At 39.3% G+C, this 63447-nt stretch overlaps 1 protein-coding gene across 3 annotated transcripts; it reads left to right on the top strand.

Moving 5' to 3' along the window:
- The first annotated feature begins 2580 nt into the window (after positions 1-2580).
- On the top strand, positions 2581-59051 carry LOC130432634 (transcription factor HIVEP3). 3 transcript variants are annotated; one of them, XM_056762095.1, is made up of 8 exons: positions 2581-2828; positions 16805-16947; positions 47175-51717; positions 52200-52345; positions 54758-54933; positions 55032-55133; positions 56767-57377; positions 57459-59051. In XM_056762095.1, the coding sequence occupies exons 3-8, from the start codon at positions 47572-47574 to the stop codon at positions 58125-58127; spliced, it is 5850 nt and encodes a 1949-aa protein (XP_056618073.1). In that variant the 5' UTR covers positions 2581-2828; positions 16805-16947; positions 47175-47571; the 3' UTR covers positions 58128-59051. The 3 variants fall into 3 exon arrangements, with proteins under 3 accessions (XP_056618073.1, XP_056618071.1, XP_056618072.1); XM_056762093.1 differs by lacking the exon at positions 16805-16947; XM_056762094.1 differs by lacking the exons at positions 2581-2828; positions 16805-16947 and adding an exon at positions 34915-35060.
- Positions 59052-63447: the final 4396 nt, after the last annotated feature.

A 63447-nucleotide genomic window follows, 5' to 3' on the forward strand; every position in this document is an offset into this window, starting at 1 on the left:
CACAGCCGCACGCTCAGTCAGGTGTCCCGTTCGACTATGGCGGCTGTCATGACGATGGAGCCAGCAGCCCTCTCATTCTCCGCAGGAAGTCCGAATGGCAGTGGCATCCAATGACAGAATCAGGCACACGGGGGCTATGAGTCATCACCTGAATGCCAGGTGAACTTTACTGGACACTGAAGAGTCTCCGGGAGTCCGTCTAAACCTGGAAATATGCAGCGCTGGCCCCACAGAGATGATGAGAGACTCACCTTATCTCTAATTCTGCAGGCCATTGACCTATTCAACGACAAAACACCCTCTCTAAATTTTCGTGACATCATAAGGCATTACAGGGTCTCTGGCTTGTGGGAAGACACTGTTTTTATCACGCGAGGTTGTTCTTATTCTTAGGCGTCAAGAGTGGTTTGTTTTTGCTTGTTTATTTATGGCACATACGCTACATTGCTGTAGTATTTTGCTTCCTTAAAAGTAATTCTACCCCTGTGAAATGAATCTAAAAAAGCAAAATAATAGGTTATAGGTCTAGCAGCTATATTTATGTTTATGCCTAGTTATTAAACTGTCCAGGGGGTTTCGACTACACGATGGATTTGTTAAACGGCACTCTTTTGTCAACGGTTTCATCATAGGGTTGTCAGGGTGACTGTGTTTAGATTCTAACATGTAAGTATATTTAGAAAGAGGTAACAGAATACTTTATGCAAACTTTGTAGTTTTGTTTCAGTTTTCTTTGTGCAATTCAGCCCCAAGGACTGTGTTAAAGAGAACATGTTTTGTGATTTTTAAGGTCGTACTTTGGTTTGTGGTGTGTCCGACATATAGTTTACGTACAAGGTGTAAAAACATTACGATTTTCTAATAATAGGTAGTTATTATCACCTTATTTCTTGACTGACTCGTTTGTCGATTCATCTGTCTAATCCCATTCCTTCTGTCAGCACACTCTGATGAGATTGGTCAGATGGTCTCGTCTGCTGTGATTGGTCGATCGCGCACATGCCGTACAGTGTAGCAAATGAAATGCAGGCAGGCATTGACGCAGATCTGACGCATAACTGAAATTAGAACGACAGTCGACTCGTTCGCGTGATTCAGAGTCGACTCCTTTTTTTAAAAGCAAACAATTTGGTTATTCGTTCACTTTCGGCTTTATTCAGAAAATAATATCACAGAGAGACGATTTGCTGTGCCGCATTGTCAAACTTACTGTACTTTGAAATCTGAGTGGGCAGGGAACACTTTCAACTCGAATAATGAAAAGCCAAACAGTATTTCAAGAACATTGTCCCTATGATGTTTGAGCTTTTATGATCCCTTAGGTGTAAAGTTTCAGGTTTTCTTAAATATTTTGGAAACTTTCTCTTGTTACTTTAACATATTATTAACACACTAATATGTATACACATACGTTTTATATAGATTATTATATATAGTGTAGTCTTTAAAGGGCTAGTTCACCCCAAAATGAAAATTCTGTAATAATTTACTCACCCTCATGTCATTCCAAACATGTACGACTTTCTATTTTTGCGGAACAGCAAACGATTGACTTCCATTGTATGGAAACTGACTACTGAGAACTTTTTCAGAATATCTTCTTTTGTGTTCCACAGAAGAACGAGTGGGATACAGATTTTGAGTGACATGAGGGTGAATAAATGATGACAAATTTGACCTTTTTGGGAAAACTATCCCTGCAAAGACAATGTATATTGGTTATACTGTCCTTAAATAGTAATTGAATGAATTCTTCTCCATTTATCACAGCACGGACACACACTTTCAAATAAACAATAAGCAAAAAGTCACTATTCTGTTTTAAAGATTTAAAAATACAAACTACAATAAAGTCAATGCGCACCACAGCTAAATTAAAACAAAAGGCCAAAATACTAGTTTATTTTATGTCATATTTTGGCAGCAACTTTCTTTCCTGAGAAACTAAAAGTTTAGTAATGTTCTTCCAGTATGTTCTGCTATTTACCTCCTTTACCCCCCATGGGAAAGGGTTAAATGAATTACAGTCCATGCTGATGGTTAACCCCACTAATAGTCCCCATGTGGGCCATGCTACTGCACCATTAGTGCGACTCGGAAGCTTTAGTCCTGCTGAAGAGTACAACTGAGTCAGGGAATTCTGGGAATTCTGCTGACATCAGCAACCCATGCATCGCCCCAGACGGGCATTCTCGTGAAACACTTGCTCTGCATGTAATAAGGTGTGTTTATACTAACATCAATATTTGGGTTTTGCTTATCATGTCTGTTAAGGTCGATTTTATTCAATGTGCACATTTTAGACACCCTACATGATATGATCATTCACATGTAGCCTACCTAGTGAGTATTTGAAGAATACTTGATATGATCCACAACACGTATTTCTCAGGGTCCCGTTGAAATACCGGGACGTGGAATTTTTGGAATGTTCCATGACGTCACCTCTCGGCGTCTGACAGCGAGGAGGGATCTCGAAATTAAGCTACTTCCCCGGCCAATAGGCGTCGCGGAAAGATACTACCTCATGATTATTAATCACGCCGAGAGCATGGAAGGGGGCGGGGACCCCGGGCGTCGCGTGCAGGGCGGTGCGGTGTAAAATGTATGCGTTGCGCGACAGCGTCTGTTGTTGTTGCGCCGATCAGCTGAACGCATGACCGCGCTTCCAGTTTGACAAGCGGGAGGGGAAGCCCCTTTGCCTCACGGACGTCCAGATATCGGCGAGAGAGGCGTACGCGACCGTACAGTTTGACAAGAGATGGGATGCGGAGCGCGCGCCACGCTCCTGTAGACAGTCAATGGCTACGGCGTCACAGCTCTGTCAGGTACTATCTCGAGGAAACAATGTTTTTTTCATGATGTTTATCCACATGTGTCGATAGTGGAGACCGATTTGGACGCATTAGTGAGCATATTTATTGTGAGTGTTATTGCATGCCGCCACGACCTTTGCCAAACTTAAACGCGGCGCGTAGATGCTTATGTGAGGTAAAATCCTCACAACGTAAATGCAATATAATAATGTACTTCCCGCAAACAATGCGGCGAATGGAGTCAAATCAGCTGTGTTGATCTATCAAACAAGTTGCTGCATTGTTGAGAAATGTGATGAACGCTTGCGTTTTCAGCCCATGGTTTTCTCCCGACGGTCAGCCAAGAATAACGCTTTGTTACATGGGAGTAACATGGTAAACCGCACGCCTCAGGAATCCGATGCTGTTTCATGATTCTTGGAAATGATGGACGGAGTCCCCAGAGTGGGGGCATTGCGAGAATCACTGGAGATTTGACCATAGAGAAACGATACGGGGCTTAATGATCTCATGCAAAAATAAGCGTCGCAATTACGCCGATACAATCCGACAATTACGTTAGGTTGCTTTGTGTACTGTACAGCTCTGTAAACGGCCACATCAAGGGCGTTTCAGGACAAAACATCCCTTTATTGTTTACAGTGATCACCACTTAACAATAGTGTGTCATTTTTTTTGGTGGAGTGCGCGATGCAGGGGATGCTTTCTGTGTCCGTCTTGTGACAGATTCGTATTTTGTAGTTTATATGGACCGACAAATACGACTGAGGGTCCGATATCAAATGGGATATGAAACCGATTCTATTATAACAGATCGCATTAGGAACGGAGGGGTTTGTTTGGCCCAGACATAGTTGGCTAGAGATACTTTGTTTTAATGCAGTGTGTGGTGGAGAGGAGGGAGACCTTAATGATATTATTTTTTAGTGTATCAGCACAAAGAGGAGAAATCAGCGACTTGATGTTGCTTGAACCGGGCAAGATTAAACCGAATTTGAAGGGGAAATTATGCTTTTCTTGTTTGCACTGTACAAGCTTAGCTTTGTGCAATTGTAAGGGTGTGATTTTGACTGTTTTGTTAAACTTCTTGTGGACTAATAATGGATAATTTAGTCAATGTTTATATGGGGCATTATGTTCGGTACATTAGTATCATGTTTTATTTTTAGTCTGAATATTTGATTTAGGTGATTATTGGCAAACAATGACCGGGAAACAAATGTGATTAGGGATGCACCGGAATGTAAGTTTTGACCGATAACCGATAATTCTTAAACATCGGAAGAAGATAATGGCAATGGTATCTTATTTATATGCACTATTAATTTCAACCAGAGGTTGACCCATGTGCTTTAATATCAAATGAGCCAAAAAGAGCATGAGAAGAATAATACAGAAAATATAAAGAATACACAGAGAACCGATATATTGGCCGATATACGGTACCTAAATATTAATATAACTTTTTCTGAGACGGTACATGATTTTCAGGGGAAAAATAATGTTCTAAGCCTACTATACAGTTAATCAAGATTCTTTAACTTTTATACTTTTCTGGTATAATGTTTATTTAATAAACAAATAATGTTCTCTCAGAGCAACCCAGAAAGATTTTCTCAATAGCCACAAGTCTAACAGGTCTCTAGACACAAAGTATTCAGACTGCAATTGGCTACAAACAACATGCTTTTGTTACTAAAATGTACACATTCATAAATATCTACATAGTACTTCAAGAATGTTTGGGTAATAATATTAAGGGAATGATTATGACAGAATGACAGTGCTGCGCTGGATTTTAACTGTGAGCACGTCCACCTGAAGCGATTCAGCCAGAGGAAATTATTCACAATTATCGGCTATAATACATCGGTCTAAATTTGTTTAACGTCCGATACTGATAACTAAAATAATGACGATTTATCGGCTGATACCGATATGGCAGATAATATATCATGCTTCCCTAAATGTGATGCTGTAAAAAATGGCCTATGTAGTTCTTTTGGAACCAAGCACAAGCCCATTTTTAGCTGTCATATTAGAATGTATTACTTGAGTAACTGTTTATCATTATTTATTTTTTATACACATCCCTATTAAGTAAAACAGTTTAAGTAAACAGTGTTCTGTTGGAAACCGAGGTCTGCTTTTGTCCGTTCCTCGTTTCATTATAAAAGAGCATGACACGGTCAAAAAAACATGTGTAACTTTCTTACTCAAACTCTTTAGAAATTCACTGAGGTTGGCAAGGTCAACGCTGTGTTCTGCCAGTAAGTGTGAGAGAATCTTTAATGACCGTTGCTTACCTTGTTAGCCAGAAAACCGCTGCACCTGTGGCGCGCCATAACCATCAGACTAATGAGCTGCTGGCAGAAAATTGTCTTGAAGTTTAGCCTTCTTTTAACTGCTCCATTTACATTTCTTTTTGCATGTGAAATGGAGCACATGAAAGATTGGACTCATAAAACAATTCCATTCTGAGCCATGGAAATAAGTGTGGAAAGAAGTTCTCGGCTAACGCTAATGACTTTGTTTAGTTTCAGCGAGTAGCATGGGTACCATCAGTGGTTGAAGGTGTGGTGTTCTAGAGCTGAGGGATAACTCGTTGCCCATTTTCACAGTGTGTGACTAGTGCTGTGTCCTTATGAAACTGACATTACCATCAACGCATCTCTTTTCTTCATTTCATCTCCCATCACTTCATTCTCAAGCATATTCACACTCCAGTTTGACATCATGTGAGATCCTTCATGCTTCTCCGCTTTGAATTACGTTTTTGTCTCACAGCAGAGATCAGACTTATTTGGACTTAAGTGTACTGAAATCCACACTTTTTAAAAGTTATTTGAATACAGAAAGAGCAATTTTACCTAGCCAATAAAAACGAATTAGGGGTTTGAGTCTGTGAATGATGGACCTGCTAATGTTTAAATAATAAGCGTCCTACCCGGCCTCCCACCCTTCCACGTTCTCGTATTAATTATTTTGAAGGATTTTACAATACTTTGGTGCTAATAAGAATGTAGTGTGCTCTGCTCGATCTAGATCTTATATTATGGTATAACTGCCAACTTAACTCCATTTGCTGTTTGGATTGTTATTTTTCTTGGTACAAGTTGTAGGTTAGTAAACTAGGAAGTATTTGCTCCTAAATATGGACATTATATGTTTAATGTATTAACTAAATACTTGACTTTGTTACAGTTTATATTTTTAAAATGTTCCAAATATCTGCAACCACAACGCCTGCACAGTAGAAAACAGAAACATCATTATCATCCTGTCAGGAATGTTGTTGTCTGTAGAGAAATAGTTAGTGTTATCCTTAAACGCTCAAATAAATGAAATGCCCCGTCACTACTCCTAAATATATAGAGAGCGCGTCCACTTTACCACATGAACACCACGTGAGCACACCCCATGGGTTGCAAAACACTCAACAAAATGAATTCTTACAATGTCAGAAAACGAAATTGCGCAACAATTCAGTGTCCAGGAACACCTGATGCTTTTTTAAGTCGCAGGGAAGTCATAAGGATCACCGTCAAGTGCCTTAAAGTTCATCAAATAATTGCGTGTTTTAGTCCCGGTTTCTTTGTTTCTCCTAGTCTCCTCAGCAATTATGCTTGGTTTTGTTACGTCAATGCATACTATCTAGGGCTGGGCGATTTATCGTACCCTTCATATGCTCTCAGTTTCTCAATGACATACGGTTAAATGCTGCCACATGTGAAAGCCAGAGGGCGCCCATGCACAGATACTCTGAATATGGGAAACAGAAGAAGAACAATTAGTTCCAGGAAATGCCTGTGGTAATATTCTTTCGCCTTCTAAACATTTCAGGCATTTTCATGATAATAAAGTTGATTTTATAGTTGATTTACAATAATGATGATAGACGAGTGTTGCTTTTTCAAATATACATAATAAACGACTTAATCTCGTAGTGATTTTAGATCGAGAAGTACTTCCTAATGATCAAACAACCATAGTTCACGGATGAGATGTGCATAAAACATACAATCCCCTTTTTTGGGGTCCCGATTTTTGGCATTTTTGCTCCCTATTGCTACTTCAAACCTGTTAAAAGTAGGGCTGTGTATTGAAATGTGCCTCACGATACGATACATATCACGATAGATTGGTCACAATGTAAGATATTGCTATACATTTCAATACAATATACATTTGTGATATATTGCAATACAAAAGTTCCATCTGATGTGCTTGTCTTTAAGGATTAGTGTAAACTTATCAGTTAACTCCGCAGAGTAGCCATAATGTGCGATGCATGGACCTTTAGATCAGGGGTTCCTTAACTGTGTGTCGTGTCCCAAAAGTGGATAGCACAGGGGAATAAGGTGGGTCATGCAAGTCGCTTGGCTGTTTTGTTACATTACAGTTAAAACAATGAATGTGGGCAGTATGACACCCCTGGTTCATCCAAGCTGTAAACTTGCTAGTGTCACATCTGTGAAAGCACAATAAAAGTTATTGTTACTTACTGGAATAAACTGTTCGTCTAATGCACCGCAATAGCCAAGTGACTTGGTGGTTCATGACTTGCGAAGCGTACAAATGGCATTTGTTTTCTATAACTCATTACTCCCTGACTTATTTTTAAAACCAAACACATCCACATGTCAGCTCTGAAAGCTCGGAGCGTTATAGATTTTGCCATGCTCATGACATGATTTAAAAAAATGCATAGATGGTAGAGGTATCACTAAACGATAGACTATGGGGAAAACAATTATTGCGATTGTTACATGTATCGATATTTTTGCACAGCCTAAGTTAAAAGTCACACTCAGGATAGCCAATATACAGTATTCGCCAGCTTCCATGTTAGCCGCTTCTGTTACCTCTATGGATGTGTTCCACTTTTGGCCAGTCTAGAAATGTCTTATCCCCAAAGATCCCTTTTGCACACAATTATTTCACGGTTTGCTGTGAATAAGAACCGGCCTTCAGCCGTAATTGGTTAATCATTTGTAAAATAACAGCAGTTCCACATACCAGTGTGTGGTCACACAAACAAGAGTCGCAATGAATAAGATCTTTGTTGATCTTCAGTGATGTACAGCATCACACAACATACATTTACAGTAGGTGTCACTGTCACATTTTGAGTGTGTTGGCAAATTTTGGTATTTTTCTGGTTAATTTCTTAGCACCTGTGTTAAGCTTCTATTAAGTGTTTCGTATGTATCAGTACATTAATCATTACAGCGCACAAAATTGAGAAATTACACTTTAATGCAAATGAGAAGCGATGCGGCAGCCGCCAGTAGGAGTGAAGATGCTGGAGCAAAAGATCCTTTCCTTTGAGATGCTGCAGGCAAAACTAAAAAAGTAGTTTTTTTTGTGCGTTCCATATGATTTGTCTTTCCCACGTACTGGGATATTATTAAGATTAATGACGCGTGGAAAATGGTGACAGAAATCCCTGCCATGTTAAGCGAATTTGATTCATGCACTGATAATCATTCATCTTGCTCATGATATGCATTTTTGCAGTTAACAAACACTTTCCCCTCCAGAACGTTTGTGGCAGCTAGAAAACTGATTCCTTGTCAAAACAGAATGGGATTTGAGTACAGTTATCTCAACAGTGATCAGATTTTTCAGACCAGTTTTGCTTGAGTCTTTTCAGCCCCAGTTCACAGATATTAAGTTTGTATGAGAGTTTGGTAAATGTAGCTAATGTTGGTACAACTATTATAAATCATTTTCGAGACTTTTGGGGTTTGTACTTTAGATACTCCTTAACACTTCTATACAAATGTGATGTCATCAATGAGGCTGGACATTTCTTTTGCATTTGAAAACCCATAATTATTAATATTGGCTTTTTGTGAAGATGCAGTAACGTTTGTAAATTCAGGATTACTTTGACGAAATAAATCCTGTCACAAAATCCTGATACAGCAGACTCTTGCACTGCAAAAGTAAGTCTTACCTTACCATTGCTCCCTTCCATGCCAGCCTTGATCTTAATCTGTGAGCTTAAGAGCTGTTTCTCCTCTGCAGCTTTTCTGCAAGTAATGTGAAGAACAAACCTGCTTGGTCATTTGAGACCTTGCAGACTGTAGAGATGGGTTACCGTTAGGGGTGAGGAGGATTTTTTAAGATATTGTATGTGTGTGTATTCAATATTTCTCCGTGATTCATTTTTAATACTATTTTAAAAAAATTACAGCACTGATTGAAAGTTAGTTTTAAATGGCATCAAGCAGTGTCTTGTAGTCTTCTCATTTTACTCAGGTCAGGATTATTTGCTGTGTAGTAGTGTTGATCATCGTCTGGCTTGGACTTGTTGGTGGTTGTTGGCTACTGCTGCTGATGTGTATAGCATTACCTCTCTGATGGAGAATTTTCGGTTAACGCAACCTCTGGTTCTAAGAGTGGAAGCCAAAGTACAGACACTAGTCAGACTCTAAGGGGCAAACGTGATGCGATGACATATTAAATCTTAAATATGCTAGTACATGAAGAATCAATTCTATTCGAGACGTGACCCTAAGAAATGATTCTGGATCGAATCGTGAGGAACCAAACGATTCCCAACCCCTTAGTATTAACTAAGAACTAAGTACTTAAGAAATTATATTTTGAAGTTAATGTTTTCAAATAAGTTTTTTCTAGATGTGTTGGGGCCATTCCAGTCCAGTGTCTTTCGTTTTCCAATAAAATCAAACCTCAGGAGTGACAAAGTCATCCAAGAGCAATGTGAAAGACTGACAGCATGACAAGACACATGAAGTCTCTGATTAACAAACAAAAAACATTTTCCTGAAAAGTCTAGATATTAGCTACTGTATTGCTTAAAAGTAAATATGAACTTGTTTTCCGGACCGTATTTGTGGTGTGAAAAATACAGAGCTTCTTTCCTGTTGTTTTGACCTGTTTCTCCAGTTTTCATTTTCTGCAAATCACAGCCGTTGAGAGAGAGAGTCGCGACAATGGAAGTTCAAATTTGTCCCTTCTCACGTGATTCATGGAGCCTTCAGATAGTTCCAGAAGTAATGTTTTCTCTTTAAATGCTTTATTCCTTTAATTTTTTCTTTCATTTAATGACAAGGCGTCTTTAAATGGGTTAAAAGTTCGTCACAATAGGTCCATTTAGCCGCAGCTCAACGCGATACGAGTAACTTCCGGGAACTATTGAGAACCTCCATGAACCGCCATTGCTGTGAAAAAACTGTTCCAGTTGACACAGAAACTGCAATTTGAATTGAAATTTGGGAGCGATATTGTTAATAGTTCTCAAATAACAAAAATATATAATGTTACTTAAACACTCTATAAATTGGATATTTTAAAATCCGAAAAACAGCCTATGAAATGGTCTCTCAATTGTTTCCCCGGCTATATATGAAGATAACATGCCAACATTTTAATACCTAATCTTATTTATATTATACTCAAGCAGGGAACTCATAATTTGCTCACCCTTATATCCCAGAATTATGGGGAATTGTGTATTTTGTCTCAAAACTGAATGAAGCGACTCGTGGGAGTCACGGCCTATAGACTGATTTCACGCTGCCGCCTTGTTGAAATCCAAAAGTCTGGCAGAGGTCGGGAAGAAAACCGCAAAGACAGATAGACTGCCATGGTTTGGACAACCAACCTGGAGTTATTAAATGATTTAAGCTCTTAAATGTGACAATATAAGCACAGGATGCGTGTCACACGAGCTGTTATTCTTGACAACTTAAGCTGCACCATCACATATTAGAGTCTGTTTAAACTGCCATAAACCGGTTTCATTTGCGCACACACAGCCAATCTAATATTGACATGAATAAACAAATGATGTGTTTAAAAACACAGACACTTGATGGTAGTCTATTCATTGTAGTCTATCTGTCCTTCCGGTCTTCTTCCACCTCTGCATTGTTTCCAATTTCAACATAGCAGTGGAGTGAAATCAGTCTATGGATAGAGGATATATCTCGGAGAGGTTCGACTGCTTAGGCAGCCGGGGCAAGTCTGGCCATATTGAAATTAAAGCTAAAGTTCACCCAAAAATAAAAATTCTGTCATACCCAACCTTAGGTTGTTCCAAATTTCTTTTCGGTTAAACAAAAAGAAAGACATTTGGAAGAATGTTAGCTTTTTCTGGCCATCTTTGACCACCATAGTTGGAAAAACTATTGTATAGGGCCAATATTTTTTGTTATGTTTAATACAAAAGAGGATATTTTGTGGAATTTAGAGAAGTAAACAGTTCTGGGGCACCTTTGACTATCATTTAAATTCTTCCTACTATGGTAGTCAATGGTCCCCAGAAATGTCAGTTGCCAACATTCTTCCAAATATCTTTCTTTGTGTTCAACCAAACAAATAAATTCTTCCATTTTTGGATGAACTGTCCCTTTAAAATGAGTTCTATTGAACAGTATATTTCAATAATTTTGTAGTGTAGTTCAGTTAAGCCTTGTCTTTGTACATTTGTGCTTCTTTCACACATGCTGTCTAGTCCAAGTGTCAGTGTCTAGTCAAAGTCTAAGTCTACAGAGAAGTGTCCCCTCTTGCTGTTCAAGCCTGGTGTATATTGAACTCTTGGCTTCTTTCCATTCCAAACAAAGTATTGAACATGTTCGTCCTGTGATCTGAGTTCTGTGTGTTTATTCTATGCATCACCAACCGTAGTCTGTTATCATATTGTTGCAACTTGCAGCAACAGCTCAGAAGTTTTCAGGGTTTCTGGGTAAAAGGCAAGAATCTCCTTCATAGATAAAATATACATGAACATACTTTAAACCCTCAGCCAAGAACTGTGTCACAGCTGGGAAGTACAAGGAATAATTCACCCACAAATGAAGTATAGTTACCTAATTGATCCCATAGAAAATTGACAAAAAAATTGTTTTTCTTTTTTTCTTTTACAATAAGGTTTTTTCTGACTTTTCATTCATTTTGCTTTAAAGAGCTAAGAAAGAGATTTCTGTCCAGTTCTACTCAAAAGGGTTGTTTTTGGACCAGTGCACTTTAGCATCTCTACAACATTCCAGACTCATTTTGTTTATGGTTGTGTATAAGTATTTCAAAATAACGTTTGAGTTATTTAGATTAGCTGCAACTGTGCAAACCGTTGGTTCACAAAGACATTTGTACAGTGGACGGGGCAGCAAATGCAGGTATGTTTGCGGTTAACTCACATAAATATTGATCTGTATGAAAGGTATCGTATTGAGCGGGAGGATAACACTCGGCACATTCCAAGTCAAAGATTTTTTTTTATCTCTCTCCACCCGGGGTCAAATGTATACAATTTCTCTGAATGTGTGCGCTGACCATTAAAAGCCAACAACGTCACCGAGAAATGAGATTCCCCATCTGAAGGAAAGCCGATCTAAAAATCTTTCCTGCCAGATGCCAGACTTCTCATCCGCTCTTTCTTTCTTTCTTCCCTGAGAACATGTGTATCTGCATGTGTCTTCACGCTTGGCCTGGCTCAACTTCTTCCTTGAATATCAGAGAGATCTGTGTGCGAGACACACGCCTGGTCTCCGCAGTCGGATACAGACATGGACTGTCTGCTTTCCCTCCTACACGCACACATTCTATCTCATTGCCCCCCGTGTTTGCGCTGACCGTGATGTGTTGCGACAAAGTGACCTGAAGTCATTCATTTGCAATGTGAATCTGTGAGAGTTGGAAACTCTATGTGGTTGCATTCGCCGACACTACAATGTTGAGAAAACCTAATGCAAATTAGAAGCTGTAAATACTGTAAGCAAAACAAAAGATGTAAAACATATTTACAGTTAATTATAGATGTGTGTTTCATATGATTTAATATGGTGCATGGTTGATTTTTTTGCTGTTTAGCTAATATTAGATTTCTATAAACCCTGTACAGATTCTTTTTAGCGTAGAGGCATTTGACGCAGAGCGAGAACGGTTTTAATATTTATTGTGATCTTAACTTTCACTTTCTATAACTGTGAATGCGCAGCTTAGGGAAAGAACGGAAAAATTGTGGGAGGGGGGCCCTTGAAGGTAACTGGCCCCGGGGCCTTGAAGTCATAATCTGTCCCTGGAGCCAGACTGTCAGTTTTGACTGGTTATATCTCCTAAATGCGAATTTTGCCAGCGCTTAATAGCATATCAGTTTATTGACGTCCTTAAAGTGCACTCATTTTTAATAAAAGGAAAAAAACATTTTTGCTTTGATTTCACTGGGACTTTAAAGATACTTAAATTTTTTACTTTGATTTGGAATTTGTTCTGAAAGTTTTAATTTGACATAAAATATATTTTTATTTCGCAGAGGGCACTTGTTAATTCTTGTGAGACACAGTGAATCGTGACATCCCTAGTAGAAGGATGTTTTAATGGAAACCGTGGAAATCCACAGAGGTCTTTCCAGATCTCTGGGTGTGCGGGGTTCTGTGTGGTCCTGGCTTGGTCGTGTGACTGAAGCCGGCTCTTTTCTCTTTGCTCAGATGGAAAAAGGGGTTTATGGGGCTTTGGCTGGTAAATCCCCTGCCACAGAGGGGATCAACGCACCGGGCTCAGGTCCAGCAAAGCATCCCTGGCATCAGCACTGCCATTAGCATGAGATGCTTGAGTTCCCCAAATCTTTGACGTGGCTTAGTGTGATCTAGATGTGATCTCTCGCACATGCGATTGTGAGTCTCGTCTAAGACTCAAGGGTGCTCGAGCCGTGATCCAGTTTGTCCTGCAAAATGACAAATGTGTTGTTGTATTTCATAATTTAGTGTATGTAGTGTTTGATGATTTAATGGTTTGTGGCGTGTTTTGCAAGTCCTGATTGTACTGCCGCTCCAGTTAAACTGCATGTCTGAATCCTGCGTTGATGGTTACATAACCGCACGTTCAACGAGTCACTCGTTGCTGCAGCTGTCTGCCCAGCTGCCAGCAGTCGGAGAGCTGCCAAACACAGAGATCGCACCTCTTCGCTGTCCAAGACAAGCTGACTATCACACAAGGAGCTTTCGCCGCTGACTCTGTGCCAGACTTGATTTAACAGTTCAGTGCAATCTCATGCCTTGTTTTAATGTGTCGTTGATCCATAAATTGTTTTCATTTTTTTATAAGTGATTTTACTTGAGAGTAGTTCGCCCTAACCGAACAGCACCCGCACGAAAGAAATTGATATAGGTTTGAAATGATGAGAGGTTGAGTAAACGATGACATAATTTTCATTCTTTGGTTGAACTATCTCTTTAAACATAAATGAGCAGTAAATGATAACAGAATTTGTATTTCTTTGTGAACTGTTCCTTTGAAAGGGCAGTACTGTGTCTCCCACCATGCACTGAGCTTTTAATGCGGCGTTTGGGTTTTGTTCTACACGTCTTAATCCACTTGGCACAGTGAACACTAACAGGGCGAAGGATTCTACAAATAGAAGGATTTCGGTCATAAGCCCGAGCTGTATACTTGGATAAGTGTAATTGCATTCCAGCACTGCAGACTATCAGTGGTGTTCTTCACTAGACATTTGTACTGTTTTGTTTTTCTAAATGTCACAAACTCAATTTCAGCCTTGTAACCACCTTTGAACCCTTTCATTTATGGCTTTTTATTGATGGTGTTTTGCATAATATGCATCTTTTAACATTTCCTGGTTATATAGGCATCACAGACATATCACATATGGTAACAATAGGGTTGTTCCGATTGACGATACTATTGTGTTTCGACGATCCTCAGGCCTATAAGCGATAGCGGATTCCCTAAACTATAGTTGGCTGTTTGCCAAAATATATTGCAAATCATTATTACGAACATGCATTGCGCATTTCTTCATGCAAGAGAGCTTGCAATGCACACGGCTTAAGCTTTCCATGGTGCCAGAGAGAGTTTTATAATGTGCAGGCTTTTGAGTTTTCAGCGCCAGAGAGAGCTAGCGATGCGCCAGAGAGAGTTTTATCGCGGGCTTTGCCTCTAGCCAGAGAGTTTATAATGTTGAGTTTTCAGTGCAAGAGAGAGCATGGCTCGAGCTTTTCGTCAAAGGAAGTGCCATGAGCGTTTAAAACCAGTGCATGAGTCGTTTCCCTTTGGCAATCTTGTAATAACAGCGCATGCGGGCGCATTTGGACGAATGATATTGATTTAAAGCAATAGTTTACTTTCTCTTGTTTATACGGTTGCGGTGGTATATAACAATTTTGTCAACTGCACTGAACTCAAACTTAAATGCTAATTTCAGTCACACATGAGCATTTTCTAGACAGCTTCTGTTTTTGTCAACAAATCCATCTTGTCATGGATAAATGCGTAATTGCCCCGCCTCTCAATACTATCGTGTATCGGCGATCCACAGGCTGGCGATAGAACGATCTGACTATAGAGAATATCGCCCAATATACTACTAATACTACTTAACATAAATTTGTCTGGGTGGTTACACTAGCATGTGCTTTAACTGTGCTGAAGAATCAAGTGTCAGTTTGTTCATGTCATGTTTTGCCCATGTTCAACAACCCTCTGTAAACATAATTCAGGCAATGCGTCGAGTCAAACTGCAGTGGGAGCACTGTGAGCTTCTTTAAGTGAGAGCTACCTGCCTCTGAATAAAGTACAGTCTGTTCTCGGCTGTACGGTCTGAGTTTTTTGTGAGAGAGAGACTGTGAGAGAGAGAGGAATGGCATGAACAAGTTATAAAATACCCTGCTAACTCACCCGCTAATTCACACATACACACATGTGCCAGACTTCCAAATCCAAACTCTACACGCCTGCCAAACAAAGCTGATACAGATTCCTTGACTGACCATCTTTCTCTGTAATATCAAATTTTCGATCATTGGAATGATCCCCTTGTTGCAAATCGATCACTTTTCTATTATTTGTCTATGACTGTGCTTTCACCGTATTATACATGTAGAACTACAATAATGTCTCTTACGATGTGTTTGCTTGTACTGTGGCTAAAATGTCTCAAAACCTAACTTTCATTCGTCAAAGAAGAATTTGCATGAACTGTTCTGTAAAACGGTTTCTCTCAACCCAAGATCCAATAATGGGCTGCGCTGACTTACGCAATGCCTGTGTGTTATTTCAATGGAGAGAAATATTCTGACAAACGAACGCCTACTCGTGTCTCTGTTCTGCTTCTCTCACAGTTCGTCTTTTACAACAGCAGCTATTTTCAGCACTGCCGTAATATCGCTTTGGATGGCGTGAGCCAATGCAACGGATGTTAGCTTCTAAACCGCCGCCATTAACGTCAAATGTGTTGCTATTCCCTCAGGCCAGAAGGAAGAGGGCTGGATCTGATATTAACCCGAAATGCTGCAAACAACAGCCAAGTAGTAACGCATTCCATGGATTCTGAAGCCACACAAAAGTTTTGTGCGAGTAGCAGACCAAATGTTAAGTAATGAGTAAGATCATGATACGTTTTATCTTCACTTCCACAGCAGCTCGAGAGAAGTTAGCGTCCCATGAGGTCTAACCTTGCCATCCTTTTTGGAGAGCTGCTCTCAAGCTGCAGTGGAATGAAAGATTATCACAGAATATCTATACTTCACAGAATATACTTTTAAGTTTCATATGTGACTTTAGAAGACTGGAATACTTATGTAGTGCACTTTTTGAAAAATGAAAGAAATTGAGACATTAAGCACCTGTTTTGGTCATCATGACATGACGGAAATAATTTATTTAGATTGGATGTAAATTGCTTTTCCTAAAAATGTATATATTGTCTAAAAAGAACATCTTGGATGAGTAAATCAGATTTTTTATTTTCAGGTGTCCTTATCACTTCGAAACAGCTTAGACCAGCAAACCACCATTGTCTGTTTCACTTTCTCTCTTTTTGCAACACAACGGGAGACATGCAACCAACCATGTCTTCTCTACCTCTTATGTGCTCATTTTGGGCTTTAATAATTTCACTTAAATATGGTGCAAATGAAATCACACAGAGAAGTGTTCGACAAATGTTATGCTTTAGCAAGCGAGCTTAATCTAGGCTTTATCTTTACCTTTCTGTGCAGATATCAAACTTCGCAACCTAAAAATGAAATTGAAAAACCAGACACACTTGCTAAACCGGTAACCATGGAAACACACTGAAGTCTCGGATAACTGGCTCGGGTCCCAACTGTTCCCACTTGTGAAAAATACACTGCTTTGGAAGGTCAGTAAGGTACCCAGTTTAATGTTTTGGCAGCGATCGCTGACTTTGGATTGGCCGCGCACTCATTTCAGACTCTTACAGCAAACCAAACGCTACCATTTTTTTAAGTCACAGATAACCCAAAATGTATCTTTTGTCAAACTTTTTTTTTAATGCATTCATATTTTTGAGATTTCTTTCAATGTAATGTTACACTGTGCAGTAACCAGGCGTGATGCAATAGGTTTCGATAAGTTAAGATGCTTTGTGACACAAAGAGAACATATCTGATGTTTTCGCAGCGATTCAGTGAATGCGATTTAGGTATGGGCACAAGCACAACACATTTTGTTTGTAGTTGCAAGGGGTTATACGGTCTTGCTGTCCCTGAAGATTATCTTTTTGCAGGAAGACAAAAAGGAAGATCATTTTTACACTTTCTTGGCCTGGTGATCACCCCAGTAGGCCATTTCTAAAAGCATTGTGTTTTTCGAAGGAATTTTCGAAGGATTCAAATATTGATGTCAGAGATTCCGCGAGTGTATAGTGACTTTAGTGTATAGTTTGGGTTAATACACGTTTCGCTGAAATGTGCAATATGAGTAAACCGTGCTCATAAATAGCTGCTTAAACTGTAGCTGCGGTTGAAATAAATTGGACCCGAAAACGGTAGTCCTCACGTCACCACTTAACAAGCAAATTGCTTGCGGCATACCGCATTTACCAGAGTATTCCTGAAAAGCACAAAAAGCCTTTAATGCATTTGCTAGAAAAGCAATTCTAGGATTGTATAAGGTAAATGGATTCATCAACAGAAAAGTGATTCTCTTGATTCAATTGTTGGCATTCAAGCGAAGCTATTTGGCAGTTCCCTGGGAATCAAACCCATGACCTTGGGGTTACTAGTGCCATGCTCTACCCGTTGGGCTGCAATATCACGTGTATCACAATCACTTTGTGTTGTCTGACAGTGTCTGGCTTTGTCTGCGCGTTTGCATTAGGATGTACAGGCGTATATACTGCAAACACATGATGCAGTTTCCTCTCGTCTGAAGTTCCAAAAGCCTGCCAGGCAGTGACAGCTCCTCTCAGCAAACAGCAGGAGGGAGCCGGGTGGATGTGTACATCCATTATTTTCCTTCACGCCATCCGTTTTCCTCAACTTGGAGCAGCTGGGCTGTGTCAGTAGTCTGTGGAAGACCGTACCGGAACGTCTGTGCTTAGTCACTGTAAAGTTTGAATGTCTTGAATTTTTTTTATATGCCTCTTAATCAAAATGATTTTGAATGTTGAGTACTAGCACTGCCCTCTATGCCAGCTGGGGCACGCCGGCTATTCTTTACGAATTTGATTGGTCGGTGGTGAGTCAGCTTTATCAATCTAAAATTTATGATACTGCAATTTACATTATAGAGGTTACCAAGAAAATCTATAAACCGTATAAACCTGTATAAGGGTAGTTGACAAAAAAACACTAGACATGTGTCCTATGGTGTGACCGCAATTTTGGGGGAAAAAGCTAAGAAAATAAATCTGTTTTATGCCATTTTCCATTACAGATATAAATAATATACAATAATATATTACATATTTGTTTTTCTAAATTGTGTCACACCATAGGACACATATTACAGTTTATTTGTCCACACATGTGATTTTCCATTTACAGCAGAATAATCGGGTTTTAACATTGAAATTATACTAAAAACATTTTTTACGCGAGTACAAAAATACATTAGAAGCTGTGATTTGAGCTGTCAGCTCAATCATTATTAGTTACACACCCACATTTTTTCTTTTGCCAAGCAGAACGTACAGTTTCTATATCATTTGGATTTCATGAGTCCCAACCAAATTCCAAATTTCTTTAAATCATTTTTAAGGATTCAAAAATTCTGAGCAGGCTGACATTAAGCCCAAAAGCAGTTGTGATGTAGACCTGTGGTATGTGGACCGGTTCAGTCTGACCCAGAAGTCTCCGTGTCTCCTGATGTGCCGGGTGTGACTGGATCTATCCATCATGTCAGCCTCTATTACGGCGCTGACTCAGCCCCTCAATCTGCCTGGAGGAGACCTCCCCACCTCTACCCTTTACAGCACAAAATGGCCACGTCAGCTTACCAGTAAATAAGATTAAGGACAGTATGTGTGTGTTCCCAAGAGTGACTGTGTATGTGTAACTGGATGAGGGCCAAGTTGACAGTGCAGGACCGCGTTCTGTGTCTCTGGGATTACATAGTTTCTCAGTCTTTTTTATTTCAAGACCCTCTATAACAAGATTTGTCACTCGCAATTATTCAACAACTAAATATTTTTTACCGTAACCATCTTTGTTTTTGGTAGTAATGGCTTTTAAATGCTTGTTCTGTCTTCATTTTTAGATTACCGTTTTGAAATCGTGGCAGATATCATTTAAACTGAGCTATAGATCTTAAACTTTGGCCTGAATTCACTCTCATTCAGCTTTTACCTTTCAACACCTCCTTTCTTTTTACCCTGCGCTTTTCATTGTGTAGCACTTTTTAAATTAGGCTGCCTGAAACTCTCCGAGCTTTGGTTTAAGTTGTTCTTTGGAATAAAAAGAATCTGGCGTATGCCCAAGATTAGTGCGTTTGATAAAACAGTTCTGATCTTTTTCCACTTTGTGCTCTCCAAACTCAATACACACCGTATATTGATTTCTAAGTGCAGCGCGGAGCTCGAAGGCCTTGGCTTGTTCCCATTCTGTGGTAGTGCGAGAAGAACTCAAGAGAGGGAGAGAATGGCTTTTCTTAGTCTTATTGGTCCTTACTTGCAGCTGCTGAGGTCATTGGGTGGGATCCAGAGATAGAGGCCATGGGATATCAGATATTGTGGTTTGGATTGCGTATATTGGTTCTCTTACTTTACTCTGAACATTTTCAGGCTATTTTAACTGACAAGAGAGAAGAGGGTGGTATATGAAGAGTTGGTTCCAAAATGAGATAAAAATCTAAAATCATGTTTTAATTGTGCATTCCAATTAATATCAATCAAACAGCAGTTGGTTTGCCATAATAACTCAAAAATACAGCTCAATAACACAATAAAACAAAGTAAAAACATGATAACATAATCAAAGACATGGTTTTTAAATATTCCCCCTTTTTGGAACCAAACTCTTCAAGGTACACAATCATGTTTTTGAAGAAGGTTTTGATGTTTTGGGCTTGAGATGAAAAGGGTTATAAGTGTGAATGATAAAAGCATCACACCAAATTGTTAGTTTTGGGTCACATTGTTCTCAACCATTCCAAATGGTCATTTAGTGAAGTCCAATGTTTGTTGAATTAAACAAAATCAAACCTCAGGAGTGACGTTAAGTCATCCAACAGCAATGTGAAAGACTGACTGAATGACAAGACGCATGAAAACTGTGATAAACATCAAGATTATCACATAATCTTTTTTTACCTTTCCCTTAATACATGTATATAAATTATTGTTGTATTGCGTAAAAGTGAATATATACTTTCTTCTTAACAGTATTTATGATTTGAAAAAATCCAGAGCGTCAGTTCTCTGTTTCTTCAGTTTTTTTTCAGGTTTTATTTAAAATTTCTGAGAAATATTATAGTACTCCACAAAATAAAGAACCATACCTTTAAATAGTAAATTAAGAAAAATTTGAAATAATATTAAAAGGGACTCTATATAGTAATGTGAACGAATGTTTGCCGTTTGCCAAAACAGTTTACCCTCTGTCTTACACAGCATCCTTACCAAACGTGATGCCGTGCGATAAAAGGTATCTTTCCCATGTCAGAGGTTTTGTTCTGACCAGCCTCGACATGGATGAAGACTGTATACATTTGATTACAAATTTTTAGATTCGGAAATTATAGCATATAACAAGACGTGCGAGGCTAAGTGGATAGAGAAATCGGTTCTGAGTGTTTTGTGATTTATTGTCGCGTCCCGCCCCTTTTTTGCGTTCTGCATGCACAAACAAATTGCATATGGCAGGAATCGTATCACTTATGGCTGGGATGCGGTGCTACCCCACTCTTCTCTACCTTTAAATAACTGATGTTGTTTCACATATGCCATTTGGAGCACATAAGAAACATTTAAGCGTGCCCTCAGACCATCAGGAGAGATTAATGAAGCATTATGTCAGCTTTTAGAAAAAATACTCCGACTATGTCACTCTTGGCTCTAAAACAGCAGGATTTCGTTGTACAGCGCATTTAGAGAATAATCAAGAAGGGATGTGCGCTCCGTGGCTCAGAGATGTTTCTCAGTACACTTCCTCCGGACACACACACCCACACAAGCGCACAAACACACACACAATCTAGTTCTTATAGGCATTATTCCTTGAAGGGATAGTGCAGCCAAATATTCTGTCATAATTTACCATCCCACATGTGGTTTCAAAGCTGTATATGATTTTTCTTTTTTCGAATACAAGATATTTTGAAAATATCACGTCAATACATTTTTGTACAATCCTTTATATATTAGCACAATAGTACTTTTTAGGTGCTTCATTGTAAATCTGTGTCTTGCTAAATTATAATCTTGTGATCTTCAAGATGTTTGTGCTGTGTAAAAGCCTAGACGTTTTGTCTGTAATTGTTACAGTTCTTCGTCCTAACTAGGTGTGACACCTGGCTGTGGGTGGGATTATCCAGCGAGATGCGACAAAAATAGAAACCAGGCATGCGTCAGAAGATCTTGATGCGCAACGCTGTTGACATATGCGGTTGGCTAGGACAACAAACTACCACGGTGGAGATGTTATTCATCACTTGCTTTATTGCATCATGTATAATTTGGAAATGGTGCTACTTTTACCCTCGGATTCCACTTCCATATTCATCTCATTTCCTCCGGGCCTTTCTTACATGACATCATCATTGGCATTAAGGTGAGGGATGGATAGAACTACTTAAACATGTTTTGGCAGTGGACACAAATGTCTGCCCATGCTTGGAATGAATTTTTTTCTATTTAGCATTCTGATGATACGGTTGCTTGCCATCAAACTATAGATGGTCTGTAGTATTTCGATTTAGACTTTCACATGCTGTAGTAGAAACCAAGACGCAGCACCTTTCAGAGCTTTTCACGTTTTCTGAAATAGATTTAGTTTTCTGATTTGTCACCCTGGACCACAAAACCAGTCTTAAGTGGCACGGTTATATTCGTAGCAATAGCTAACAAGACAAAAATTGCGGCCAGAAACACGCCTACAAACTTCGCTCGCTGATGCCCGCTCTTTGGGAATTACCCTCCTGAAGTTTGGTGTCTATTTAAAGCTTAGAACTTCAGCTTCCAGGTTCATCTACACTCCACTATGCCATTACAGCGGTAAGCCAACAGAGAGCTTTAAAACAAGCCTGTTTCTTATCAACAGCCTACTACGGCGCCTCCGATGGATAACTTTAAAGGTGATTTTCTCAATGTTTCTCACACCCTTAGATTCCAGAGTTTCAAATAGTATTATCTCAACCAAATATTGGCCTATCCTAGCAAACCACACATCAATGGAAAGTTTATTTATTCCGCTTCAGATTATCTATAAAAAATCTCAGTTTTTGAAAACGTGGCTCTTATGTCTGGTTTTGTGGTCCAGGGTCACAGGAGTCTACGTCTGACTGTATTCAGCACTTAGTCATTCATCCACAGATGGTGCATCATGATTCCCAGGTGTTTTTGTTGAGAACTGTGTTGGTTTATGTGTCTGTGTCTGAAAAGTTGATGTAAACCTGATCAGGGGTCCGGCATGCGAGCCATTTATTGATGTTCGTTTATTCTTACATTTGGCCTAGAAAGTAAAGTCCTGTAGCTGTGTATCTTCAATGATTGTTAAACGGTAATCTAAAATACATGTAAATATTGTCCACATCGCTTATTGACGACCTGAAACAATGTAAACGGAGCTATAATAAGGGTGCTGATAAGAAACGTGTTTAGACGAATGTGAATATGTAAACTTGTGTTGCTTAAGTGGAAAACCCAACCCTGTGAGAAGATAGATCTTCAGGAGCGTACCTGAGAATATCTACTCTCAACCCAGTTTTCAAGTCTCTTCTTCCTGCATGTGTTGGTATTGGTTGACACACATAGACTCGCCGGAAAAAAGAGTGAGAGAGAACAAAATCAATACACAACTCCGCTCTGAGCCATCAACCAGAGAGACTCGTATATGCCCCCCTCCACAAGCTCCAAGTTAAAGTGAGAGGAAAGATGAGATCCTGGGGGTTTTGTTTGAGAGCTGCTGGGAGCGGGAGGCCGCGCTGGAAACGAGGTCGGATTTCCCCTCAACAGATTTTTACGAGTTGATGACAGCTGGCGGCGTGGTGCCAATCCCCTTGATGGGAGTCATGTGACCTCAGTCTCAACCCGCAGCTTCTCCATGACACATGTGGCGCGGTATGCTAATGCAGACTAGAGTTTCTTTGTCAGCAATTATTTGAAAGACCATATCTGAGGCATTGGTTGTGCAGTGGATCACGCTTGTGTGGCGATGTATAAATTTCATGCGTAAGTGACTGTAAGAGGGATCTTCCTCCTGTTTGTACAAGCCACAGCAATCTGCCTACAAAGACCCTCTTTAACCGGTAGGCAATGTTGGGCGTGACCATCATCCATCTAGACATGACTCTGCACGACAAGACATGTATCTTTCTAGGTGGAGATAAACTGGACCTGTTTCTTTCTGATGCCACATGCATATATATCACACCAGTGTCTTTTATTCGCACTGGTTGGCAATTAAGACCATTTTCTTTTTCAGAAATTATATCTTATCTGTTTCTTTCTTATCTATAACATGAATAGTATTACAGTTCTGTTAAGATTGACAATGCGTTCTTTATAGTTTTGGGGGTTTTCTTTGTTTTCATGCAACTCCGTATTAACTATATTTTCCACTGAAACAGCAGGACATATTGAGTGGCTCCTCCCCCTTTAGTAGCCAATAACATTTAGTTGACCTCACAGCCCTGAATCTGATAAGAAGCAAAATGACATCATAAAAATCTTTAATCTGTTGTGGCAGACGCAAGGTTTTGTTTGCTAATGCATAAACTATTGTCCTCCAAAATTTTTACATTTCAAGCATTTGTAAAAAACACGTCTTCAAGGCTGTCATATTCATTGTAAACACCCCAACAAAATATCATTGTGACTTTAAAGTCCGTCTGTTATGTATCACTCATCGATTGAGGCATTTATGTTCCTAAAATCATTAGTCCGAGTTCACACGATTAAATGGAGGCAGGGACTCATTTGCATATTCATGAATCTGCATATATTCAATAAAGCTGGGGTGTAGAGTTGAATTAAAGTCATTTTAAGGCAAATTATCGCAGGAATAATCAACTGTTTAACTATTTTAATGCTTAAAGATGAGTTTTAAGTGTTATAAGTATGGAATTCAGTGGGAATTTAAGAAATGTGACGGCTGTCCCTTCTAGTTACATTACTGGGGTCAGTTAGAAACAATGCCATTTTACACATCTATATAACACCTCACTGACACAACTGTACTTGCACATAGCAGTCTTAACATGCAACATTTATTGTATTTATTGAAGTTTTAGGTCTGGGGTCTGTGTTTGTGTGGTTTGTGTTATCCGGTTAACATTTTGTTTAAATTTTATAAGATTTAGAAATGTGTTAGCCAGATGCATCAATATAAAGTAGAGGTGCACCGATTGATCGGTCAGAAACCGGAATCGGCCGGTTTTCGCATGATCGGCCGTGACCGGTGACCGGCCAGTCAGTCTCACGTCTTGCTGATTCTATGCCGATCGTATGTTGCCAGCGACGCTCATTTACGCTCGTGACTGCGTGGTTCCACCGAAATATTTTTGACTGTCCAGTAGTTCACCTTCGTTGCTCCGTCTACTTTGGGTATGTACTACATGCTAACTGTGATGCTAAACTCTGACACATGCTAAACTCATGTTGAAGTTGTTCACTATGTGTCAAACAAAATGTAAATTCCATTCAACCCGATTAATTGTCTTACGTAAAAACTATGGTCGTTTCACTTAGGTAAAAAAATATTTTAAAACTTTTATTGAAGTGGCCGCTAAATCAACCCACTTCTTTTTAGTACTACAGACCCAAGATAAAGGCAAGTTATTTTACATTTCAGAAAAATAAAATAAAATAAAGCAATGATAGTTTTTTTGTAGTAATTTGGGCAAGAGAAGATTCTGTAATTCAATGTAGGTTGTAGAACTGTATTTAGGGAAATTGTAATGTTCAATAATCTATGTAATCATAATAAAAAAATATGAAAAAACGTGTATTGAAGAAAAGTTAATGTTTTTTATATACTGTCAATTATAGTGTGTGGATATAAAATAATAATAACAAAAATCGGAATCAGGAGGTTTCACTTATAATAAAATCTGAATCGGCAAAGAAAATTGCATCGGTGCATCTCTAATATAAAGTATATTATTTGGGGGGTTAAAAAGACGTTTCTCAATTATCTTCCTTCGTGTTCCAGAAAGAGTGACATGAGGGTAAATAAATGATATCTCCCTTTTATAATGTTTTATATTTCATGAAAACTGAAAAAATGGCATACTCTTACTACCATTAGGTGATTGGCCTAACCAAGATGTCCTGTTGATCATGTTTTTTTTTTTCTAAGATAACGGATTTGATTCTATTACTGCTAGTAAATGAAACTGCTTACCTTATTTTTTCGTACTGCAGCCACACACCACCGGACCTCTATCTTTTTAAAATAGAACTTGTTTGTCTGCGTGTGCAGGTGTATGTGTTTGTGTGCCAGCCGTATGCTCCCTACCGAGACCTGCAGCGGAGATCTTGAACAGTGAATCTCCTGTGTTTCTCCCTCAAAGGGCTCGTGTAGCGAGCCAGGAGACCTGAGTGAGAGAGGATAGAAATAGAGCCTTAATGTCAGGGGAGAGTCCTGAGGACAACCGGCATACAGGAACATAAACTGCATAATGCAAAGTCACCCATTCTGGCTTAATATGTGTCTGAGAAACGGCTAACTGAATTAAGCCCCGTTACATTTAGCCCGTTTGTATAAGAGGAATTACCAACAAGTCACAGACTCCCGAGCATCTCGCCCTTATTGAAAACTAATTAAGCGTTTCCAATGGGCAAATGAGTGTTTTCCCTCTATTTAACTTGTTAATGTCTGTGGTTCTTCCGCGCTTTTACATTCTTGTAATGTGCGGTTCCCTTGCAAGTTGTTTTTCAGTCATTTCTTCAAGGGCCAGTTCACCCCAAAATAAAAATTCTGTCATTTACTCACCTTCGTGTTGTTGCAAATCTGTAAAAATGTCTTTGTTCTGATGAACACAGAGAAAGGTATTTGGAAGAAGGCATGATATAACCAAACAGTTTTGGGACTCCATTGACTACAATTGTAGGAAAAATTACTTTATACTTGTTCTGTTCAACACGAAAGAAGATATTTTGAAGAATCTTGGAACGACAAACAGTCCTGGGGCAATTTGGACCACCGTTATAGTTTTCCCCACTATGGTAGTCAATGGGGTCCATGAACGGTTTGGTTACAAGTAAACGTACAAATGTGTTCAACCAAACAAAGAAATATGTATAGGTTTGGAACGAAGTAAGTAATTCATGACAGAATGAAAATTTTGGGTGAACTATTCCTTTAACTTTTTTTGCAATGACAGGATTGGATGCAGTGATCAACCTGGAATGGGGCTTCATCGATGAAACTAAAGGCAATTGACCCTTCGGAAGCAGTTTGATTGACATCTGACCAATCATAACGTATATATTATGTGCCCCCGTGACTGGCCACTTTGTCCGACAAACAAACCAGTAATTCTTAACTATTTATAGGGACACACAAATGTACAATGGGTGCACATGGCTGATACCGAAAGCTTGTTGGAGGGGGACGGGGTTTTGCACAAGTGACAATTCTGCACTGTCTCTAATGTTATCGCCATACCGCCCGTATGTGATTTGCAATGTCTTTAGCTCAGAGTCCAATGAGAATCCTGAGCAACGCTGTAAGAGAGAACAGATGGTGCACAACTGTAGATGTCTGCTGATGATGTAGGCTTGACAAGATGATAGCTGCTATCTTGCAGACTGTTAATGTGTGCCTGATAAACACATAAATGACCCTCTAGGAATGACAGCCTTATGGGAAATATGTTTAGACCGTTAATAATATGAACAAACAGTTGTGCGGGCAAGATGATGAAGGGCTTGAACAAAGTCAAGAGTGATTGACCAGTATGAGTTTTTCAATTGTCAATGTAGAAACTGATATAGGGATGTCACAATACACTGGTATTGATAAAAACTGTTATTAAAAAACATGATTTTTAATATCGTGTTAATTCTACACATTTGATAATTTCGTTTAAAGTTTGGCCACTATGGTAAGAATATCTGTTTCTGATCCTGAATACTTAGGCTGTGCATATATATCCACTACTAGATGAATGAAAGAGACCGTATGAACGAGTGAAGCATAAAGTGGGCATATTTCCATAATACGGCAATGAGGTCGTTGAAGCTTTTGATTTGCTTCGATCAGAAACAACAGTTTTTGTAGATTTGACTGGTTACCAGGACCACCAGTAGCAAAAAAATGTTTTACTTATTTAGCATTTGTCCCCTTTTAAAATTGTTATAGGAGCAATATGGAAATTTTAGCGGTGTCCAGTGGCGAGGTTGCAAATTGCAACCAATGGCTCACTCCTCCCCTCCCTTTCAAAGCACTACGGTGGATTACTCATAACTAACATGTCTTCACGTTTTCGTTTCTTTCCAAAATGGATAATGTTTTTACGAAACGTGCTTTTTACATTAACAATAACAATAAAGATTCTATTATGTATCAAAATGTGATCCATTAATGTGAGCTTATATAGCGTATACAGTGAAATTGTCAGGTAAAATGCAAATGGATCGTTTATTGTAATCCGGCAAACTGTTAGGTATGCGGTGAGTAAAAAAATTACACCACACCTTTAAATCATTGACTCTAGATATGTGAATACACTTATTGTATTTGGCCCCTGTTCTTTTTATACGTCTGTATATTTAGGAGAGTTTATCTAAGGCTATTCCAGAGTTTAGGTGCTTAGTATGGGAAAGCTTTACCCCCTTTGGTGGATTTGGTTATTCTAGGTGTTATCAAAAGTCTGTTTTGAGTGCTTCGAGAGCGTGATGGGTTGTAATGTGATAGAAGCTCTGTTATGAAGGGAGGGGCTAAACCGTTTAAGGTTTTATAAGTAATTAAAAGAACTTAAAAGTCAATACGATACTTAATGGGTAACCAGTGAAGGGATGATAACTTTGAGCTTATGTGATCGTATTTTCTGGACTTGGTCACGACTCTCTCAGCTGCATTCTGAACTAACTGTAGTTTCTGTATAGATGATGGTCAACCACTAAGTAGTACATTACAGTAGTCAAGTCTTGAGGTCACAAATGCATGAATAAGCTTCTCTGCATCAGCCACACATATATATTTCATAATATAGTTTATTCTTTTTTTGCCAACAAATCATTTTAGTATACGGATTAGAGCAAGAGTTTGTTACCATTGTGGTTCTTATAGCCAAACTTTAAAAAGGTGTTGAAATATTTACGATATTACCATGTGCGTAGAATAAACACAGTATCGATAGTCATGATTTTTAATGTCATGGTTAATGGCCGTATCGGTACATTGAGACACCCCTATGTATAAGCCATTGACAAACTCATATTGTTGAACCACTTTTGACTCTTGACCTTTGTTCAAGCTGCTATCACCAGCTCTAAGCGTAACCCAAAACATAACCCTACAATCTGATTAGTTGCGCATGTTATTACAGGAGCAACAAGAATATTGATCCGGCAAGATATCCTACTTCGGTCAATTGTGTTAAGCTCCTGTAATTTTGCTATAGCAGCATTACACAATGTGTTTGTGATGAAGCGCTGCTTTTCTAGGGCTTGCATATAATGGGGCATAATTTGTTGATCATCTGCTTGTCCTGGTTTAAGAACTTTGTGACATGTCATCAGAAGTGTGTGTGTTTTGCTGTCAAAAAGTGAGTGCATATGCCTTGTCCTTGGCTGAGTGTTCCAAAGTTTTTCGATGTGTCCTCTGCCAAGTTCGAAAGTGATTGCAAATCAGTCTCGCAAAATGTTTTGCTTTCCGGTGATGCATCACGTCTTGAAACACGGACAAGGGTTCCAGGCGATATCTCTGATGTCTCACAGGAGTTTTGCGGACGCATAGACGAGCGCTCATACTGTACACGTCCTCCCACGCTCTTGGCCTGATGTGAATGAGATTCTGATGAACTGCTTCATGTTAGTCCTTTCTGCTTCATGAGCGATCAATAAGCCGGCTCTCTGGCTTGGGATGTGATCTGATTATGCATGACCAGAGCCCTCCTGATTCTGTGAATGGTCTACATTGCATTAAGGCACAGTTCTCTCACTTTACCCAGATTAACTGTATGCGCTGGAAGAAAGGCCATTCTAGTGTATACAGAAAAATTCTTCAGATTTTAAAGTACCAAATGAGTCCGGACTGTTTAAATGAGACAGCCCAGCGCAACTGTCTGAACCTCTCAGAAGAAGGATGCAGTGTAGGATGAAACCTCTCGTGTGCTATCTTGTGTGATGCAGCACTCGTGGTTCCGCCCCTATCATTTACATTACGTTTTTGCATTTGGCATCCGCACAGAGGACTTGAAAGTACTTTCAATCATGCATTTGACTTGCATTGCATGCAAGGGTCTGTTTTAGCAGTTTGGGGGTTCCCTGGAAGTCTTTACCAAATGTTCTTTACCAAATGAACATGCAAAAAAACATATCATATTTATGTAACAACCTTACTGTTGAGTGTCTGTTGAAGTTAAGAGAGCTGTTCTGACTGAAAGTTCTAGATGCCATGGCAGAATCTCCATTTTCTTGGCAGGAAATAAAAACGTCAGACGAGAGAGAGGGTAAGAGATAGAAAGCAATGAGCGAGACATGTCATGGGAAGAGAAAGCAAGGGATAAAAATAGAAAGCGGAAGTCACACTTTTAGAAGCCACCCACTCATTTGAAGGCTGACAAGTTTCACTCTTTATTGCGTGGGTGACGAAACTGCGACAATCGGGAAACCACAACACACATTTTTCTACACTCCTCAGCAACTCTTTAACTTGCTGAGACATGACAGACAGGAACAGGAAGTGGTCACAGAGGCTGGAAGTGAGGTTGAAAAGAAGGGTTTGCTTCCACTGGGTTAAAAATAAGATCTTTCTTCTGCTATTTTAATGGGCAACACCTGGGGCTGGTTGCATAAACTGCTTAGACTAGTCTTACAAGTTTGTCATCCATTTTTTTCCTCCTCAAGACTTCTTTAGGTTTTAGTCTATTTTGAGAGTGAAGCTTGTTTTCCAGCTTCATTGAGTCCATAAAACTAGATGCGGACTTGTGAATTTTTTTATTTACACATGGCATCTGTCTGTTCTGCGAATCTGTGTGAATGAACTGCACAGTTTAACGTGCTACACGCGTGATGCTCATGAATTTGCCGCGTCTGCGCTTTATAAGGACATGAACTTCTTCTACAGAGTTGCTTTGAGAGTTTATTTCACAAACGTTTTTTTGTTTGAGTGAAGAAACAGACAAACTAAAAAATAAACGTCTTCCTACAAAAACCCGCCAAAATAAAAGTCTGGTTAACTCTGTATTTTTATGTGGATAAATAAACTACGATTTAATCTAAAAAAAAACTTATTTAAAAACTAATTTAGATATACTTAGATATGTCAATTTATCTAAAAAGGTAACATATAAGTTTTTCATTTTAAGAGACCTGTCTTATTTTATCTTGTATATTTAATTTTGCTTTTTAATTAAGAAAAAGTACTTATTATCTGAATACCTGATGGAAAATCAGTAGAATACTCGATTATTAAAATAATCGATAGCTGCAGCCCTAGTACTCATTGACTTGTCATTGGTTTTGAACAGATACAATAGAAGACAATGATTTTTGGTTACCAACGTTCTTTAAAGTGAGTGAATTATGTCAGATTTTTCATTGTTGGGTAAGAAAGTGTTGACAGTAACAACAATTCATACCAAATCAAAGGCAGCTTGTATTGTTTTGTGATGTCTGGTTCATTATTTAAATTGTCTTGAAAAATACCTGCATATGCCTAAAAATGTAATCCTCATAGACCCTATGAGTTGGTTGTTTGACACTTCCCTATGCAAATATTTTCGCAAGCATATCCGTTTTTACCTTCGCCCTTTTTATAGGTCCTCATTTTGTGGGCGGCCATGCAAAAATACACCGTGTGTCTGCAAAGTCCGAAACCGCTAATTTGATTTAAATACAGTCCAGCATTAAGTTTATGTATACACTGTATTTCTTGCCCATCTGGTAAGAACTTATTTACATTCATGTCTGTAACCCTGATAGGTAAGCTGTTTTGAAGGACAAAAGAAGTAAGTGTATAAAAGATATTACAGTGTGCACAAGGGACCACGACCACAAGTACGGGCACAACAAGGGCCTCTGTGGAGGCTTGTTGTGAAGCAGACTACTGTACCATTTTTGTTTTTATTTGCCATCATGGGTGTGAGGGAGTGTCGTTCATTTTTTCATGTGTGGGTGTTTTATTTCGTTTGGGATCGGGCTATTTTTGACTATCTGTCCCCCACCTTCATGTCTCCTCCGGTGAGAAACTGGGAGTCGACAGGAGAGGAGAAATAGGCCTTCTAGTGTATATCGCTTTGGCTCTACAAACAAGCCCTCATCACTCCCACAGTACAGCAAAACTTTTGCCATGGCGCTGACATTTCTAGTTCAAGAATTTTCAGACCTTTAAAAACTCTTCAAATGAGTAACTGTCTAATGACACCGATGTAAGGGGGATTCAGGGCCTGTAAAGGACCCACTTTAAGTGAAGTGGGAAATTTAAAAGGTTTGAATGGGTTACCCTGAGGCTGATCTCATCTGCTTGAAATGTGGCACTGTTGTGTCTCAGGGTTTGGGTCTAGGTGATGTGCTTCTCTGCGGTGACGTGTCCTGTGACCTCACATGTTTACGCTGCTGTTTTATTGCCTGCAGTTGCATGTCCAGAGATGAAGTGTTGGATGCAGAAGATTGAGAATAACATAAAACAAAGTGAAATACTTTATACGAATAAAAGGATGGTGCTCTCATCAAATGCTGATGCAATTGAGATTTCTTTCTAACAGGGCAATCTGTCATGGCTGTTTTTGTTCTGCATTCTGCCCGTTGATCAGATTCACAGAGCGTCTGTTGTCTTGTTGGAAAAACAGAAGACAAAGAGATGACGGAAATGTGAGTTCCCCTCACAGATCGCTGCAGTATGGGCAATGCATGAAGACCATCCCCACAAAGATCACATTCAGCCCGACACAATACGCTCACATCCTCAGGGCCGTCACACAAAATCCTAAAGGTCACAAAATAATTTGGGATGATTGATAAAATAGAGATGCAGAGGAGAGTTAAGAAGGTCATGGGTTTGAATCCCAAGGAAGTGCACGGTGTGGGTAATGTATACATTGAAGTTTAAGTTTAGACTTAAGCATATGCCAAATGTGTATATCTGAGAGAAGAGAGTCAATAAGATCCAGAGGCGACTTACAAGTTCAATAGTTGTAAAGCATTGAAAGTGTGTAAGAACAGAAGAAGGGGAATGAAGATTTTATCAATTCCCTGTGGGTTTTAGCTTTTCTTTCAACTGTTTGCTGGCCTTAACATGTAATGAAGCCTTGCGCTCTTATTACCTTAGAATGAGCTATTTCTACCCCTTACATGAAATTTGCCATGTTGTTTCTACATTAGCCCTAAAAGGACTAATCCACAGAGCGTGTTTCGTAAATACATTTTCTCCTTCCACAAAGAATCGAAAACGTGACGACATCTTAGTCCTACGCCAGCCTCCGTGGTGCTTCGAAAGGGGAGGACACTGGACCTTTAAAAAGCGGCCTCTCAGACCAACAAACCAACTTAGTCTGGTTCAGAATCTTTTTAGCTTTAGTTAGCTCTTTTAATGTAAATAACTTCTACTGGAGCTTAAAGAGAAATTGGAAACTCTTTGTTGGAAAATGTTACACTTTTTCCCAAAATTGTACTAACCCCTAGGGTGTTTTTTCAAGCCGGTGACGTCATGAGGAAATAAAAAGACAAGAAGTTCCTCAGAATTGTCTGTGCCAATGTCTTCTGTTCGCTGGGAAAGCCCCATTTGGATTGTGTTTATTCATCAGCGTCACAGTTACTGTTTGTGTAGCAGGAACGTTTGTGAGACGAAGCCCTGGAGAAATGTCCCATAATTCTGACGCTCTTGTGATACATTCCAGCATATACTGTGCGTGCATGAAGTTGTATAGACTACTAGGAGTACATTAGTTTGAGTTTGTTGAATTTAGATTTAATTTGAAAGCATACATTCATATTTATTCAGTTAGCAGATGCTTTTATCCAAAGCAAGTTTCAAACGAGAGAGGATTTTTGTCATAGAGCTAAGAAATGTGGTGGACTTAAGCTGAAGCGTGGAGAAAATGAAAAACAGATAAGATAAGATAAGAACAGGTGTGCCCTTACGAAAATGTAATGCTGTATATAAAAAATTATGTCATTTACTCCAGGTTGTAATACGGTATAACATAATTGTGCTGTTGAACAAAAAATATTATATATATATATATATATAAGATATTTTGAAGAACGCTCCTTCACAGCGTCATCCTTTATTGTTGTTGTTTTGATCGTGCGCCCGTTGACTGCGTTTTTTTACAAAACTGTAACTTTAAGGCTAAGTTAAAAAGTTAAGACTTTTTGTCATGATTTTGAAAGGCTACAAGTTTTTATTTCATGTAATGCTTTCTATTTTGGTGTCAACCACGCCTCTCTCACACGTTTGCATTTACTGTAGAATGCTGCAGCTCGACTTCTAACTCGTACCCGTAAGTGGTTACATATTTCCCCCATTTTGGCTTCCCTACATTGGCTTCCGGTGCGTTTTAAGGTTTAAGTGCTTGCTTATAAATCCTTAAACGGCCAAGCCCCATTTTATCTATCCGATTTAATAAAACCCCATGTTCCATCCAGGTCTCTGAGGTCTGCTGACCTCATGTTGTTGGCTGTCCTGAGAGTAGGACTGAAGCACTGGGGAGAGCTTTTAGAATGCGCTTTAGAAATAAATGAAACTTGAAATTTGATAGCAGGGATATATAGATTGCATCAAATCAGATGGTCAACGCCCCTTTCCAAAGTTCTTCACTTTCATTTTTGCCTCTATCCATCAACAATGAACCAAGTATTTTCTATCAGTGTCCTTATTTTTTCATAGTGGGGAAGATATTTGCATACATCTACATACATATATCTTTATTCACTTGCTTAGTCAGTAGAGCCACACCTAGATCACCATGATGTCATCAACCAAACATGGAGCTGTGCTTTTACTTGGAAAAGCAGAAGACTGCAAAAATGGGACATTCATGCATTAAGTGTACACATTTATAAATTATTTTATACATTAAATTAAATCACATATTTGTTCTTGTTTTAGTGCCAAGATGTGTGTTTGTTCACGATTTTGCAGATTCTGAAAAAACGATGTAACCTCATATTCAAGATAAGGAGCAAATGTAATAAAAAATATATGTATAGCAATTCCTCATCCAACACATAGGTTGGTTACAGTCTCTGTAGCTGTATTACTTTGCTTATGGTGCAGAAGTTGGTGATCGCAGCCATAAATCCCCTTCTTGTTGTCTTGTCTTGCATGAAGCAGATCTCTGTTACTCAATCTCTGTGACCGTTTTCATTCAAACTCCCTTTTACTCCACCTCATTCCTGCCGTGTTTCCACGTCGCTCTCACGCCCGCTCGATTTCTTACTCTTTCTCAGTCCCCCTCCGTTCTCTCTCCCCTCTCACACACTTCAAAGAATCACACCCACTCAAACACGGGTATCCGTCGTGTCGCTCGGTGGCTTTCATTCATGCTTTAGCTGTGTGAGGTGACAGACCTCCTCAGGTAACGTGCCTCCCCCTCTGACTGTACGTTCTGTTCTGTTCTGTTTGGAGGACGAGAGCTAACTGGAATTACTAGGCATTGAAAATGAGGAGATCAGCTTGTAGAGTGAGTATTTAAATCATTTTAACAGTATTGTATGAGTGAGTGACTTCAGAGTCATGTTACACAAGAGTGATTGTGGGTGTTTTTGCGCGAAGGACATCCCTGCTAGATATATATTTGTGTGTGTGTGTGTACTGGTGAGCATCACTATGTGGGGTCCCCACAAAGATGGTAATACCAGGAGATTTTGACCTTGTTGGGAATTGTTTTAGGTCCCCGTGAGCGTAAACAGCTTATAAATCATACAGAATTATGTTCATTGAAAATTAATAAAATCAAGAAAGGTTTGTGTTATTATTAGGGATAGGTGTTGGGGTAGGGTTAGGGGATTGAATTAATCATAAAGCCTCAAGATCAAATGTCCCCACAAAACGTGTGTATGTGTATGTGTATTTATTTATATATATATATATATATGTGCGTGTGTGTGTGTGTGTGTGTGTGAATATATATATATATATATATATAATTAGTATTTTTATTTCCTAGTAATTCTAATAAGTCTTTTTGCTTTTTCTTATATATATATATATATATATATATATATATATATATATATATATATATATATATATATATATATATATATATATATATATATATATATATATATATATATGTATATATATATATGTATATATATACATATTTTAATGCAAAACACACACACACTCGAGTGCATAGAGTACAAAAAGTCACATAAAAATGCTTCAGTATAGACGTTATGTGCCCCAAAGTTAACTTCCATTAGATCTCCGCAAAGAAAGAATAACTGTTAAAACTGTTAATAAGTATTAATTTAATTAAATGCAATTAATATTCAATAAAATATTGATAAAAATTGATATTAATATAAATTAAATGTAAAATAAATTGTTATATTATAACCAATCACAGAGCGAAAGTTAATGCAACACTATAGGACTTCTGCTCACGGGTCCCCTATGTGGTTGTAAAGCGCAATTTTCTGTTTATTGTCTGTTTAAGCTTCCCCTGGGCAGCACAATACACGAGAATTTGTTTACTTGGATGACAGAACTGACAAATGCAGAAACGTTGTCTGGAAACCATGTCGCACTCTTCCGCAGGCAGGGGATTGGTGGGGCTTTGTGTGTACCGACCCAAACACAGAATTTACAGAGTGTGTTTGTAGCCGCTATGAGGCTGCTCAGGTAGCACTGGTAGTAGAATTCATTAAGTGAAGTTTTGTTCTAACACTGAATTAATTTCAGGGACATTATTTTAGGTTCGAAAAACTACAAAGTGTTGCTTTAACTTCGGCCAGCGTGTGCATCTGATGAAACCGTCTCTATGATTTTAAACACCTGTACTTCCTGTGCCTGTGTGTCCAATCTGATGCGCCAGGACTCTTAGCCCAGTCTTATACTGTTAAACGCAGCTTAAAATCTCTCCAACAGAATGAAGATGTGAAATGTAGGTAAAGTGCACTTGAAAAACGCATTGAAAATGCTTCCTCATTAACGCTGCTTCGTTTTCAGAAGGTTAAAGGCAGGAGAGACCTCAAAGGTGACAGTAACGAGAAACTAAGGATGCTCAGAAATGCTGCTGGAGTATGACTAATCATATCAGAGCGCTCTGAGACGGCTGTGTGGGTTGGCCCGTACGCTCATTAGAGTTCTGCGGGGCATCTGATTCACCGTCGCTCGCCGTTAGAGGCACTACTTGAGTCACTTCCTGATGTGGGCGGATTTTTCCTATCAGCCCTGTGCTCTGAGAGACTGAGGGTGACGTGATTGACGGCCCCGTGAGCGCGATGCTGTAGGTGGTTTGGAAGAGGGAGCCGTTCCGCTTACTCTTCTGTGAATGTCAATGAATGAAACTCCCGTCAGATTTACTGTTTCGGTCTCAAAGACTGTGTTTTACCTATTCAACATTTTGCATGGCGAAATCTTTAAATTATTTCTCACAAGCTTATTTTCGTTGAATGTTCTTGCAGTTTGCTTGTTTTTTTACATGACTTGTCCCATGAGCACTTGGGTTTTCAAGAGACCATTAAGTTAAATATAGGAAAACGCTTAAAAACTCCATTCCAAAGTGCTCCGTCTACCTGTTCTTAACAGAAGGTGTTTTGTGTGAAGGCATCTGGTCAGGTAAACCTAAAATGACTCTTATTCAGTGCTTCATGTTTTCCGTTATGATTAGACCTACCCACATACTGTTACTATAGCCTCCATTCAAGTATTCCTTTCTGTGAAAATGCCAAATAAATAAAACGCCCATGAATTTTGTTAGTTTTTGTGACATGCATACCTGCTCAGGAACTTGAGCTGCTAACACTAAAAAAAACCTGCTGATCTCATATTTCCTTGCTGAACTTTAATTAAAGCAAACTTGCAGATATAAGACTTAAACCGCCGTGCCTTCGTGACTTTAGCCTGAAGGTTGTAGAGGTAAACCGAACAGTTTGTGAAGTTATCAAGTTTGTGGTACTGTTTCTATTCAAAACCAAATGTGTGTTTAGATTAGCCCCAGATAACTGTAACACCGTGTTTATGTGGCCTGTTTCGCATGCTTTAGAGCCCAGAGATTCTTATTCACATTATTGTTTATCTTTAGAAATCAGACGGACTATTCGAACCAGTTATCTTATGTTAAGTTCTTCTTCAGGCAAACACTTGAGATGGCTCAGCACAGTATATAGCATGACTAGATTTGGGATTGGTAGCCCCAGTCCCATTTATTATTTGACAAAATGGCAAAGATGATTTACTTTAAAGAGAAAGTTCACCCAAAAATGAAAATCCGGTCATCATTTACTCCCTCTGGATATTTCAAACCTTTTTGACATTCTTCTGCAGAACACAAAAGAAGAATATTGGTCACTGAACCACGGCGGTACCCATTGACTTGCATTGGTTATGTGTCTATACATTATATATACGTTATAAGCAGTGTCTGGTGTAACTTGTTACAAAGTAATTAGTTACTGTAATTTAATTACTTTTCCATGAAAAGTTAAGTAAGGGATACCTCAATTTTTTTCTGTAATTAAATTGCAGTTACTTCTGATGTAGTTAATTAAACTAAAACTTTGTGTAACACATGTGTGTGCAATAGTGGAATTAACATCAAAATTGAAAGTCTTTAAAATCTGTGCTTTAATGTATAATTATACATCAGAAGTAACTGCAATTAAATTACAGAAAAAAATTGAGGAATCCCTTACTTAACTTTTCATGGAAAAGTAATTCAATTACAGTAACTAAAATCTTTGTGTTATATATGTGTGTGCAATAGTGGAATTGACATCAAAATTCAAAGTCTAACTTTAAAATCTGTGTATAATTCTCACGTTTGTAATATTTCGTTCATTTAATAATACTTGTTTATGTTGTTTAATATTATTTATTTGAATGAATTAAAAGAGCTGTTTTATGTCTATCCTTGAATCACTTAAATAATCAAGGTTGTACTAGTAATACGTAATTAAATACTTTTTGGATAGAGTAATTTGTGCAGTAATCTAGTTACACTATTGAATATGTAATTTGTCACTTGTGATTAATTACTTTTTCAGAGTAACTTGCCCAACACTGGTAATAAATCAATAGGTACTGTCGTTGTTTGGTTACCAATATTTCTCAAAATATTTTCTTTTGTGTTTTACATAAGCAAGTTTTATATCATGTCATGTAAATGCATGTTGCTTTCTATATATAATTAGAATTTTTTGTTTGACTAGTGTTACAGCTTCACTGTGTATTCAAGTCGAAGTGAAAATTATTTTTATGCTCGCCGGGTGTTGATTTTGTAGCCTGCATGCATGTTGAACTAGTGATTATTCCATCAAAACAAGAGGATGTTGCACAGGGATGGTAACCAGCACGGTTCAGAGGGGTCGTGACATCTTTCCCCCCATGATCTTCGGTGAGTGTTGATGTTTTTGCTAGCACAGGTGGGATGATGAGGTGTGCATCTCACTCCTGCCGCGTGACATTCAGGAGGGGCCTGCTGGCGGCGTGGGCCGGCGGCACCGCCTCCTCAGTTTGAACATGTTGAGGTCCCAGCAAGTGGACATGAGGGGTCACGAGATGCTACCATTGGCAGACGGAGGTCAGCCTGTTTATCTACTTCCTTTTGCCGGCGTGCCACTACACTCAGAGAGGATGCTGGGGGACAGATTTAGACCTCCAGCTCACCCTCCATCTGCCGCGGCTAGCTGTGGGCCTGTCTCCATGGGAACCGGAGCCAGGTTGCCAAGTGTAAGAGCTGGAACGAGAGGCACTAGTTCTTACCGAGCGTTTATCCATCATTCTGCTCAACTAAAAATAAAACATTTGCACAATTCTAATGGATCCATCAGTTTACGAGATAAAGACAATTAATCTTTTTTTATATGCAGTAAATTTGGATTATTATGATTATGTAAGAGCCCTGTGGTCAGCCATATGCAAGTATTGTTCATTATTATACAAGCAAGCATTAGACAAAATAAGAGCCTTGATTCGAGGTGGTCTTCTTATTTGCAACGTTCTCAACAAGCAGTCACGTGGCCTCTTGAATCTGCTCTCAACGACCTTCTACTTCTGTAGTTAGACACCAATAAGGTGGCCTCAGCTGGAAACTTCTAGAAAGAGCCATCCGCGTGCATCTTGCAATTAACGTATGATTAACACAACACATTTCTGTCATCAGATCAAAATGGTTGTCAGCCAGGACAGTGGGAAGCAGAGAAAAAAGGTGTCAAGCTTTTCGTGTCATGTTTTTTTGCCTGAGGAAAATTGGGAAATGCTTGACGGTTTTTGAATGTGTCATTACATGCAGTCAAGCAAATTTACGTTTTGTGAAGTGTTCAACATCCAACGGTAGGTCACTGAGTTACTGTAGTGATTCATGATCCAGATCAGATTACAGTGCCAGTAAATCTTGAAATCAAACCTAAATGACTAAACAGGGTTAGGGATTTGAACAAAGCCGTCCCACAGCAAGTGTGAGCAATGGTAGGAGCAAGCTTTTCTTCATTCCGATTTGTAGTCGGTGTGACACAGTTTGTTACCGAGCACTACAGAGTTTTTTGGATTTGAAATCTGATTTGGTTTAGTTAGACGTTATATGGCACAAATGGTATCAAACTACCTTATAGACACTATAGGATTGTTTTCCTCATTTAAAATGCACATAAACTGTAAGTGTAGCAGTTAAGGGCAAATTAGGGTCGTGCATAGCACCTACGCCATAGCCAACGTGTCGGTTTTCATTTATACTTGTGCGTCGTTGTCTGTGTCTACGGGCAATGACCACTAGGCGTCAGTGTCCACGCGTGTGTTACTTGTATAACCAAGGCAAGAGACGAAAAAGAAGCTGCTAAGAAGCATTAGCAGCGACAGCGGCAAGTAAACAGTGACTTTTGTTGCAGATGAGAACAAATAATTTACTTTGCTAAATCATTCGGAAATGCTTTTGAGTGAACATGATGCTATCGCAGAGTTTTAACCTTGGAGGGGGTTAAACAGACCAATCACAGCGCTTGCGGTCCGCGTTGTGTTGACGCGTTGTTACATTTTTGGATAAGTGCACGTCAGGCTACGCACGACCATAAATTACACTTCACTGTAACAATGTGTGAATCTTTGTTTTGTGGATTAGCTGTGTTAAAAAAGATGCTTGCTTTTGCCCGTTTTATCTTTTGTGTAACGAGTTTAGACTTTAGTGGAACTAATTAAATGTGTTAGCCTGAATAGCGATCAGTCTTTTTTCCCCAGAAACATGCAAAGGATAGATTGTTGGTGTGAGAATGTCAGTAGTATTGTGTGTAAAGTATCTGCTAAAGTGCTTTCTGATTGGTTGTTGTAGCGACCCGTCACTGATCATTTAAATAGTTCTGCTCTTTTTCTATAGTTATTTCTCTTAAAGCGGCACTACGTAGGATTGGCCTCTTTGTCGCCATCTCAGTTTGTAATTGCTACCGCAGGTGATGTGCGCAGGTAATTCTTTATGCGAGTTGTGATTTGGCAATGCTCAAATGCGCGGATGAGTCTTGATATTTTGAGTCGTGCCCTGTGACAGCGCACCGGTGAGAAGCTCCACTTTACTTCAGTATCGCATAATAAACACGGATAACATGGCAGATAATATAACACGAAACAAATAAGAACATAAATAGACCCAAATAGCGCAAATGGAGGCTGTGTTGAAGTGTTTTGATAATATTTCGGTTGCTAGGTTATTTCCATACCTGCCGTTTTGGCCGGGAGTCTCCAGTTTTGTTATCTCTCATGAAAACTCCCGTAATGCGAACAACAGAAGATCCCCGAACACGCGTCTTAAATGCTGATCATTGATCATTGTATCATTGTACATCATACAACTATATATAGCTACTATACGCAAAGCCTTGCCATCATATCCGGGATATAAGTCCATAAATTTGAGTAAATTCACAGACTTCACTTATCTGTGTTAATTCGTGCCACATGAAATACAGATGTGGGGAGGTCATTTCTAAATCACATGAGGTCCCCAGATAATACTAATCCCATGCGATTAGGTCTTAAAATACATTAATCATAATGAACATGAAGAGAGAAAGAACAACCTATGTAACTGTACCCGTATGTATTAACACAACAAGGGAACTACGGTTTCTATTGAAATATTGAAATTTCATACCTGTTCAGAAGAATTAAAGCCACACCTGCGTCCGTCTAGAATCCTTACAGATCACAGAGTTCACGCCACCTTTGAAATGCCATGCCAATATTAATTCTTGTTTTTGCACGAGTCCAATCACATTCACTTTTTCTTTGTAAACTGACATTAGTTAGTACTTTATTGTTTTTCACAACTGGTTAATCCCCAGATGTCAACGCTGTCAAAATTTAAAAGTAAAAGTACTAAACGGCTCAATAAATAATACTAAAAGATGTATAAAATAATACCCAACAGTTGTGAGAACACGTTGCAAATCGCTTGTCACTCGTAACATCCATGCGCTGGCTAGCAGCCGGATCCTCTTCGTTCTGTGTACAATGTGATGAAATTACGTTTAGACGGAAGACACCAAATAAGGATCTCTGGGAAAGACGACCCGACAGGGCAAATTACAAACCATTATTACAAGCTTTGCGTGGTGAATCCAGCTAGGGTAGTGACTCAGTTGTAAACACTGTTCTTTCATGTACTTGCTCAATAATTGGTTTTAGCTAATTTTTACTCAAAATAATTTACGGACTGCCACTTTAAGAGTGTCATCACGAGAAAGAAAATCCGAAAACAAAAATCTAATTTTTTATTTGATGAGTGATAGTTGAGAGTATTGGAGTATTCAAAGTTTAGAATCACTTGTCTGAAATTTATTTTGGAATCTTAAAAGTCATTTGATTAAAAAGGGATTTGCTTATTTGAAATAATTTGTGCGGACAGAAATATAACTTTTCGTTATAAAAATAACATTTTATTTCATTCCAAAGTTTTGAAATGAATGATTTGGATTTTATAAGAATAAGAGCCCAGGATACACAATATAACCTTGCTTTTTAAGCAAAACTACATCAGGAATATCAGGCCATTCAAGTCGGAGCATGCCTCTCAGCTGCTAGTCCAAGCTCTGGTCATATTAAGACTTGGAAATGATCCAGAATGCAGCTGCACGTCTAGTTGTCAATCAGCCTAAAAGAACCCATGTAACACTCCTTCTGATTTCACCTCAATGGGTGCCAGTTGCGGCCCGCATCAAGTTTGAATCACTGGCATTCAGAACGATAAAGGCAAATTTCACATGCGCTGCGTGATATCACTGCGCCTGCTGCGGCCATTTTACGGCAGCAATGCTTTATTACAACACCGGAATGAGAGTATAGTTCCTAATCATATCATATAGAAAATCGCAACTTTTCATTTTCCGTACGATATGAGTACAAAAGAGTCCAGTTTACAATAGGAAAAATATCGCAACTCTTTGGTCATTTTAGAACGCGTTGCTACTTGTCTAATTGGATTCATTGATCTATGCTAACTATGCTAAAGGTGCTGTCGCCAGACCCGAAGATCGGCTGAATAGATTCAAAACAATACAACACAACTTATTAATTCTGAAGTTGAAGAACGAGCCTATTTCTCACTGCTCCAGGTCTACATCCCCATCTTCGGTCTGAAAATGAGCAATGCCTGGATGTTCCATCACAGCGAGGCACCAAATCGCTTGCAAAAACCTTTTGCTCATTTGGTTCCCATGTGGTGGAATGAACTGCCAACCTCCACACGAACTGCAGCATCATTCACAACTTTCAAAACATTATACCTGTTCTGCAGTTATTTGCCTTACCAATAACTATCTATATCTTGCGTCTAAAAGAAAAGAAAAATCTTGTCGTTCATTCTCTCCTTTGCCTACTCCAGCTGAAATCCTCCTAGTAGCATGGCCTTGTAAACTAATCCTACGGTTTAGCGTGTCGACAAATTGTTTATATGCTCTCCTACTTGCAAGTCGCTTTGGATAGAAGCGTCTGCCAAATGAATAAATGTAAATGTAACTTTGATTTAGTCTAGATTCCTTTAATGAGGAATAAATAAGTTCTGTCAAACTTGAACGGTAGTGTGTACTGCGTGTTTGAACATGTGTGAAGACTTCATGTAGTCTGGTTATAAATGTCGTAATTGTAGTCCCCCGGTCCAACGGATTGCAGAAAGACCGTCATGAATAATTCACACTGCACTCCTAAAACTCTATTAATTGGCCAGTTTAAGAGGTACATCGATAGATTGTCAGGGATCATTAAGCTGCATCTTACTGATATTGGACGTATGAACAGACATCCATTACGGGGAGACAACAACAATGTCTCCGGTCTAGATTTCTCTCTCGCTCTGTCTTTATTTATAGCTTTGTGTTGGCTAGTTTATATCTGTAATAATAATACAAATGTAAATGCCAACAATCGTGCAGTTTAGTTCTATTATGCTCTTGCATGCCCCCTACATAGTAATAACCTGCAGATCAAATGTTTTTATTATAAATGTGTGCTTCTGTCATTTGACGAAAGCAAATATATACCAATGTCATGAATAACGATGGAGCTGTAAGTGTTGTCATAGCTAAGATAATTGCTGGCTGTTGATAAAAAAATAAAGCAGTCTGTAAGCAATGGTCACCTCTGCTCTGAGAAAGCTCATTAAATTGTTGCGCATCACTCAGCCTGCAGCAGATGTTTGGGAAACAAACTCAGTCAAGAATCTGTCAAGTTATTTCAAGTTTCAAGTTTTTGTCTCCTCACTGTTTTCTCGGCGAACACCAAGTAATGAAATCTCATCAAAGGAACACATACAAACGTAAAAGACTCGGGTTCGGTCCTCTCTCGTCAACAATCCCGTCACTCGTCCTCTTATCCTCCCAATCTCCTCCGTGAGATCCGGGGCCGGTGTGCACACAGCAGATTCAAACTATCAATCACGCCCCTGGCCCCGCCTCAAGGCTCTCGTCACGTCTTCCTGACCACAGTATCTCACCTTTATTTTCGCACCACCAAAACACAGAAATGTAGTGGTGCGTGAAAATATGATATGATAAATTTACACAAGACAACGAATCAAATTAAATGCAGAATAATGACACAAAGCGAAGTATTTACAACGCAAAATTAAGTGTAAAGAAATGTTGGTATTGTGACCTTAAACGTCCAGTCAGTGTTCCAGTCTTGACATCCCACAGTCTGACTTTGGCTTTTAGTCAAAACCTCAGTGAGGTCTTACCGTACAAGCTGGCCACCAGTCAAACACGACAGAAAATAATCGGGCACCTGGAACACTGAATTATTCACTGAACAGCAGTTTGAGAATTTGACAGTCATCTCAGGACACTTGAAGTAGGGGGTTGTTGAATGAACACCCTTTTGTGGATTTGCAGATTTAGTTGTTTAAGGCACCATTGAAATCTTCCCAATTCGCATACTATCCGTCCTAAGTAGTATTGGAAATAGAATGAGTATGTCCCAAATCCTAGTAAGTTGAAATGAATATTCTCAAAGTATACCCGGATGGTCTGCTGTTGACGGTGAAAATTCATGGACGGTGTGGAACCATGGACACTAAACGGCTGATATTACCCACAACTCACCGAGAGAGGGTGGAGTTTAGTGACGCTACACTGCATTAATAAAATTAAATAAAAGATGCTTCTCTAAATCAATAAGTGTAAGTAAACAGTAAACATTACATACGAAATAATGAATGAATGAATACTTAAATGCAAGGAAGAGCTGGATTTTGATGTTGGTGATAGTTAAGGATTGAAGGGTCATCTAGGCAACAACGGACGCTTCTGTTTCTCATTATGCGTCGGTCACACTTGAAATATCGTTCGGACGGTGATGCAAAAATGGGCGGCACAGTCACTACAGTTGATCAAGTACATACACACACAATCACATAAGATTACACGTTTCTCTGTTTAAACTTTAACATCCGCTCCTGTTTCTATTGCCACCGCAAACCAAGCTGCTTCTCTTTTTAATCTTTTAAAGTTGTTTTATACAAAATGTGATGAATGAGCGATTCCTCCATTTTTGATTTATTTGATTTGATCTCACTATTATAACCCTAACTCTAACTATTAGCGAATTCGCTCGTCAGAGTTCAACAAACATGAATCGTCGCATTCGCATGAATGGAAGTCAATGGAGGGAAAATTCAAGTGTGACCGCGGCTTTAGTATGTCCCTGTGCATAAAGTTTTGCTTCGCACTAAATTGTTTATACTTTTCCAAAGGTGAAGGTAAGTATTAGTAGGCGAATTGGGACGCAGCATGTGTTTTGCTCAAGTTAACCTGAGTGTTGCTTAAGTTTCCCGCAGTTTTGTGTACTTAAAAAGAACTTAAGAGCACTCATTCTTTCACCACTTTAATGTTTTGACATAATGTACTGAATGAAAGTTACATGCTGATAAACTAGAGGAAATCACCTTCTGAGCTGTATTTCTTTGTTGTGTTTGTTTTTTTATGCTGAAAGTATCTTTTTACAAAGTTTAGTTTAGGTGTCCAGACTGTCCACTGGCATAATGTCTGACTCTGTGCATTAAACAGCTTGTGAGTTTAAAAAAGAAAAACCGTAGTCAGCGAAATGAGGCAATTTCTTTTTGTTTATAGTTAGATGATTACTATGAACCCAATGGATCCACACCAGTTTGGATCATTTTTCCATTCTCAGGCTGTACGGTATGTCCAGGCCAAATATTTATTCTGGTGCTCATTTCGGAGCATTTAAAGCATTTTTTCTTGTTAGCTTGCATTTTGTGTTTAAAATTTTCTTTTGCTGAAACGCTTATTCAATACCATGTTCTGTTTACAAAGTAAAAGTGTACATGCTCTAATAAATTAGCCCTAAATATGTTTTGAATGTTATTTGGTTTAATAGTCACTTATGTTTCTATATAATACAAGCTGCATTATGTGACATATTAGGTTATTTCCACAGCTTTATGTACAAGTTGACATGCAGTTGACAATTTTTACATGCATCCTTATAATGTGACTGCAATTAAATTGAGGCAATTTAAACTAAACACAATACTTAAATCAAAATAATGCATCGGGCTCATAAACATAGCAAGTATAATCGTAGTAAAAGGAAAGATCTTCAATTGTAAAATCTGGCCTAAATCTGAATTGTGAGTCACCAGATGAATCTGACAGACAGTTCATTCACTGAATTGTGAATGACTCACCAAATTGGTAGGTTATTCAATCCTCATAGAATTTTTTGCATATTTTGTTACTCTTGGTTAACCGTGTACTGTTTTAATACTATAATGAACAAACACTGCATACTGTCCACAGTTAAGCACCCTAAAGTAGGGTAAAGTTAGGTAATGTGACTTAATATAATATGATGTCTTGTTTAATTCTTCTCAATAAGACGCATCCCTGCCAACACACACAACAACTGGAAGTATAATGTTTTTATTATACCTCAAGATGTTCTTTGTTTTCTACAAAGTTTGTATTTAGAATAATTCAAGCTTACTCATTTTAATATTTCATAATGTTTGGATTTTATACAAGGCTGCATTTGTCATTTAGTGCATTTCATCATGCATTTTTTTTGTGTGGTTTTGGCCATTACTGATCATGAACATTATTTTTACAGTTTTTTTGTTTCTTTGCAGGACCAGGGAAGTTCTAAAATGTGACGAGCTGAGAACGACAGACAAATAGGACTTTTCACAGAGAAAGTTTCTCAACAGCATCTCGAAGAGGCATCAGCCCAAAAGGGAAACAATGATGAATTTTGCCAGAGCTGTTTTTGAAAAGGAGAGGAGGCATTTAACACACACAAAGCACTCGCATATATGGTGGAATCACACTGACACTGTTTAATTATGTCTTTTTCAGTTAAGACATCTGCTATCTGTCACATTATTTATGGCATAATACGATTAGCCTACCATCTAAAGTGAGAATAAAGCCTATTTCCTATCAAAGGAGTATTTGTTGCAATGACGTTCAACAGTTTGGTGCTCACTGAACCATTCCTGCATCCGTGAAGACTCCTCCCCGCATTCTATGGAGGCGGAGGAGTACAGGTCGCCTGATGAGGAGCGATCCAGTGGTCAGCAGCAGGCTTCGTTGGGGGCACAGCGGCCTCCATTACAGCAACAAGCTACCTCGCGAAGTATTCATGAATCACATGGCCGCCATCAACACAAGCAGCCAAAACGCTCTGAAATGCTTCAAAAGCAGAAGCAGCAGCAACAGTCACAGGCGAGTGGGCCATCTTGGCAGCTTTCAGATGTTCCTGGTCCTTCAAGAGGCAGCTGTTCTGTCCCAGGAGATCCATCTTCTCAAATTCATAATGTTTCTCAAACTCAATCTCTGCCCAGCCTGGAAGTACAGGAAGGCACCCCAAGTAGGCGAGAACGCAAACCGCAAAAGCCAGGAAAATATGTGTGCACATACTGCGGCCGTCCTTGTGCAAAGCCCAGCGTCCTCCAAAAACACATCCGATCCCACACAGGAGAGAGACCCTACCCGTGTGTCCCATGCGGTTTCTCCTTCAAGACCAAAAGCAATCTGTACAAGCACCGCAAATCCCATGCACATCGAATTAAAGCAGGAATGGCCTCGAGTCGTGAGGAGCCCAGTTTTAGTGGGCCTGAGGCTGGAGCCTTGGGAGATGAGCAAGAAGGCACAGAAGGAGAAAGTACAGGTTCAGAAGATGAGACTGGGCAACACCAACCATCTACCTCACAGAGCAGGCCAACTCTGAAGAAAGGTTGCAAGGTAGAATTGTCCTTCATAGAGGAAAGCCCCCAAGCTGAGGATTCACAGGCGGTCAAGCAGAGGTTAGCAATGAGGCTAAGTGAGAGAAAGCGAACTCCAAGGACGTCTTCAGATGAAACCCGTTCTTCACTAGGTCCAGGTAGTAAGGGCAGCACAGAATCTGGCTATTTTTCTCGGTCTGGAAGTGCAGAACTCTCGCAAGTGAGCCCACCAAATGCTAGTGCTAAAACGTATGCTGAGATCATTTTAGGAAAGTATGGACGACTAGGACAACAGCAAAGGCTTCCTCAGCAGCAGCTGCAGTTATCTTCTTTAGCTCAACATGAAAAATCAATCCCTTTCAGTGTTCCCAAGACGCAAGTCATCGAGCATATAACCAAGCTAATTACTATAAATGAAGCCGTAGTAGATACTAGCGAAATCGACAGTGTCAAACCAAGACGTTCCTCACTCTCCAGGAGAAGTAGCAATGAGTCTGTTAGGTTATCTTCCCCAAAAGAATCCTTTGTTTTTGAACCCAAGGGGGACATCACAGGTTCTCGTGGTTCTGCTGTTCAACTTACTCCTGTTAGTTTTCCAGGTGAATTGTCAGGTTCATACTTAGCTGAAACAGAGACACTAGCTAGTCAAAGCTCCAGTGCTGTTCTTTACAGGAGTCAGTCAGTGCCATCCTCTGGAGATGCTTCTGATCCTGTTTCACGTCGTTTTCGTCTCAGTCATTCTTTTGATGAGCAGCAGGCGGTGAGGGTAAGCTCACACCAACGTATGTTACGACGCCAACCTGCTATTGAGGTGCCAGTTGGAACGGAGCTCATTATAGAGGATGCAGGCCCTTCTTCCAGATTAAAAGAATTAGAGTCAGGAAGGAAGCAAGAAAAAGAACTGCACCTATACGAGTGTGAAATGTGTGGGACTCGTCTAAAGAAGGCAGATGCTTATGTAGCACACAGACTTGTGTGTATGAACAAGTCTCAGCTTGGTGCTAGAAGTGAAGAAAGCGGTTCTTTTGAAGATCATCCGCAAATTATGAGCTACAAGTTTAAAGCAATGGCCATGGCTGTGCGCAAGAGGAAAAAGAAAGAAGAGAGTCTTGAGGAAGATCCTCCCAGTCCAGGTCCAGCAGCTGTGTCTTTCAGCAGCCACCTCCCATCAGTGTTAGGCAGTATTGATAATCAGGGCACACAGAGTGAGCTCGAAAGAAGGGGTTCCTGGAAAGAGATTTCTGTTATTCAACATACTAGATCTTTTGAAAAGCAGGAAAGCATCTCTATGGCAAACCAGGAAGCAGAACTAGAACATGAGCCAGCACCGGAGCCAAAACCAACATCTAGGTTAATACGTCAACACAACATTCAAGTGCCAGAAATCCTAGTCACAGAAGAGCCAGATGCTGAAATGATCTCACCTCCAGCGATCTCCAAAGAGCCAGAGAAGGTAGAGGAATTCCAATGGCCTCAGCGCAGCCAAAGTTTGGCTCAGCTTCCTGCAGAGAAGCTACCACCAAAGAAGAAGCGTCTTCGTTTGGCTGAGGCAGCTCAGTCATCGGGTGAATCTAGCTTTGAGTCAGTTTCTTTACCACACAGCCCAAGCCAAGAGGGTAACATTTCCCACGCATCTAGTCGTTCTGCCTCTTTCGAGGAAACGGGAAAGCCGGACTCTGAGATGCCGACGGGCACCTGGAGCTCCCAAGGGTCTCACATGCTAACTGTTCCGCCAAGTCTTTACCAACAACATCATTCACATAGGGAGATGCGCCGCTCGACTTCTGAACAGGCACCTGCGAGTCCTCAACACCCTGCACATGTAGAAGAAATAAGGAGTAAATCGTTTGACTATGGCTCCCTCTCTGTAGAGCGCACTTCTGCAACTTGGAAGGAAAGGAGGAAATGTCTCCTGGTGAAGCATGCAACACTTGGTGAACCTGACCAGGAGGAGACATCATCTACTTTTAAACCCGCAGTGTGTCAGTCCTTCCTTGGTCATCCTTCATTCACAATCACAGAGTATAGAATGGGAGGCAAGACCGCTCGGCTTAGCTCAGAGCATGTTGGGAAGACCATGCAGCTTGTCCAATCCCCTCTTTCCCTCCCGGCAACAGTTTTTCCCCTCCCGCAGACAAGCCCTGACATTTGTTCCCATAGTCAACTCACCCGATATCCCCCTGTCACTACAGCAATATCCGAGGTACTTTCCACTCAGATTTTTCAGCAAGACTTTATTTACAAACCACCTCAGATACATCAAAGACCCCTTGAGTATGTAGAAGAACGCCTTGGCCTTTCCCTACAGCCAGTGTCCACTTTATTACCCACACAATCAAGTGATGTAACTCAGGCTGTTTACTTTCCTGTACCAGGTGGTTTAACTGTTCAGGTCCCTTCAGGACCTCTTTTCAGGGAGTCTAGATCATCACCTTCACACTTGCAGTGTCCGAGTCATTCACAACAGCAGCTAGTCACTCCCCACACTCCCCGTCCCATTATAGCTCCATGTTTTCAACAGCTCGCACCAGTGGTGTCTCTTGTAGTGCCTGTGCGTTTACAGACTCACATTCCTACCTATGCTAGTGCCATGTATACAACCATCTCACAAATTTTAGCCACGACACAACATCCAGTCTGCTGCAAAGCCATGGTCGTTATGGGTAAGCTGGAAGAAGACAAGCTTCAAAGATCTTACCTAAGGCTGCCATCGCCTAACCCGAAGAGCTACATTCCTCTGCCGCTGCCTCTTGAGTATGGAGCAGGAACTTCATCTGATGACGGCTGTGGTCAGCTCGGTGCTGGAGGAAGTAAGCGTATGCTGTCGCCTGCAGGAAGTCTAGAGCTTAGTCTAGAGGCACAGCGGCAACAAAAGCGAGTGAAAGAAGAGGAGGAAAAGGAGGAGGACGACGACAAGGATGACAATAATTATAAATGTGATGAGAAACCTCAGGAGGGGAATCAAGGAACCAATATGCATAGGTTGACAGTGGAGACTGTGGGCAAGGGAAAAGATGCAGGACAAGAAATGGTAGTAACTACAAAAATAGGCAAGCAGGACGTAACAGAGCACAAAACAGAACCTTTAAATAAGGATGAAAGGAAAGATGTAGGTCACAAGTATGTTTCAAGGGTAGCAAGTCCAAATAGAGCCATGGACCCCTCATATCCCACTTTGCATACCACTACATCTGTCAGCTGGTGCTATCTAAACTACACCAAGCCTAACCCATCTCCACACAGGGAATCGACTTCTGTCTATTCCTCATGGAGCATTAGCATGCATAACCCCAATCTACCTGGCTTATCTACTAAAACGTTACTGTCTCTGCTGCAGTCCAAGCAGAAACATAGTGCTGAGACATACACTATGGCTACAGCTCCGTCACCAAGCACTGACAAGTCGGAACATACAGAAAGTGGCAGCACGAAGACCAGTGAGTCAGAGGTAACCATCACTGTAATTTTCCATTTTTAACATAGTACATAATTGAAAATATGTTTTTTTAGTGCTGTCAAATCGATTAATCGCGATTATTCAGTTCCAAAAAGAAATGTTTGTATTGTATATGTGTGTGGCATGTATATTTGTATTTACATATGTAAATAAACAAACCTGCATGTATATACATAAAGTAAACTACATTTAAAAAATTGTTTATGTTTATTTAAATGTTTTCTTTGTGTGAGTGCATGCGTGCGTGTGCATATATACACGAATATACACACGACACATATTATGTAAACGCAAACATTTATTTTGAAATCGATTAACTGCAATTAATTGATTTGACAGAACTACTTTCTTATAGTATATTGTATTTATACCGTATATTGTTGTCTGCTGCATTGTTTAAAGTTTCTAGATTTTGAAATTGAATGTAGATGTAGATACTACAGTGTTTGTGAATTAACTTGTGTCTGGAGTAGGCACGTGCCTCCCCGCCCAACACACCCGTCAAGGTAAAGGAGGAACTGCCAAACGAAAGAGAGGAAAAAGACCAAAAGGGTGCTGATGATCTGCCCACAACATCGAAACAGAGCGAGGCAACACTTATTGGCATTTTTGAGGGCGGGTGAGTAGAAAAACTGTAAATTCTCAGTGTTTTAGTTTGCAAATCGGGCTCAATTTGAGTCCAGGGAGTGGATTTTAGGGCCGGACGGAGTGCCAGTTCAAAATTAAAATCTTTTATCCATGCAATAGCTTCTAAACACCATGTGAGTGTCATACATCAATATACTGTAGTAGGATTTTCTGAATTCATGGTTTAATATAAAAAAGCTTCAGCTTTCTCCACCGTTGCTGTTCACGTCTGGTCTTATCCGTCATTAAAGCTTTTTTAAGTGCTATGTATAGCCACTCAGCTTGAGATGTTTGCTGTTATTTGCTGCAATATGTGAGTGACAAAGACAAGGTGGTACAGGTGAAGTGATGAGCCATTAGGGACTTCATTTGTTCTTGATTCTGTTCTCTGCAGACTTCACGCCTCGCTCAATTTGGATACTGAAAATATCTATCTGGCGCTTCTCATTAGTGCCAAGTGTTTTTGCATAGAAACAAGGTTTCCTCCTTCTGCGGACGAACTGGAAGAATAACACTTTGAGCTGCGAACAAAGATTGACAGGATATCTGTTTTTTAGGAATACACTAATTGCCGTTACTTTGCTACTTTTTTTGCGTTTGTTGTGGTGCATTGACCGAATTTAAAAGAAAAACAGCAGATGGATGGAGGGAGAATAAATGGGAGAGATTTTGAAGCTGACCCGTAGACATCAAAAGCTTTGGATTCATTAGCCGAGCCTCGTGCATTCATCTACTTGTGCGGGGTTCTTATTGTGTTCGAGAGCATAAACTGCGAAAGCAACTCACCGCAGCCTGCATTTTTATTCCTGCTTCCTTTGTCTCTCGCTACCTTTATTGCGCTCATACAGTTCTTCTCCCTCGCACGCCCACGCGCTCCCTAATCACATCAGTTTTTCTCTCTGGCACGCTCCATTTTGTCTCCAAAACTTCTCGCATCCATCAACACCCTTTGTGTTTGCTCTTCTCGCAACTGTTTTTCTAGCTTGCTCTCTTTTTTATTAGCTGGAGATAATATGCTCCTGAATGAAGACACCAAAGCCTATTTTTCACTATCGAGGTGTACCATCCATACATCACCCACAGTATTTTGTGTAGTCTAGGGTGTAGTCCGGTTCCTGTTTAAAGGAACGTTTCAATATGTGTGTTTGTATATGTAACTCTGATTTCAGTTATAGTGATAGTCATCACTGAAATGAAAGAGAGCGAGTAAATGATGACAAACATCATGTTCCTTCAGTACACAAAAGCAGATATTTTGAAGAAAGTTGGTAACCAAACATCGCCAACACCCATTCACTTCTATTGTATGGAGTCGGACACAACCAATTCAAGTGAATGGGTGCCGGTTATCGACATTCTTCAAAATATCTGTATTTGTGTCCGGAAGAAAAAGAAAGTCATACAGGTCATACAACAGATGTTTAGTAACACGTTTTGAAAACACACCAGCAATTTTTACACTTTCACATTTTTCAACGGCAGATCTCATGCTGTTGGTATCAGGCTTGGATTTCATATAAAACAGATGAGGATTTGTACCCTGGCAGTCAATAATGTAATTACACATTCATGTAATCTCTCCAACTGCTGGACTCGCATCATCGGCTCATAAACCTGCAAGATTATAACACATTTCACCTTTGGAACGTTTATGCACTTTCATCGTTTTTTGTCTTGCAAACGTTATACACCAAGAAGTGAGGAGTGTACAGCTGTCGAGATCTTCTCGACAGGAGAAACAAAGGAAACTTTGCATTTCATCCAGAAATGACAATTCTGTCATTATTTACCCACGCTGATGTTGTTTTGAACCCATATGCTGTTTCTTTGAAACACAACATCATTTGGCAGTAGCGTTCGAATAGTGTCACGTCTGTCAAGCTGTCAAGAGCCGCTTAACCATTCTTCAAAAATGTCTGCTTTGTGTTAAAAATAGCAGCATACGTGTTTGGAAGAACATGAGGTTGAGTAAATGAATTTGTGGCGGAGAGCTATTCGTATTACTGTGGTCCAATGACTTCACTTGTTGGTGTGAAGGGAACCTTTTAGACATTCCCCTTTAGACATGTTCAGGGTAGAAAAGATGATATTTGTTTCTTAACTAAAATACACTGACCATTGGGTGTTGGGTAAGAGACCAAACCCGTCTACATATTCATACACTTTTGGGTCAAATAGGTGTTCCCAACCACGTCTCAAATTGGAATCTTCCTGCCAGCGAAAACACCAACAATGTAGAAGGCAGAGCAGGTTTTCTATGAGGAATTGGAAATGCAAATGGATATCTTGCCTAAGAGATTGAAAGTGATAGAATTACATTATTACATTTTAAGGAATAACAAGGAGATACCTTTTTTTTATGAAACTCCCTTTCTGTTTTTATCTCTCTATCTCACCTTTGCAGTTATAAATCAAATGAGGACTATGTGTATGTCCGGGGCCGAGGGAGAGGGAAATATGTTTGTGGGGAGTGTGGGATTCGCTGCAAGAAGCCCAGCATGCTAAAAAAGCACATTCGCACTCATACAGACGTCCGTCCCTATGTGTGTAAGCACTGCAACTTTGCCTTCAAAACCAAAGGTAGGTTGCGTCTCTCTCATTTGTCTCTGCACAAACGATTAAGTGTAGTACCAAGATAACGTATTTCATTTTGAGAACGGATATCTGCTTTCTCAAAGGGAACCTTACCAAACACATGAAGTCCAAGGCCCACGGAAAGAAATGTCTGGAGATGGGTGTGTCCGAGTCATCTGTGGATGAGTTGGACACTGAGGAAGCAGGTACGGTGGCCAGGAGGAGTCTTTGATATTGATTATTTGAATGTGTATGAATTAGGGCTGTCAAACGATTATTCACGATAAATCGCATCCAGAATAAAGTTTGGGTTTACATAATATATGTCTGTGCATATTAATTTTGTATTAATAAAAACATACGCATTTATTTCAGAAAAAAAGATATTTGCCAGTCATTTAAATTTTATGTAAATGACGATTAATATGAATATATTTTTTTTCTTAAATAAATGCGCATGTTTTTATTAATACAAAATTAATATGCACAGTACACAGACTTTTATTCTGGATTTGGGTTTACACAATATATGTCTATGTTTACATAATGTATGTCTGTGTACTCTGCATATTAATTTTGTATTTATAAATATATACATGCACACAAACATGTTTTCCTGTATTTCTTTATATTTGCCAATCATTAAAATTTTATGTAAATGACGATTAATATTAATTAATTAATTAATTAATTTTGTATTACAAAAACATACACATTTATTTAGGGGAAAAATCATATTTTTTTATATGAATCGTCATTTACATATGTCGTACGTACTGTGTACTGTGCATATTCATTTTGTATTAATAAAAACATACGCATTTATTTTACAAAAAATCTAAATTAATAGTAATCGTCATTTATATAAAATTTAAATGATTGGCAAATATAAATAAATACAGGATACATGTTTGTGTGGATGTATGTGTTTTATAAATACAAAATTAATATTCACAGACATATATTATGTAAACCCAAACTTTTATTCTGGAAGCATTTAATAGTGATTAACCGTTTGACAGCCCTAGTATGAATTGTATAGTTATGTGTGTATTTGCAATGTCATTATTTCATCAACCTTGCCCAGTTAGCAAAAGTCCTTATTCTTTATAGTCGCTCTAGCAGGAACTGATAGATCATGGCACTTTTAATGCCATGGTCATGAGTTTGTGTACAAGGGACTGTATACATAGTTTAAACGGAGTTTGAAAGTCCAAGTCATAAATGTAATGTGAACTGTATGTACCACACACTATAATCAGATTTAGATATGGTGCGGTGCATTATACGTTACTTGAATGCCTTTCATTTTGGAAAAAAATGCTTGTTCTACCTAAAGCAGTTTTTCGAAATGCCTTTTGTGTTTTGTCGTATTGAAAGCACACTGCAAGGCAGACATCGCTTTTGCTCTAGACTTGTAATTTGAAAGAAGTTGATGAAAATAGTTAAAGATTTCTATGCCGTAAAGAGAAACAAGACTGACCTTCAGTCTCCTACATTTACCGTGTTTATAGAAAGCCAGAAAATTCTGTCTCTCTCTCTTGCTGTCTCGGTGACGCACGCCCACTCTCTCTGTCTCTCTGCGTGTACTCAGAAACACGCTTGACAAATGTGAAAGACAAACTAAGCTCCAATGACATCCCATTCCTTCCTTCATTCACAAAATTTGAAATGTTGATGAATGAAGCACAACACTTTCTCTGTATTGGAACGCTATATTTATCTTTTCTAGAGAAAATGCGTAGTTCTATAAAGCTTGTGTTTGTCGATTTTAGATTATAGCATCTTTTTTTTTTGGCTTCCTTCATTGTCAACGTCATATCCATTTCTGTCCAACAGGTGGCAGCGAGGAGCACATATGCGAGTCAGAAGACCACGAGGGGCACCGGTTCTCCGATGTTGAAGAGTCTGAAGCAGATGATGACGATGACGAGGAAGAGGAATGTTCCTCCCACGATGACCCATCCTCCTGTTCCACTGACACTCGGCAATCCATAGGAGACTTATCGGAAAGTGGCCAAGCCTCCCAGACGGAGCCTTCTGACCCTACACCCATCGAAGGATACTCCTCACCCCACAGACCCTGGCCGGGAATACGAGCTGCTTCTCCGGGCAGCAAGAGAGCGTCGTTCTCCCGCAAGGCCTGGGCGGTGTCCCCTAGGACCTTCTCTCCCAATAGCGAGGGCTCACCTCTCCCAAATCTATCTCCCAGGCTTGATTTGTGTTCTTCTAGTCGACATCCCTCTCCCTCCCCCGAGAGGGGCCTATCACCCATCAGCCCCCTGTCTCCATTAAGACCCCTCTCACCCCTGAGGCCTGTTTCACCTGCCCGGTACAGAAGCGCCAGAGGATTGTCCTCTCCTACACCCCTTAAGCCCCAGCATCGACCTCACAGCTCACCGGCAGGGCTTCACTGGGACACGAGCACACCAGCTACCGAGGGTCAACAGGTAGGTAGCATTACGTTCAAGAATATATACTTGCTGATGCTTTGAGAGACGTTTGGTACTATACCATATCTCCCCCTACAGGACAAACCTGGAACTCGACCAGTTCTGCAGGAGCGTGCGCCCCCAGATCCCTGCTTGCTCTCCCCAGCCCTACGATTCTCTCCAAGCGAGACTTTCTCTCCCGCCCCTGTGACACCAAGGACGGTGGACCGCATGTTTAGCCACCTTCCGTTACACTCCCAAGATCAAGCCCGCATGCCCTATCACATGATTCCGATAGGGGGCATACAAATGGTGCAGCTCAGACCCAGATCTCGGCCCAAACTGGAACGACAGTCGTCTTCCACCCCGTCACCCACCTCTCCCAAAGAGGACTCCCCGTTTTTTCCGGTCAGGAGAGATTTCCCATGGATCTCGCTTCCGGAAACGATTCCGCAAAGAACGCAAAGCCGAGGTGATGGAACTAGCTTGTGTGACCCATCTTGTCCTAGCACAAGCTTGACTTTACCCAAACCGTCCCCTTTGGAGCAGTGTGCTGAGCAACAAGCTGCGACGGTCAGAAAGCAATATGGCGCCTCCGGCTTTGACTCTCATTCATGCCGTTCAGAAAAATCTATGCGAGTAGATAAAAGAGAAGATAAGATCTCGCACGAAGTGATTTCATCTCAAGAAACTAGACAGACGGGAAAGCCCGTAGCGACGACACTTAGGGGACGTGGCTCTCCTTCAGACGGATGTTCGGGAAGGTGATCCAGACAGCACTTAAAATCCTCCGTGCACAATGACAAATTGCTTTCTACTGCTAATACTACTATTGTTTTTCTGTTTTGTAATGCGCTTATTTTTTTATATACAAATTTTCAATACTATTGGTAACTTGGTAAATGTTTGTTCTGCAATATATACGATTGTAATATGATGCACTTTTTTTCTTGGTAAAAAATATTTCTGTAAATCAATTGTAGTATCTGTCCCTCCTGTATCTTTATTGCAATCTTAATATATCTATTTGAATATGTATAATTGTGTACAAAAACACTTGTATAACTTAAGTATGGCAATGAATACTTTTCTTAATGACCAAGATGGAAATTTAAATCACAAGTAATTCCGAAATTTCTCTCGTGTCCAGTATTGCGCAAATTATAGTGATGTGTGCCTTTCCTGTCCAGATTTACTGCTTGAAGATAAAAGGCTGTGAATTTATTTTAGATATATGTACGTTTTTTTTGTGTTTGGAGCCGGTATTCACAGAATTGGGAGATGTTTTTACTTTCCATGTCAGGGTTAATGAGGCGAGAAGATAGAGATGAAGGCTTTACCATGAGCCTCGCAGGGAAATTGCACTGAAGTCATATTTTTTTATAATACAAGTGAAATGATTAGATAAATTGTCTCTGTACAGATAGAAAGTCTATGGTCCATATTTATTGTTATGTAAAAAATACGAAAGTTTGTTTACTTTGGTTTTTAAAGGGATTTCTATTGTCATTTTTATTCTTTACACATTTTGTTAATAGTTTTTTTTAGTTATCTCAAGACTTGAAATGAAGAAACTGGACACGATTTCAGTGGAGTCAATAGACGAGCTTCTGGGTGGATCAAATGCCCTCCAAATTTGTCACAGAAATTTTGAATTTCTGAACCAATAAAGGTACACCACGAATTACTAAACTCGCTTTCGATTGGTGTCTGTTGTTTTTTGACCAGCAGGTGGTGCAGTTGATTTATTCATACGATCTCTGTCTTTTGCTCTCACTTTTTCTCTTCTTTCACTTTCTCCAACCGTCCGTGTCTGAGTTGGTGGACTTCTGCGGGCTGTGAGCACGTGCGTTCATCGTCTTTACAAAACAGGTTTCACGAGTTCCTGGAGAAAATGATAACAGCTTGGGCTTTAATTATCTGGGCTTCCACAAGATTTTATACTCTCATCATATTCCCAAATGAAAACAGTTGAGCTCGAGATGTGGCAGAACATCTGTTCACTTCCTAAAGTCAGTTTATTCAAGGCTATTTCATGTGTCTTGTTGCAGACCATTTCTCTTGAGAATCAATGATCTCACATGTTTTGTTGTACTTTAACAGCTTGATCTTTTCGAGTTTTATAACTGTGTGACCAGAAATACTTTTCACATTCTTTCTTAAGAAAAAGCATTTTTTTCATGTCAAATCATTGAAATGAAACAAATTTTGATAAAGCCTCTTACAAGATTATCAGTTAACCCTTGATTTGAAGAAAGGTACAATTATTTTAATTAATTCAAATTATAAATGGAAATGGTTTAAGAGTTAAGGGGCAGGATTTATTTAGTACAAAAAAGAATAAAAGACAATTTATGCGTGCTTAAAAAAACCTGAATTGTGTAGTGTCTTGTCTGTTTTCGATTTTCGCTTGATTTTATCATGTTTATAAATAGTTTTTATAAATAAATTAAAATACAATTTTGGTGCAAGTTCTGTATGGTTCTGTAGGCAAGAAATGTGGCTCATCTGGAAAATCTTGCCCAATATGAGTCTCAGAATTCAGTTTTCCTCCCTAAACCAAAAATTTAAATAAAAAAAGTATAAATACATGGCAATTCCCAAGTTAAAAACTCAAGTGACTAATTTAGTTGGTCCAATCCTTTTTACCTTATCACTATCAGTTTACCATGAATTTGGTCTGGTCTTAATATTGTCCTTCCCTTTACAATTTTGTATATATTTACAAGCTGTGTCTGACCCGACGCTGACTGTTGTCCTCACACACCCCTGAGGGAGATATAAAGTGTACTACCATAAAACTATATGAAGAACTCTTTTCCAAAACGCTATAAATCCATTTAAATAGTTTTCATGAAAATGACATTTCTTTACCTAGACCCATACATTTGGTTAATTTTCAATTATTCTGTTAAAATGATCTGTTGGCTCAGTCTGAACATGTTAAAAAATGACTGTTAAATGAAACAACAATATTGTCAATTATAAATTCAAAGTTTATTTTTATTTTTTTCAAAACGCTACAAATCCATACTTTTTTGTTTTAAAAAAAAAAAAGCAAGAGAACATGAAACACATGACATCAGGGACTCAATAAATAATTAAAAAATAATATGTATACAAAAACCACTAACGAGCGAATTCTGATTGGTCGAGAAGACATATGCATTTAGGCTAAAAACAGGTTCGGCACTTATAGCGTCTTGGAAAGAAACTGCATCTTGCAGAACATTTTAAACAAGGAAATATAGCGATTTGGCATGAAACATTGATGGAGCAGTGAATAGGTTTAGTGCACGACAAACTCATTTTCTTTTAGATTTGGTGTTTAATGCGTTTTGGAATAGAGCTCTTCATATCTTCCTGTAGTTCCGTTCTGGAATCTGCTGGGTGGAATATGTTTCCAATGAATCCTAAGAGGGGATGGTGCTTTCATATCTAGAGAAGAGACAAAAGTTTGGTTAATACATTTTTTACATAGTTGTATTGTACTATTGATTTTAAATCAGTATAGCATTACCCTATTACTTATGAAAAAATAATTTGAAGAATTTTCATGTTTAAATGCGATGACAAAGTTCACATGACTTGCTGTATACGTCTATGGAAGTGACCAAACTGATAACATGGAAATGGGATGCAGTGACGGCACTTCCTCCAATAAGGGTCAGTGATTTTTACGATGTCATTCTGCACCACAGCGTCCTGTGAAAGGTGAACTAAATGCTATTGGCTAATTTAAAAGGCGGAGGAGCATATCGATATTTCTATCCTATTTTATGGTTTAAGTGGGAACTGTCGACACATCAATTCAAATTTCAAGACCCTTCAGTGGCTCTTTAAGATGTTGTATACTGATAATCTTTTCCAGTGAGTTGTTTTCTCAAGAGCTGAAATTGAGATGTGGTTTATGAATAAATCAATTTGGGGAACATTTGGTGACAGATTCTGACACATTAGAATAGACTTGTGCAGCTTGACAGACGGAGGTTGAGAATAGACTGTGTTGTAGAACCATCACCAACTGAATGGGACAGATCTCTTTTTTATGGAAGGTGGGAACAACATCATTTAAGTGTCAATATTACACCTCCCTAGAGTCACAGCACACAATGTGCTTCTGTGCGGGAGTATCTGCAGTCCGCAGAGTTATTTGCGTGTAGTTGTCCTTGTTCACATAAACCACTTTTAACCACTTTGTTTTTATAATAACAATCCCATAGCCTGTAAGCCACCATATAAGTGATGCTCTTAAAGGGACAGTTCACTCCAAAATAAAAATTTGTCATCATTTACTCTTAATTCATTACTGTTTTAAATCCATAAAAGTTTCTTTGTTCTGTTGAAAACAGAAAGATGGAAGAATGCTTGTAACCAAACAGTTCTTAGACACCATTGTTCGTAAAAATGGTAGTCAAAAGTGGTTTGCTTTCCTACGTTCTTCAAAATATCTTCTTCTGTTTTTAACAGAACAAAGAACTAAATAAAGCAAGTTTTCCAACTAGTCAGTGGTGGCCAAGAACTGTTTGGTTATGAGCATTCTTCCAAATATCTGTCTCTGTGTTCATCAGAACAAAGACATTTTAACAGATTTGGAACAACTCGATGGTGAGTAAATGATGACAGAATTTTCATTTTTGGGTGACCTGTTGAGGTTTGCAGCCACAGGTTATACATTATATCACACATTTGACGACAGCATTATGTATCCACATGGATGTATTCATCATGTAAGTGAAATTGCAGAGAAAAACAAACATTCATTGCTCAGGTTTACATGGCTAACAAAGTACCCGAAATGTACCAACGGTCTTAAATCATGCTCTCCCCCTTCTTCTCAGAGCAGCAGTGATGAGCATGGTTTAAAGGAAAAGAGCGGATTTCAGAGGGATGAACATGTTTCCTGTGTCTCTGGAATGGACAGAGGAATGTGTTGTTCCATCACTCTGCAGCGACTTCCTCCACCGTGTCACACATTTTTTATCCATCTGCAGAAGATAGGATTTGGCAGCAACGAGAAGAAAACTCGCTGCCAAACGTCTGCCTGAGCTTATTTCTTGCTCAGAAATAGCACGATACGTTATATAGAGTTTATGAGGCAAGAATATGTCAACTGGATGCAAATGAGCTGCACTTCGTGTATGCGAAACAGTACCGTGAGCTGTAAGAGCATCCTAAGGGGCTTAAACTCTGAAAGTGATTAAGACCATGCTGCCCTTTGCAATTCAAAATTTAAGTGTGGGAGGATGCCTGCAATCTGTTTGTCCGACTCTGATTGCTAATGCTAATATTTCCATATTCCCATATTTCCTTATCAGAGGTACTTTTCGAAGCAAGGGTAAGAGATTCAACAAACCTCGTGTTTAATGACGCAAATGATAAAATCGCGTTAGTCAAAGTATGTGGAGAGATCATGTCATGCATTTGCATGTAAGTGCAATTGCATTTGCGTCACCCACAATGGCTGCTTGCTGAACCTCTTAACACGTGTGCGCTCAATGGACACTGTGTGCGCATCCCACGCTAGGGGCCGCATTTGCAAATTCTGCATGATACCTGCGAGGCTGTGGCCCGTTTTGACATAGGTCACGACTAACCCTTACCAAAATATGATGCTTTCCTTTATGGTATTTATATATTTATAATATTAATGTTAATTATGAATAGTTCTGAACGTCCTCAGTTCCACAAAGTTATTTTTTATTAATTTTGTAATTTTATATATATTTTTATAGTACTAACAAATATGCTGTACTGTTTCGACTTACATGCCCAGTGGTGAGTTGCTGCAACTTGTAACAGTTGCACCTTTCTCTTTAGATGTTTTGATAATCTGAAGGAATGTAAAAACATGCAATTATAACATTTCGATTGTGGTTAAAAAAATGTAAGACGGTATATTTTTTTACAGGGTGCGGAAATGTTGATATCTTTGACATGCAATGGCACAATGGTTTTGCTGAGTCAACAATTCATGCACCCAATGGAATGGTATATAAATAATTTGCGATGATGCTTCTTAAAAACGTTTTCTTTATTAAACCCAATTTTTTTTTTTAATCAAAATTCAATTTTCGGATTTCTGCAA

This window comes from Triplophysa dalaica, chromosome 12, assembly GCF_015846415.1.
Source record: "Triplophysa dalaica isolate WHDGS20190420 chromosome 12, ASM1584641v1, whole genome shotgun sequence".
Lineage (NCBI taxonomy): Eukaryota > Metazoa > Chordata > Actinopteri > Cypriniformes > Nemacheilidae > Triplophysa > Triplophysa dalaica.

Excerpts from the sequence above, each read along its gene's own strand:
- LOC130432634 (XM_056762095.1), top strand. The coding sequence starts at position 47,572 with ATGGAGGCGGAGGAGTACAGGTCGCCTGATGAGGAGCGATCCAGTGGT. Across the intron at positions 52,346-54,757 it reads ATTGGCATTTTTGAGGGCGG|TTATAAATCAAATGAGGACT; the intron begins GTGAGTAGAAAA and ends TCACCTTTGCAG. Across the intron at positions 55,134-56,766 it reads GTTGGACACTGAGGAAGCAG|GTGGCAGCGAGGAGCACATA; the intron begins GTACGGTGGCCA and ends TCTGTCCAACAG.